Here is a 72,089-nt window from a genome sequence, read left to right as displayed (position 1 = left end):
AAATGCCACCCCACACCATTACTGACCCACTGCCAAACCGGTCATGCTGAAGGATGTTGCAGGCAGCAGATCGCTCTCCACGGCGTCTCCAGGCTCTGTCATGTCTGTCACATGTGCTCAGTATGAACCTGCTTTCAACTGTGAAGAGCACAGGGCCAATCCTGCCAATCCTGGTGTTCTGTGGCAAATGCCAAGCATCCTGCACGGTGTTGGGCTGTGAGTACAACACCCCATCCGTGGACGTCGGGCACTCAGACCATCCTCATGGAGTCAGTTTCTAACTGTTTGAGCAGCCACATGCACATTTGTTGCCTGCTGTAGGTCATTTTGCAGGGTTCCTCCTGTTCCTCCTTGCACAAAGGCTGACGTAGCGGTCCTGCTGCTGGTTTGTTGCCCTCCTACAGCCCCCTCCACATCTCCTGGTGTACTGGCCTGTCTCCTGGTAGCGCTTCCAGCCTCTGGACACTATGCTGACAGACACAGCAAACCTTCTTGCCACAGCTCACATTTATGTGCCATCCTGGATGAGCTGCACTACCTGAGTCACTTGTGTGAGTTGTAGAGTCCGTCTCATGCTACCACGAGTGTGAAAGCACAACCAATATTCAAAAGTGACCAAAACATCAGCATGAAAGCATTGGTACTGAGATGTGGTCTGTGGTCCCCACCTGCAGAACCACTCCTTTATTGAGTGTGTCTTGATAATTGCCAATAATTTCCATCTGTTATCTTTTCCATTTGCACAACAGCATGTGAAATTAATTGTCAAACAGTGTTGCTTCCTAAGTGGACAGTTTGATTTCACAGAAGTTTGATTTACTTGGAGTTATATTCTGTTGTTTAAGTGTTCCCTTTATTTTTTGAGCAGTGTATATATACAATTTGACATCCTAAATTATGTATAGGATGTGATAGATAGATAGATAGATAGATAGATAGATAGATAGATAGATAGATAGATAGAGTTGAAACCAGAAGTTTACATACACTGTATAAAAAAGACACATATACATGTTTTTCTCAATATCAATATTAGGTCAATTAGGATTACCATAAATATTAATATTTTCCAAATGACAAAATAATGAGAGAGAGAATGTTTTAAGGCATTTGTATTACATTCTTACTGGGTGTCTCTTACTTATGCCGACGTGGAGATGACTCTTGTGCCGACTGAGCTGGTATCCCCACAGGATTTGGTAAATCCTCACTGTCTCTGGGATTGGAGAAGACGAACTGGCGCTGCCCGTCGTCAAGGTGTATTTGGACTGGGACGCAGAGAAGTGCGGGAGGTGGGGGTAACCTTGAATATTCCCGTGAGTGTGTTGCTTGGAACAGACTTGGGATGGCTAGTGTCCAAGTATGAGGCCTCTGCACCTCCAAGTCCTGATCCTGCAGACAACAATGTAGTGTCCATCCCTGGCGATTTCGATGTGATTAACATGCCTACTGATGGAGATGTGGAGGGGAGTGAATTGGAATCAATCAAGCAAGTGGCCAGCCGGCATGCTGAAACCAGTTGTCCTTTGAGGTTGTCACAGAGGGGACAGACAGGGGGCAGACAGCTGCGGAGGGGGGACATGCAAATGAGGGCAGGGCTGTCCCAGGAGAGTTAGGGCTCCCAGTTAAAGCCTCATTGCAGGGCTCCTCCACAACCGGGATGTCAGAGGGTCAGGTTAGTAGATTAGGGAGACAAAAAGCGCATATAGGGTCTTATCCTCAGATTAAGTGCGTTTTTTTTAAACAGGGAGCTGCTCACCTGATGGTATAACGCAAAAGCAAAAGCGTATAGGCTGCTGCAGATCCACGGGCCGCCCACACGACCTTCTCAGAGACGTTGTACATGATAGTTTGTGGATTAAGTCCGCGCTGCCACAATAATACAGATTCGAATATAATGAAAAACTCTGGTGGTTTATTCAACACGTTTCAAGGTCTATCTGACCCCTTCATCAGGAAAATACCACAAAGACTTTCCGCGCAATGATGACCTGCTCGATCAGTTGGTCGGGGCCAAGTACTTGACCATCATGAATTTGAGCCGGGGATATTGGCAGATCCCCCTGACCCATGAGGCGCAGGAACGCTCTGCCTTTATTACCCCATTCGGACTGTACGAGACCACTCGGCATGAAGAATTCCCCTGCGACTTTTCAGCGGATGGTCAACATGCTGCTCAAGGGACTTGATGGGTACGTGGCTGCATACCTGGATGACATTGCCATCTTCAGTCCCACCTGGGAGGATCACTAAGAGGATATAGTTCAGGTGCTCGACAGGCAGTCTTTATCATTAAACTGGGTATGAGCACGGTCAACTACTTCAGACACCGGGTAGGCAGGGGTCTCTAAAGTCAGAGCTCGGGAAAGTGGATGCAATCGCATCCTGGCCCATCATCAGGACCAAGAAACAGGTGATGTCCTTCCAAGGCACTGCCTGGCAAAGCCCCCAACGGATCTCACCAAAAAGAAGCTGCCCTCGGCAGTCGATTGGACAAACAACTGTGAGACAGCCTTCCAGGCACTGAAGACTGCCCTTTCCAGCTTCACGGTACCTGAAGCATCTGCAGCCATACTTGTATGGACTCCAATTCAACCCCCTAAGCTGGTTACACACCGTACCGGAACAAATGGTATGTTGCTACACTGGAGACTTGCGCTCCAGCAGTACCACTTTGCCACATGTAGGTGTAATAGAGTGCAGGGTTGCGTATGTCACCACGGAACAGACAGACCAACTGTTGAGGGGAATTTATTAACAGGAACAGATTCTCCTCGCAGGGAGTAAACAGGGGGGTTAATAGAGGTAAATCAATAATAAACAGTTAAACGGAAACGAAAGGGTTAACGAGTGTTCTGGTAACTTATCAGTCCAGGGAGGTCCTGACTGAAGGGTCCTTATTCCAATGTGGGTTCAGTCACCAGCAGCACTTGAAAAGTCTGAAGTCTTTCCTGCCTTCTGAGAACTGGAGACTCCTGAAGACTCCGGGGTTAAACTTTTGCAGCCTGTTCTTCTCAAAGTGAAACTGGAACCAGGAAATAGCACAGTCTCCGTCGCTGCTGCAAGAGCCTCTGTGCACCAGGCTGACAGTCTCTCTGTAATAACGCTGTCACACACACACTGGGTAGTTCCTTATCACACTCAGGGATTCTTTGCTTGTCACTGCGGTCACAAGGGATTCTTTGCTTGTCACTGCGGTCACCAGGGCTGCACAGTCACTGTCTCTGATTCTGGAGGCTTCCAAATCTACACCCCCACATCCAGCCTTCACTCTAGTGGGTATCTTAGCCTCAGTGCCCTCACGGGGAGCACTACTTTTAGGGGAGCGCGGCGCTGCAGCCTGCCCTCTCTTTGGCGCGCTGCCTTCTCTCTGCTCTCCCGCTCTTTTCTGACCACACCTCTCTCTTCCCAGCAGTCCCCTCGTCCCCTCTGTCCAGGGCAGAAAGTCTTCCCCCCAACAACCCAGCTGTCTGACTATGTGGTTCCAGGCAAGGAGCAGGAAAAGCAACCTCCTTACATTCCCTCTCTCTTAAAGCTCGCCATTCCACAGGCGAGGACTCTTCGTGCTGCTCTTTGTTCTTTGGAGGGGAGTCAGATACCTGCGATTCTCGCATCTTCTTCTGCCTTTCTTCTTGTACATACTCCCAGACTAAATGGTTTAGGAGCTGCTTATCAGTCAGGTTGAGATATGCTTTCTCTGCTTCATCAACAACTGCTGTCTTCTTCTTTTTCTTCTTCTTAAGGTACCGTCACACTAGGCGATATCGCCAGCAATCCGTGACGTTGCAGCGACCTGGATGGCGATATCGCTGTATTTGACACGCAGCAGCGATCTGGATCCCGCTGTGAAATTGCTGGTCGCTGCTAGAAGGTCTGCACATTATTTGGTCGCTAGGTCGCCGTGTATCGCCGTGTTTGACAGCAAAAGCGACGATACCAGCGATATTTTACACTGGTAACCAGGGTAAACATCGGGTTACTAAGCGCAGGGCCGCGCTTAGTAACCCGATGTTTACCCTGGTTACCAGCGTAAAAGTTAAAAAAACAAACAGTACATGCTCACCTGCGCGTCCCCCAGCCTCTGCTTCCTGACACTAAAGCGCCGGCCCTAAACTGAAAGTGAAAGCAACAGCGGTGACGTCACCGCTCTGCTGTTAGGGCCGGAGCTCAGTCAGCGTCAGGATGCAGAGGCTGGGGGACGCGCAGGTGAGCATGTACTGTTTGTTTTTTTAACTTTTACGCTGGTAACCAGGGTAAACATCGGGTTACTAAGCGCGGCCCTGCGCTTAGCAACCCGATGTTTACCCTGGTTACCCGGGGATCTCGGCATCGCTGGTCGCTGGAGAGCGGTCTGTGTGACAGCTCTCCAGCGACCACACAGCGACGCTGCAGCGATCGGCATTGCTGTCGCTATCGCTGCAGCGTCGCTTAGTGTGACGGTACCCTTAGCTTTGCCGCTAGCAGATGTCTGCGTAGATGATTCTTCCTCCTCCTTGTCGTTATCGGAAACTTTAGGGACTTCTTGTTCGGGCTCCTCAGTTTGGGGGCTTAGTACAAGCAATTCTTCTCCATGGCTCCCCCTCTCTTTGACAGGAGCATTCTCGTCGAAGCTTGAGCCAGATGAATTAAGACCATGCAGGCCGGACTCTGCGGACATCACTTCCCAGGGCTTCTCAACCACACGCCCTGTCTCACACAGCTGTTCCATTTCCCCTGTCCGATCAGGAACTGGTGAGCTGACAGCCAGCACATTCTTCACCTCAGGGGACAACATCAGTGGTTCCTCCTTCTCATCGGCTCGGACCTTGAAAACGAGTGTCGCAGGAACACTTGGCACTTTCTCTCCTTCTTCAGGAACTCGTGCTGGACAGGGTAGTAAAGCACTTTGGTGGTCTTCTCGAGTGAACGTCACTTTCTTTCCTCCGGACTGAGTCTCACCAACAAAACCTTCAGATCCAGGCTGTAGATCCACCAGGTTCGCCTTTACACGTTGGGACAGCACAGTCATTTCACCAGAGATGCTTGACACCTTCTCCACCTCTCCTTGGCGTCCGACATTGTGGTACTGTCTTGCCCTAGGTGGAACTCTCCTCTTCCTGCCGTACCATTCCCTCCAGGGGTGACGTTCCCTCCAGTTAGCAGGATCCTAAGAGGGGTAAGCGGATCTCTGCCACCGCTCTTCTCGGGTAGGGCAATTTCTGGACATGTGTCCCACCTTTCTGCACGTCCAGCACTCACGTCTGCGTCTGTCTGGAGGGCGCTTCAGTCTGGATCGTTGACCTAGGCAGGGGACATCTTTCATCTGCGGTTGCTCTTCACCCCAGGATACGGAGTTACACTCTGGGGCCACCACCGAAGCCTTCTTCATGCTGCGCACCTCTCCTCTAACTCTTTCTGGCGGCTTCCACACGTTAACTCGGGGTATGCCGCTGGTCCCCAAAACGGCAGTAAGGGCTTTCCCCAGACTCTCAATCTCCTCCCAGATTCTTCTTATCTTCAGCTGGGAATCTAGGGTCCACATCGCCTCCTCTTCATTTTGACTGGGTGCTCCGCAGTTGTAGCATCTAGGCAGTCTTCTTCGCCGAGCAGCACTAGTCTCACTTTGGGGGCGGTCTCTCTTTCTCGCACCGGAGGGCTGTACTCTGCAGCAGGGATCTTCTTATATTCAGCCACCTCCTTCTTCAAGTCTTCTACCCATTGAGGGGCTGTTACCTCCCTGCTCCATACCTTTCCCACTGGCTCTACCACCCCTTGCTCTTGCTCGCGCGTGCGTGCCTCACTCCTGACCTCAGAGAAAGTCATATCTAGCTTTACGCGCATGCGCTCTCGCAGGGCCTGTTTCACTAACACATCTCGCAAGCCTGTCACCAGTTGGTCTCGCAGCACAACGTCAACTGACCCCACACCTACGCCGTCCTTCCGTATAATGGCAGTATGAAGCTCCTGCAGTGCGTTCATATATTGAGTCATGGTCTCCCCCTCTCTTTGTACCCGGCGGAACAGTCGCATGCGCAGCTCCCCTACGTCAGTGGGGTCCCCATGCGTCTCCTCAAGTATACGTAATACTTTGTCCAGGGTATCTCTCGCCTGGGGGGGTCTGAGCATAACAGAGTCCCGTGCATCCCCCTCTAGGGCCATCACAGCTATTTCCGCCTGCAGAGCCGGTGTCATAGGATGCATCCGCATCATCCCTTGGATGAGCTCCGTCCAACCCCACAACATGACATTACTCCCTGAAAATTTTGGCAGGTTAGCTAACATGGCTCCCAGGGAGATGCTAGACCTGGGGCCTCCCTCAACTGCTTGGTCTGCCCCTTCCGCGCTACCGTGTGACATCCTGCCGACTACGCCACGTGTAATAGAGTGCAGGGTTGCATATGTCACCACGGAACAGACAGACCAACTGTTGAGGGGAATTTCTTAACAGGAACAGATTCTCCTCGCAGGGAGTAAACAGGGGGGTTAATAGAGGTAAATCAATAATAAACAGTTAAACGGAAACAAAAGGGTTAACGAGTGTTCTGGTAACTTATCAGTCCAGGGAGGTCCTGACTGAAGGGTCCTTATTCCAATGTGGGTTCAGTCACCAGCAGCACTTGAAAAGTCTGAAGTCTTTCCTGCCTTCTGAGAACTGGAGACTCCTGAAGACTCCGGGGTTAAACTTTTGCAGCCTGTTCTTCTCAAAGTGAAACTGGAACCAGGAAATAGCACAGTCTCCCTCGCTGCTGCAAGAGCCTCTGTGCACCAGGCTGACAGTCTCTCTGTAATAACGCTGTCACACACACACTGGGTAGTTACTTATCACACTCAGGGATTCTTTGCTTGTCACTGCGGTCACAAGGGATTCTTTGCTTGTCACTGCGGTCACCAGGGCTGCACAGTCACTGTCTCTGATTCTGGAGGCTTCCAAATCTACACCCCCACATCCAGCCTTCACTCTGGTGGGTATCTTAGCCTCAGTGCCCTCACGGGGAGCACTACTTTTAGGGGAGCGCGGCGCTGCAGCCTGCCCTCTCTTTGGCGCGCTGCCTTCTCTCTGCTCTCCCGCTCTTTTCTGACCACACCTCTCTCTTCCCAGCAGTCCCCTCGTCCCCTCTGTCCAGGGCAGAAAGTCTTCCCCCCAACAACCCAGCTGTCTGACTATGTGGTTCCAGGCAAGGAGCAGGGAAAGCAACCTCCTTACATAGGTCCCTGACCATGTTAATGCAGATGGGTTATCCCAACGAGGGGAGGTTGCAGATGGGTGTGCAGGGGGAACATCGTAAAATGCTGCCCCCCTAGCATCCTCTAAAGGGGGAAGGTGTGAAGAATATTGGAGATATAATTTCATGTCACTCATTTGTATCCTATTTGATTCTATTTGGCATGAGATTATAAAACCCCCTTCCTTTGTGCAGCTGTAACAGGACACCTGTATCAGCAGAGGGCCCAGCCTTCTCAGCTTCAAAAAAGAAATTCACACACCCCACCAGCTAGCTAGCAACGAAACTGCTACAGGAAGACCTCCTGCCCTGCAGGATTTTAATCCATGAAGGTGTAGTGTGTTTCTTCCTTTTTCTAATAATTGTGGAGCGCCACCAAACGCAGGGCCACGGGGTACTCGGTACCGGGCCTCTCTGTCTCGGTCCTGGGGTTGTCACGGTGGCTAGACCCGGTCCGTGACCCTGCTAAGGGGCGTCCAATGAAAGGTGTGGTGATGGTGCGTGGTGCGAGGCGCGATGAATAACGAGGACACAGGGTTGCTGTCTCTTTACCTCTTTACTGAAGGCTTCGGGATCCGCAATCCAGAGCACTGCTAACCGGGCTGGCTGAGACCGGCCGGTCCGAAGGCACAGCCAGAGTTCCCTTTGCAGGTGGAAATCAGTGCCCACCCTCTAGCGCCTGGGTGTTGTAGTACTTCCCTGCTGAGCACCACGGGATAGTCCTCACAACTGTTGTATCTGTTTCTGATGTTCTTTCTCTCTCCGTCCCCCAGATGATTTGGCTAGGACGCACCCGTATGACGGGGTAGGCCTGGAGTTATTCTGGGACCATAGAGACGCCCCTCTCCCACAATTGCCTCCGTTGTCTGCTTAGGTGATTTAGGTGAGACAGCCAACCTAAAGTCAACTGCCTTGCCGCTGTTTGAAGTAATGCGTGGAGCCCAATACTTCCTCGGCGTTCCGGCCACCGGCTACGCGCCTCAGTAGGATGTTGCTGATCTCGGGGCACGCCTCCTACTGGTTCTTTCGCCTTTGTGCTGTGATCTCGTTTCTCACTTCTCCACAATAAACCTCGCTTCTTATCCTTTCTTAAGATACCGCCGCATTGAAGTGCAGGCGCGGCTCCGTAACCATCTGTCCTTTTCGCTAGGCCTCTGTCAGGATCCCACCCCTGACAGGGACCCCCCTGAATCTTCCCAAGCAATCCCTTCTCTCACTAGGTGTTGCCTGGGCAAAACCCAGTCAGCTTCTCTCTAACTTCCTATCCAGCCCCCAGTTTTACCAGGTTGTGAGGAGTGGCCTAATCATAGAACCCTTTGCTCCCCCTGGTGGCCAGAGTGTGAAGTGTAATGTGTGACTGTGATACCTGGTCAGGTGAGCTCCTTTAGTGCCATCAGACGTACCATCACTCCCCTTAGTGGCGGAGCGACAGTACTGCAACGACCAGGACTCTGGGGCGCTGCAATTGCGTCAGCAGTCGTTGTCTTCTCACCAAGCTGTTTGCCTATTGTTCTGTAGCCCATCCCAGCCTTGTGCAGATCTAGAATTTTGTCCCTGGTGTCCTTCGAAAGCTTGGTCTTTGCCACGGTGGAGAGGTTGGAGAGTGATGGATTGAGTGTGTGGACAGGTGTCTTTCATACAGGTAACAATTTCAAACAGGTGCAATTAATACAGGTAATGAGTGCATAGTAGGAGGGCTTCTTAAAGAAAAACTAACAAGTCTGTGACTGCCAGAATTCTTACTGGGTAGTAGGCAATCAAATACTCATTTCATGCAATAAAATGCAAATTAGTTCTGTAAAAATCATGCAATGTGATTTTCTGGATCGCGCTGCTCCGGTGACCTGGAAGGAGTCCCCAGATCCAAGATGGCCGCGGGACTCCTTCCGGGTCATGAAATGACCCTGCTTGCCGGCGTCTGCTGAGAATTCCTCATAGCAGGCGCCGGCAAGCCTCTGCAATGTGCCTGTCACATCGGTGATCTGACAGAGTGCTGTGCACACTGTCAGATCACCGATCTGTGATGTCCCCCCCTGGGACAAAGTAAAAAAGTTTAAAAAAAAAATTTTCCACATGTGTAAAAGAAAAAATAAAAAATAAAAAATAAATTCCTAAATAAAGAAAAAAATATATATATTCCCATAAATACATTTCTTTATCTAAATAAAAAAAAAACCACACAATAAAAGTACACATATTTAGTATCGCCGCGTCCGTAACGACCCCACCTATAAAACTATGTCACTAGTTAACCCCTTCAGTGAACACCGTAAAAAAAAAAAAAAAAAAAAAAACGAGGCAAAAAACAACGCTTTATTCTCATACCGCCAAACAAAAAGTGGAATAACACGCGATCAAAAAGACGGATATAAATAACCATGGTACCGCTGAAAACGTCATCTTGTCCCGCAAAAAAAAAGCCACCATACAGCATCATGAGCAGAAAAATAAAAAAGTTATAGCTCTCAGAATAAAGCGATGCGAAAACAATTATTTTTTATATAAAAGTTTTTATTGTGTAAAAGCGCCAAAACATAAAAAAATTACATAAATGAGGTATCGCTGTAATCGTACTGACCCGAAGAATAAAACTGCTTTATCCTTTTTACCAAACGCGGAACGGTATAAACGCCCCCCCTAAAAGAATTTCAGGAATTGCTGGTTTTTGTTCATTCCGCCTCCCAAAAATCGGAATAAAAAGCGATCAAAAAATGTCATGTACCCGAAAATGGTACCAATAAAAACGTCAACTCGTCCCGCAAAAAACAAGATCTCACATGACTCTGTGGACCAAAATATGGAAAAATTATAGCTCTCAAAATGTGGTGATGTAAAAACTATTTTTTGCAATAAAAAGCGTCTTTTAGTGTGTGATGGCTGCCAACCATAAAAATCCGCCCAAAAAACGCTATAAAAGTAAATCAAATCCCCCTTCATCACCCCCTTAGTTAGGGAAAAATAATAAAATGTAAAAAAATATATTTATTTCCATTTTCCCGTTAGGCTACTTTCACACTAGCGTCGGTACGGGGCCGTCGCGCTGCGTCGGCCCGACATACCGACGCATACTGTGCAAGCGCCGCACAACAGGGGCAGCGGATGCTGTTTTTCCACGCATCCGCTGCCCCATTGTGAGGTGCGGGGAGGTGGGGGCGGAGTTCCAGCCGCGCATGCGCGGTCGGAAATGGTGGACCGTCGGCACAAAAAAAGTTACATGTAACGTTTTTTGCTGCCGGCGGTCCGCCACAACACGACGCAACCGTCGCACGACGCTTGCGACGTGTGTAAATACGTCGCTAATGTTAGTCTATGGGGAAAAAACGCATCCTGCAGATGACTTTGCAGGATGCGTTTTTTTGCCAAAACGACGCATTGCGACGTATGCAAAAAAACGCTAGTGTGAAAGTAGCGCTAGGGTTAGGACTAGGGTTAGGGTTGGGGTTTCAGTTAGAATTGGGGAGTTTTCATTGTTTAGGCACATCAGGGGCTCTCCAAACGCGACATGGTGTCCGATCTCAACGCGTTTGTTTGCGTTAAAAACGCATGCGTTTTTATAGAAAAAAACCAGAACACACACTGAAAAGTCACCCACCACCATCAAGGTGATAAAGGGATCCAAACCCTAACCCTAACCCTACCCCTAAACTCATCCCTAACCGTTTAATGAACATTTTCTAACAGTCATAGTGCCACGTATTTCAGTGCCACGTATTTCAGTGCCACGTATTTCAGTGCCACGTATTTCAGTGCCACGTCTTTCAGTGCCACGATATTTCAGTGCCACGTATTTCAGTGCCACGTCTTTCAGTGCCACGTCTTTCAGTGCCACGAAATTTCAGTGCCACGATATTTCAGTGGCACGATATTTCAGTGCCACGTCTTTCAGTGCCACGATATTTCAGTGCCACGTATTTAAGTGCCACGATATTTCAGTGAAATATGTGGCACTGAAATATCATGGCATTTACGTGAAATACGTGGCACTTAAATACATGGCACTTAAATATGTGGCACTTAAATACGTGGCGCTTAAATACGTGGCGCTTAAATACGTGGCACTTAAATACGTGGCGCTTAAATACGTGGCACTTAAATACGTGGCACTTATATACGTGACACTTAAATACGTGGCCACTGAAATATCGTGGCATTTACATGAAATACGTGGCACTTATATACGTGGCACTTATATACGTGGCACTTATATACGTGGCACTTATATATGTGGCACTTATATACGTGGCACTTATATACGTATATACGTATATAAACGTATTTCAGTGCCACGTATTTCAGTGCCACGTATTTCAGGTTAGGGTTAGGGGTAGGGGTAGGGTTAGGGGTAGGGTTAGGGTTTTTTGGTTTTTTCTTGTTTTCTTGTGTTTTTCTATAAAAACGCATGCGTCTAAAAAACGCATGCGTTTTTACATGCGTTTTTTTCACACATGCTTTTTTTTTAAAAACGCATGCAGATAAAAACGCAAGTGTGAAACCAGCCTTACCCTTGGGAAAATAAAAACATGGGGGCTAAAATATAATTTTCGTGGAAAAAAAAATATTTTTTTTTTTCGTGGCTCTGCGTTATAAACTGTAGTGAAGCACTTGGGGGTTCAAAGTTCTCACAACACATCTAGATAAGTTCCGTGGGGGGTCTAGTTTCCAATATGGGGTCACTTGTGGGGGGTTTATACTGTTTAGGTACATCAGGGGCTCTGCAAATATAACATGACACCTGCAGACCAATCCATCTAAGTCTGCATTTCAAACGGCGCTCCTTCCCTTCCGAGCTCTGCCGTGCGCCCAAACAGTGGTTCCCCCCAGTGTATGGGGTATCAGCGTACTCAGGACAAATTGGACAATAACTTTTGTGGTCCAATTTCTCCTGTTACCCTTGGGGGAAAAAAAATTGCGGGCTAAAACATCATTTTGTGGAAAGAAAAAATTATTTTTTAATTTTCACAGCGCTACATTCTAAACTTTAGTGAAACAACTGGGGGTTAAAAGTGCTCACCACACATCTAAATAAGTTCCTTAGGGGGTCTTCTTTCCAAAATGGTGTCACTTGTGGGGGTTTCCACTGTTTAGGCACGTCAGGGGCTCTCCAAACACGACATGGGTTCCGATCTCAATTCCAGCCAATTTTGCATTGAAAAGTCAAATGGCGCTCCTTCCCTTCCGAGCTCTGCCATGCACCCAAACAGTGGTTTATCCCCATATATGAAGTATCAGCGTACTCAGGACAAATTGCACAACAACTTTTGGGGTCCAATTTATCCTGATACCCTTGGGAAAATAATAAATTTGGGGCAAAAAGATCATTTTTTGTGAAAATTAATATTAATTTTTTTTTACGGCTCTACATTATAAACTTCTGTGAAGCACTTGGAGGTTCAAAGTGCTCACCACACATCTAGATTAGTTCCTTAGAGGGTCTACTTTCCAAAATGGTGTCACTTGTGGGGGTTTCCACTGTTTAGGCACGTCAGGGGCTCTCCAAACACGACATGGGTTCCGATCTCAATTCCAGCCAATTTTGCATTGAAAAGTCAAATGGCGCTCCTTCCCTTCCGAGCTCTGCCATGCGCCCAAACAGTGGTTTATCCCCATATGTGAAGTATCAGCGTACTCAGGACAAATTGCACAACAACTTTTGGGGTCCAATTTATCCTGCTACCCTTGGGAAAATAAAAAATTTGGGGCAAAAAGATCATTTTTTGTGAAAATTAATATTAATTTTTTTTACGGCTCTACATTATAATCTTCTGTGAAGCACTTGGAGGTTCAAAGTGCTCACCACACATCTAGATTAGTTCCTTAGAGGGTCTACTTTCCAAAATGGTATCACTTGTGGGGGTTTCCACTGTTTAGGCACGTCAGGGGCTCTTCAAACACGACATGGGTTCCGATCTCAATTCCAGACAATTTTGCATTGAAAAGTCAAATGGCGCTCCTTCCCTTCCGAGCTCTGCCATGTGCCCAATCAATGGTTTACCCCAACATGTAGGGTATCGGCGTACTCAGGACAAATTGTACAACAACTTTTTTGGTCCAATTTCTCCTGTTACCCTTGGTAAAATAAAACAAATTGGATCTGAAGTAAAAATTTTCTGAAAAAAAAGTTAAATGTTCAATTTTTTTTAAACATTCCAAAAATTCCTGTGAAGCACCTGAAGGGTTAATAAACTTTTTGAATGTGGTTTTGAGTACCTTGAGGGGTGCAGTTTTTAGAATGGTGTCACTTTTGGGCATTTTCTGTCATATAGACCCCTCAAAGTCACTTCAAGTGTGAGGTGGTCCGTAAAAAAAATGGTTTTGCAAATTTTGTTGCAAAAATGAGAAATCGCTGGTCAACTTTTAACCCTTATAACTCCCTAACAAAAAAAATTATGTTTCCAAAATTGTGCTGATGTAAAGCAGACATGTGGGAAATGTTGTTTATTAACTATATTATGTGATATAACTCTCTAATTTAAGGGCATAAAACCGAAAAATTTGAAAATTGCTAACTTTTCATAATTTTCGACAAATTTCTGTTTTTTTTCACAAATAAATGCAAGTCATATTGAAGAAGTTTTACCACTATCATAAAGTACAATATGTCACGAGAAAACAATCTCAGAATCACCAGGATCCGTTGAAGAGTTTCAGAGTTATGACCTCATAAAGTGACAGTGGTCAGAATTGTAAAAATTGGCCGTGTCACTTAGGTGAAAACAGGCTTTGGGGTGAAGGGGTTAAGCCAAATTTCTGGCAAAATTTCTGCTAAACCCTGCCTTTGTTTTAATTAATATGTTGACAGAAGTAAATTTTCTAAAATTATTCGAAAAATGTGCTGTGCACAGTAATTTACTTTTTTATGGCAGAAGACTGGTGTAAGGGAATTGATCAATTCCCTCCATAGCATATTAGAAAATTGCACAACTTTTCATTACACAGTTATTAAGATTTATATACATGAAACTGGAAAACAATATAATCTTTGCAAAATTAACACTATCTAAAGCTTTCTGAAATATTCCAAAACCTGAGAAGAAGCCACAGCAAGTGATATACCACAGCAATCCCCGGCAGCTCCATCATGAGCTATTTCCAGCAGATCTAGATGTTTACACCTGACTGTAATCTCAAGGTCAGGCGGCGGTAGCAATCTCCGCGCACAAGTACCGGGAACAAGATGCTGATAGGACGTGAGGGACAAAGCTGCAATCAGACCTGACCAGAGTGCAAAGAATATTACAAGTCTGGAGTAGGGACTCTCCATCAGTACAACATCTGTTCCGCAGAGCCCAACGCGCAGTTCCACAACGTTTAGACCTTACACACTCTCGTTTGCAAATATACAATGTGTATTCACAGCAATGGCATTGTCCCCCTCCTGCTCACAAGCTGCCCGGGCATCACGCTGGGCAGGTCAGAGCAGTATATATATCACAGGAGATGACCGTTCACTCTGTCAGTGTCCACATAGCAGGACGGAGTTGTGCGAGTGAATGGCCTTGCACCATCTGTCCACTTGGCACTGAGCAGAGGCCTCTGGGATAGAGCCATTGGCTTACATTAGCTCATCCACAGTGCCACTAACACTTCCATAAGGCAGACAGGAGCATGGCCATATGGACTCAGCTCTTAGTGGGAACCGAGGGGAAAATCATGCAGGTCTATCAATAATGTCCAATCACCGGGGCATAAAGCAGTGCAAGGCTTATGTCTATAACAACATGCAGCCCCCGCTCTTTACCGCCGCAGGAGCGAACAAGGGCTCATTACCTCAGTCCAGTGACTCCACATTACACCCAGAAATGGCTGCTGTCTGTATCAGACAATAGTGTTACTGACGCAGGGGCCTATCTGGTTGTACACAGCAGGAACAGTAACCTAGACTGTAGCGTTGTACAGATATACAGAATAAATTCACTGTGCATGTCTGTACGTGGAGAAGAGACCCTTGCGGTGTATATATATATGGAGAAGAGACTCGTGAGGTGTGTGTATATAACTGCATATGGAGGAATGATGATATGAGGTGTTTATATCTCTGCAAATGGAGGAGAAGAGACATGAGGTGTGTATATCTCTGTATATAGAGAAGAGACATCAGATGTGTATATAACTGTACATGGAGAAGAGACATGAGGTGTGTATGTAACTGTACATGGAGGAGAGGATACCCGTGCGGAGTATATATAACTGTACATGGAGGTGAAGTGATATGTGAGTTGTGTAAATCTCTGTATACAGTGGGTACGGATAGTATTCGGACCTCTTTAAATTTTTCACTCTTTTTTTCATTGCAGCCATTTGGTAAATTCAGAAAAGTTATACATTTTTTCACAATAATGTACACTCTGCACACCTTGAATGAAAAAAAAACAGAAATGTTGAAATTTTTGCAAATTTAACAAAAAAGACAAACTGAAATATCACATGGTCATAAGTATTCAGACCCTTTGCTCAACACTCATATTTAAGTCACATGCTGTCCATTTCCTTGTGATCCTCCTTGAGATGGTTCTACTCCTTCATTTGAGTCCATCTATGTTTAATGAAACGGATAGGACTTGATTTGGAAAGGCATACACCTGTCTATATAAGACCTCACAGCTCACAGTGCATGTCAGACCAAATGAGAATCATGAGGTCAAAGGAACTGGCCAAGGAGCTCAGAGACAGAATTGTGGCAAGGCACAGATCTGGCCAAGGTTACATTACAACAGAATTTCTGCAGTACTCAAGGTTCCTAAGAGCACAGTGGTTTCCATAATCCTTAAATGGAAGAAGTTTGGGACCACTAGAAGTCTTCCTAGACTTGGCCGTCCAGCCAAACTGAGCAATCGTGGGATAAGAGCCTTGGTGAAAGAGGAAAAGAAGAACACCAAGATCACTGTGGCTGAACTCCAGAGATGCAGTAGGGAGATGGGAGAAAGTTCCACAAAGTCAACTATCACTGCAGCCCTCCACCAGTCAGACCTTTACGGCAGAGTGGCCCGACAAGAGCCTCTCCTCAGTGCAAGACATATGAAAGCTTGCATAGAGTTTGCTAAAAAACACACGAAAGACTCCCAGTCTATGAGAAATAAGATTCTCTGGCCTGATGAGATGAAGACAGACCTTTTTGGTGATAATTCTAAGCGGTATGTGCGGAGAAAACAAGGCACTGCTCATCACCTGCCCAATACAATCCCAACAGTGAAAAATGGTGGTGGCAGTATCATACTATTAGGGCTTGTTTCCACTTGCGAGAAACACGTCCGTGTCTCGCATGTAGAAACCAAGCTCTGGCACCGGCACTTTGGAGTGGAGCGTGCAGCTCCATGTGTTCCTATGTGGCCGCACGCTCCGCTCTGGAGTGCCGGCGCCAGAGCTTGGTTTCTACAAGCGAGACACGGACGTGTTTCTCGCAAATGGAAGCAAGTCCTTAGGGTGTTTTTCAGCTGCAGGGAAAGGATGACTGGTTGTCATTGAAGGAAACATGAATGTGACCAAGTACAGAGATATCCTGGATGAAAACCTCCTCCAGAGTGCTCTGGACCTCAGACTTAGCCGAAGGTTCACCTTCCAACAAGACAATGACCCTAAGGACACAGCTAAAATAACAAAGGAGTGGCTTCAGAACAACTCTGTGACCAATCTTGACTGGCCCAGCCAAAGTTCTGACCTAAACCCAATTGAGCATCTCTGGAGAGACCTGAAAATGGCTATCCACCAATGTTCACCATCCAACCTGGAGGAACTGGAGAGGATCTGCAAGGAAGAATGGCAGAGGATCCCCAAATCCAGGTGTGAAAAACTTGTTGCATCATTCCCAAGAAGACTTATGGCTGTACTAGCTCAAAAGGGTGCTTCTACTCAATACTGAGCAAAGGGTCTGAATACTTATGACCATGTGATATTCCAGTTTTTCTTTTTTTTAATAAATTTGCAAAAATGTCTACATTTCTGTTTTTTTTCAGTCAAGATGGGGTGCAGAGTGTACATTAATGAGAAAAAATGAACTTTTTTGAACTTACCAAATGGCTGCAATGAAGTAAAGTGTGGAAAAATGTAACGGGGTCTGAATACTTTCTGTACCCACTGTATGGAGGAGATACGTGTGAGTGTGTGTGAGTGTATATAGCTCTGTAAATGGAGAAGAGACACGTGAGGTGTGTATATATACCTGTACATGGAGGAGAAAAGACATGGTCTTTATATGTCTGTACATGAAGGAGAGGAGAGGAGACACATGAGTGTGTGTAGATGTCTATGCATTAACCGCTTAATGACCGGAGCTTTTTTCGGTTTTGTGTTTTCGTTTTTCGCTCCCCTTCTTCCCAGAGCCATAACTTTTTTATTTTTCCATCAATATGGCCATGTGAGGGCTTATTTTTTGCGTGCGAGTTGTACTTTTGAACACCACCATTGGTTTTACCATGTCGTGTTCTAGAAAACTAGAAAAAAAAAATCCAAACTTTGCTGAAAAAAAGGGCAATTTTCCAATAACCATAGCGTCTCCATTTTTCGTGATCTGGGGACAGGTGAGAGCTTATTTTTATGTGCCGAGCTGGCGTTTTTAATGATACCATTTCAGTGCAGATACGTTCTTTTGATCGCCCGTTATTGCATTTGAATGCAAATTCGCGGTGACCAAAAAAACGTAATTCTGGCGTTTTTAATTTTTTTCTCGCTACGCCATTTAGCGATCAGGTTAGTCCTTTTTTTATTGATAGATTGGGCGATTCTGAACACATCGATACCAAATATGTGTATGTTTGATTTTTTCATTGTTTTATTTTGAATGTGGCGAAAGGGGGGTGATTTGAACTTTTAATTTTTTTTCATATTTAATTTTTTTTTTTTTTTTTACTTTTGCCATGCTTCAATAGCCTCCATGGGAGGCTAGAAGCTGGCATAGCCTGATCGACTCTGCTACATAGGGGCAATTCTCAGATCGCTGCTATGCAGCAAAATTACTGCATTACTATGAGCGCCGACCACTGCGTGATGCAGGTGCGGGCGGATCGAGATTCTGCCCTCACCTATTGCGGGCACATGTCAGCTGTTCAAAACAGCTGACATGTCCCGGCTCTGATGCGGGCTCACCGCCGGAGCCCACATCAAAGTGGCGGTTAAAGAAAGGGGTTAAAGAGAAGAGACACGTGAGGTGTGTATATATATGTAGTGTACATGGAGGAGAAAAGACAATCGGTGTGTATGTCTGTACATGGAGGAGAGAAGATATGCAAGGTGTATATATGGCTGTACATGGAGGAGAGGAGTCAAGTGAGAATCATTGCATATGTAGCGCCCCCACTGCCGCAGGGCCGAGGGGTACCCGGTACCGGGCCTCTGAGTCTCTGTTTTGGGGTTGTCACGGTGGCTAGACCCGGTCCGTGACCCTGCTGAGGGGCGTACAATGAAGGTGGAGGTATGGTGATGATGTTATGATGTGGTGCAGGTCGCAGTAAATAACGAGGACACCAGGTTGCAGTCTCTTTACCTCTTTACTGAAGGCTTCAGGATCCTCAGTCCGGAATACGGTTAACCAGGCTGCGCAAGTCCGGCCGGTCCGATGGCACCTCCAGAGTTCCCTTTGCAGGTGGAAATCTGTGCCTACCTTCTAGCGCTTGTGTGTTGTGGTCCTCCCCTGCTGTGCTTACGGGATAGTCCCCACAACTGTTGTGTCTGTTTCTGAAGTTCCCTCACAACTCGATTATGATGTTCTGCTTCGTCCCCCAGATGATATGGCTAGGACGCACCCGTATGACTGGTAGGCTCGGAGGTCTTCCGGGACCCTAGAGTCGCCCCTCTCCAAATGTTGCCCCCTATGTCTTCTTAGGTGATTTGAGTGAAACAGCCCACCTATAACTGACTGTCCTGCCATAGGTTTGAAGTAAGGCCTGGAGCTCAATACTTCCTCGGCGTTCCGGCCACCGGCTACGCACCTCAGTAGGATGTTGCCTCGTCTTACAGCATGACTCCTACTGGTGTTTCTCCTTGTTGCATTGATCTCGTTTCTCACTCAGCACAATAAACCTCGCTTCTTGTCCTTTCTTGGGGTACCGCCGCGATGAAGTGCAGGCGCGGTCCTGTAACGTTCTCTCTGTTCGCTAGGCCTCTGTCAGGATCCCACCCCTGACAGGGACCCCCCTGAATCTTCCCCTGCAACACCCTCTGCCACAGGATGTTGCCTGGTTCCAACCCAGTCAGCTTCTGACTAACTTCCTATCCAACCCCCAGTTTTACCAGATTGTGAGGAGTGGCCTAATACATAGCACCCTTAGCTCCCCCTGGAGGCCAGACTGTGAAGTGTATTGGTGTCTGTGATACCTGGTCAGGTGAACTCCTTCAGTGCCATCGGACATACCATAGCCCCCCTTAGCGGCGGAGCATCAGTACTGCAACGACCAGGACTCTGGGGCGCTGCAGTCCCCCCCGGTTAAATCCAGTACTCCTGGACTGGGAAGAAAACAACAATACATGTCAGCAAAAAGGCATACAATTTTTGAAATGCAATAACAATAAGCAAATTTGAACAGAGCTTCCCTTTATGGGAGGTGAGGACACTTGAACGTTACAAACATGGTTAAATACTTTAAATAACATACTATAAATATCTTTTCTTACCCAACCGGGTATTCTACTAAGTGCAAATTTTTGAACAATAATTTAACGTTGCCTTTAAGGACGTACACGCTGAATCCACTAAAGACCTTCTTATAAAACACTATAAGGCTAATCAACTTTTTCTTCACTTTCCATCCTTACATCTGCAGGACGGCCTGTCTATCTGCCCCAGGCCTACTGCCTCTCGCTCTGTTGCAGGACCGCCCCTTTCCGCCCGGGCCTACTGCCTTTCTGCTACTATACACAGTATAGAACTTATCAACCTTCTCTCAGTTCAGGATCACTGAGCCATCTCGGTATGGCTCCTAGGAGGACTCACCGACTAACCCCATACGGGTTCACTTCCTGTCCTCATTCTTCTAGCAACATCATTAAACATTTCTCACAATTAACTAGCTCACTACATTTAACTTTTATATGAAAGCATTATTAGTACTTCCTTTTAAAGCATCATCATTCTTTAAGTGCTATTGATGAACGTTCCCTTTAAGAGGGGACCAAGTCTCTATGAGGTAGTGCAACTTCTCAAGCTGCAAGTCCGTATGCAGCAAGGACTCCGATACTGCTTCCAGGAACAGTTTCTTCACAAAGAGTCCTTATCTTTGTAAAACCAGTAGAGGGCACCTTTAAGAAGGTGCAAACTATTTACAATAAGTTTGTAATCATGCAGTGTTCATGATTCGGCAGTCTTTATAACATGGGGGAACAAGGAGCAAAAAGGAAAATAAAAGCAAAAATAAACAGCAATAGGGATCCCGGGTAAACAAAGGGATCCCTTTAAGAATAACCCTAGTCGGGTTTAAAGCAGCAAAAAGCAGGGAAACAAACAGTTAACTATTTACATGCTCAGGTTTCCGAGGTTTAGTTGGACGGCTTCCAGGGCTGCACCTGGCACTTAACCCTTCTTGGCCTGGGAAAAGTAAGGTCCAGGGTTACACCCAGTGCTGGACAAACGCCGTTAATCCGTCTTTCATGTACGGTTAAATCATGCGCAGCGATGGAAGTCTGCGCAGCTTGAGTATGGGCATTTGCTGCAGCTGAGGTAGCGGCTGCTGCAAGATCAGTCACTGGAATGGAGTCAGCAGTTGTGGCACTAGCAGTCACTTGAGTGGTGTCGGTCGTCAGAGCAGGGTCGTCCTTCATACCTGCTTCAGATGCGGTCCCTCCGGTGCCGGTCTGCTCTGCCTCCGCTGGGGTCTGGAATGCTGGCTGCAGGGCCTCGTGCTGCGACGTTGTCATCTCTGCTTGCAGCATCTCGCTTTCCGGCAGGGCCTTGCTTTCTGGCTTCGGAGCGCTGGAACTTCTCTCTTGCTCCGGACCAGACGAGGCTCCCGACAGGCGTCTGGTGAGGCTCCCGATGAAGGTCTTCTTCCACCCGGCCTCAGTGCTCAGCTGCGTCCGCAGGAGTTGGTCGCTGAGCTCGTCCACTCCGGCCTGCAGGAAGTCAGAGCCAACAGGTGATGCCTGGCCGCGGTATCTCTCTGGGTAGTTGGGGGAGTCCTCTGCTCCGACCCCACGCTCCGGGCGGCTGGCCATGGCGTCTCCCACGCGGCTCACTTCTTCTTCCTCGTCCTTTTCCCGCTCTCTCCTTCGTGGGCGGTTTCGCTTTCTTTGTCTCTGCCCACCATTGAGGATCAGGAGGCGGATCTCGGCTGCTGACGGACACATCCTCAAGGGGCCGAAATATTTAGACTGGGCGGCCATTGTCTTTCGCACTCTTCAGCTTGTCTACGCCCACTCCACGCCCCTCTTTTTCTCCTGCGCTCTCCTCAGCGCTGTAATGGCGGCGGTTTTGGCGGGAACATTTGGCTGCAAATGACAATGCACAGTCTTTGCAATAAGTCACAGTCCAAGCACAATAAATCACAGTTCCAAGGCACACATGACCTGATTTTTCAGGCTTAAGTAGATCCTGTTCGTGACGCCAAACTGTAGCGCCCCCACTGCCGCAGGGCCGAGGGGTACCCGGTACCGGGCCTCTGAGTCTCTGTTCTGTGGTTGTCACGGTGGCTAGACCCGGTCCGTGACCCTGCTGAGGGGCGTACAATGAAGGTGGAGGTATGGTGATGATGTTATGATGTGGTGCAGGTCGCAGTAAATAACGAGGACACCAGGTTGCAGTCTCTTTACCTCTTTACTGAAGGCTTCAGGATCCTCAGTCCGGAATACGGTTAACCAGGCTGCGCAAGTCCAGCCGGTCCGATGGCACCTCCAGAGTTCCCTTTGCAGGTGGAAATCTGTGCCTACCTTCTAGCGCTTGTGTGTTGTGGTCCTCCCCTGCTGTGCTTACGGGATAGTCCCCACAACTGTTGTGTCTGTTTCTGTTCCCTCACAACTCGATTATGATGTTCTGCTTCGTCCCCCAGATGATATGGCTAGGACGCACCCGTATGACGGGTAGGCTCGGAGGTCTTCCGGGACCCTAGAGTCACCCCTCTCCAAATGTTGCCCCCTATGTCTTCTTAGGTAATTTGAGTGAGACAGCCCTCCTATAACTGACTGTCCTGCCGTAGGTTTGAAGTAAGGCCTGGAGCTCAATACTTCCTCGGCGTTCCGGCCACCGGCTACGCGCCTCAGTAGGATGTTGCCTCGTCTTACAGCACGACTCCTACTGGTGTTTCTCCTTGTTGCGTTGATCTCGTTTCACACTCAGCACAATAAACCTCGCTTCTTGTCCTTTCTTGGGGTACCGCCGCGATGAAGTGCAGGCGCGGTCCCGTAACGTTCTCTCTGTTCGCTAGGCCTCTGTCAGGATCCCACCCCTGACAGGGACCCCCCTGAATCTTCCCCTGCAACACCCTCTGCCACAGGATGTTGCCTGGTTCCAACCCAGTCAGCTTCTGACTAACTTCCTATCCAACCCCCAGTTTTACCAGATTGTGAGGAGTGGCCTAATACATAGCACCCTTAGCTCCCCCTGAAGGCCAGACTGTGAAGTGTATTGGTGTCTGTGATACCTGGTCAGGTGAACTCCTTCAGTGCCATCGGACGTACCATAGCCCCCCTTAGCGGCGGAGCATCAGTACTGCAACGACCAGGACTCTGGGGCGCTGCACATACTTTATTCAGGGCTATAAAACTACGCCTTTCGTGGACGACCTGTCCACTTCCTCAGGTACATAGCCAATACCTTTAAAAAAAAAAATGGCATCGATGGACTTTGAATTATCAAAAAAAATGTCTCTTTATCATTGAGAATATTTTCTATGAAACCTTGTGTAATGAGTTTTTTTTATAAGTGGGTAATATTAATGATAGAGGATGTTGAAAAATCTCCTTATAATACTTAACATCATTTAATATTCCCTGGGCTTCCTCAATATAGTCACAATAATTTTGGATAACACCCCCCCCCCCCCTTTGTCCACTGCTCTGATGACAATATTTTTATTTTCCTTCAGATTACTTGGTACAGAGCTTTCCCTTTTTGTAAGGTTTTTGTCTTTTTTGTAGTATGGGAGTCTCAATTACTTTCTTTAAGTCCTGTAGTGTAATTTCATAGAAATTTTCGATCTGATGGCTTCTGCTTTCGACTGGATAAAATTTTGACTTATTCTTTAAATAAACATGCATTGTAGAATTAAGTGAACAGATATCCATATCATTACTGTAACATTTAGCAGTGTTTTCTGGTTTTAATAGAAAATGTCTCTTTAAAATCATTTTTCTCATGAAGCACCGAAGGTCCAGAAAAATATCAAGATCCTTAACTTTAAATGTTGGGAAAAAAGATTACCCTTTAGATAAAAGTGAAATGTCATCATTGCCTGATTTTGGAGGAGCGCGAAATTGTCGGCATCTTGAATATCCTATACAGAATTTCTTGAAGATCCTTTGCGGGTCCAGTGCCATCTGGAGCCCTCCTATCATACTTACTATATGTGTGAGAAAGGTGAGAATTTTATCTTACAGTAAACTAATTGGCTTTTATCCTAAGTCATATTGCACGACTCGTTAAAGGGTTGATTGTGACTTGTAGGATCGCTACTTCCAATAGGTGGCGCTGTAGAGTTTAAGTCCTCTTTTTCTCAGAAGAGGCAATTTGCATAGTAAACTAATTGTTATTTTGGTAACTGCGCTATTGTGCCCCTCTCTTTACCGTTTCAAGTGAGAATAATAGAATATTAGAGTTGGAAAGGACCTCCAGTGTCATCGTGTCCAACCCTTGCTCAATGCAGGATTCACTAAACCATCTCAGACAGATGTCTGTCCAGCCTCTGTTTGAAGACTTCAATTGAAGGAGAACTCACCACCTCTCGTGGCAGCCTGTTCCACCCATTGATCACCCTCACTGTCAAAAAGTTTTTTCTAGTAACTAATCTGTATCTTCTCCCTTTCAGTTTTATTCCATTGCTTCTTGTGTTTCCATATGCAAATGAGAATAAGGATGATCCCTCTACACTGTAACATCCCTTCAGATATTTGTGGACAGCTATTAAGTCTTCTATTAGCATTCTTTTTTTGCAAGCTAAACATTCCCAGATCCTTTAACCATTCCTCGTAGGACATACTTTGCAGTCTGCTCACTATCCTGGTAGCTCTTCTCTTGCTCCAGTTTTAAAATGTTGTGCCCAGACACAGTATTCCAGATGAGGCCTGACCAAAGAGGAGTTGAGGGGGATAATTAATTCACGTGATCTAGACTCTATGCTTCTCTCAATGAAGCTTAGAACTGTGTTTGCCTTTTTTGCTGCTGCATCACACGGTTGACTCATGTGCAGTCTGTGATCTATTAGTATACCCAAGTCTTTTTCACATGTGTTCTTGCTTAGTTCCATCACTCCCATTCTATAGATGTAATTTTCATTTTTCTTGCCCAGATGTAGAATCTTGCATTTCTTAGGGTATGTGCACATGTTGCGGATTTCTTGCAGAAATTTCCTGAAGAAAACCAGAAATTTTCTGCAAGAAATCCGCATTTTTTTTTTTGCGTTTTTTTTCCGTTTTTTTTTCGCGTTTTTTTAGCATTCTGCAAGCGTAATTAGCTTGCAGAATGCTAAAGTTTTCCAAGCGATTTGTAGCATCGCTTGGAAAACTGACTGACAGGTTGGTCACACTTGTCAAACATAGCGTTTGACAAGTGTGACCAACTTTTTACTATAGATGCAGCTTATGCAGCATCTATAGTAAAAGATAGAATGTTTAAAAATAATAACAAAAATAAAAAAATGCTTATACTCACCCAGACATCTCCTCACCGGCGTCCGTTCCTCTTCCTATAGCTGGTCTGTGCGCACAGGACCTTCCGTGACGTCACGGTCACGTGAGCGGTCACATGACCGCTCACGACCAATCACAGGACAGTGACGTCATCGGCAGGTCTTTCACCGCACACCAGCTACAGGAACCGAAGCGACAGCGTGCAGTGGAGGCGGGAAGACATCGAGGGTGAGTATAGGACTATTTTTTATTTTAATTCTTATTTTTTGACCACTTATATGGTGCCCAGTCCGTGGAGGAGAGTCTCCTCTCCTCCACCCTGGGTACCAACCGCACATAATCTGCTTACTTCCCGCATCGTGGGCACAGCCCCGTGCGGGAAGTAAGCAGATCAATGGACCCCTAGGTGTGCGGAATCCCCGCAATTCCGCATTTTAATGAACATGTTGCTTTTTTTTCCGCGATGCGATTTTTTCGCGGAAAAAAAGGCTACATTTGCACAAAAAATGCGGAATACACTTAAAATAATAGGAGGCATATGTAAGCGTTTTTTTCGCGTTTTTATCACGTTTTTATAGCGAAAAAACGCGAAAAAAACGCGAAAAATACTTAACGTGTGCACATGGCCTTACTGTTAAATACCATTCTATTAATTGGTTCCCATTGTTCAAGCTTATCTAGAACCTTCTAAATCCTTTATCTGTCTTGATCTTATCTGTAGTGTTAGGGTATGTGCACACGTCCGGATTTCTTGCAGAAATTTCCTGAAGAAAAGCGGAAATTTTCTGCAAGAAATCCGCATTTTTTTTTTGCGTTTTTTTTCCGTTTTTTTCGCGTTTTTTTAGCATTCTGCAAGCGTAATTAGCTTGCAGAATGCTAAAGTTTTCCAAGCGATCTGTAGCATCGCTTGGAAAACTGACTGACAGGTTGGTCACACTTGTCAAACATAGCGTTTGACAAGTGTGACCAACTTTTTACTATAGATGCTGCTTTTGCAGCATCTATAGTAAAAGATAGAATGTTTAAAAATAATTAAAAAAAATAAAAAAAATGCTTATACTCACCCGCAGACAGCTGATCTCCTCACCGGCGTCCGTTCCGTATAGATGGTGTGTGCGCGCAGGACCTTCCATGACGTCGCGGTCACGTGAGCGGTCACATGACCGCTCACGACCAATCACAAGACAGTGACGTCATCACAGGTCCTTCACCGCACACCAGCTACAGGAACCGAAGCGGCAGCATGCAGCTGAGAGGCGGGAAGACATCGAAGGTGAGTATAGGACTATTTTTTATTTTAATTCTTATTTTTTGACCACTTATATGGTGCCCAGTCCGTGGAGGAGAGTCTCCTCTCCTCCACCCTGGGTACCAACCGCACATAATCTGCTTACTTCCCGCATGGTGGGCACAGCCCCGTGCGGGAAGTAAGCAGATCAATGGACTCCTAGGTGTGCGGAATCCCCTGCAATTCCGCATTTTAATGAACATGTTGCTTTTTTTTCCGCGATGCGATTTTTTCGCGGAAAAAAAGGCTACATTTGCACAAAAAATGCAGAATACACTGAAAATAATGGGAGGCATATGTTAGCGTTTTTTTCGCGTTTTTATCACGTTTTTATAGCGAAAAAACGCGAAAAAAACGCGAAAAATACTGAACAAGTGCACATGGCCTTAGCTATCCCTCCTAGCTTTGCATCACCTGCAAATTTGATCAGTTTATCTTCAGTTCCCTTATCTAGAAATATTGAACAACACTGGGGCCAGGACAGTGCCTTGTGGTACCCCACTTGAAACACTCTTGCAATTAGATGTGCAGCCATTTATTACCAATCTTTGAGTACAATCACTGAGCCAGTTATGAATCCACTTAACTGTAGCCTTGTCAATCCCATACTTGCTAATTTTTTCAATAAGGGTAGTATGAGATACTTTATCAAATGCTTTGCTGAAGTCGAGATATAGTATATCTACCGCATTTCATTGATTCACTGATTCACCCAGTCAATTCCATCATAGAAGGGAATTAGAATAGTCTAGCATGGCTTGATTGCTACAAACCCATGCCAGCACTGGTTAATTACTGTATTCTTATCCAAGAACTCACATGCATGCTGTTTACTAATTTGTTCAAAGATCTTTCATGGCATAGAAGTAAGGCTAACTGGCCTGTAATTTCCTGGCTTCATCTTCTTTCCTTTTTTGAAGACAGGGACATTTGCCCTTCTCCAATCTTCTGGGACTTCTCCCGTTCTCCAGAATTTTATAAAGATTCTGACTAGTGGTTCTGAAATTTCCTCTGCTAACTCTTTCAGTACCCTAGGATGTAATTCATCTGGACCAGGAGATTTAAATTCATTAATGTTAGTAAAGTGTTCCTTAACTTAGTATATGGATAGTGTGGATTCTTTTATTCCTCCGATGACACTGTGAAGATCAGTTGATGTTACAATTTAGTTTATATAACTGTACCTGGAGGAGAGGAGAAATGTGAGTGTGCATATGTTTGTACATGGAAGAGACGATACACGTGAGGTGTGTATATAAGTGTATATGGAGGAGAGGAGACATGTGAGTGCATATGTCTGTACATGGAGGAGATGATACATGCGAGATGTATATAATTGTACATGGAGGAAAGGAGACATGCTAGTGTGTATATGTCTGTATATGGAGGAGAAGAGACATGAGATGTGCATATCTAACACCCCCAGGTAACCGGTTGTCACAGTGTTATTGCCTTCCCTTCGGGGAGGGTGATATCATACTTGGAGGCAAGGAAGATTCTCTTTACCAGGTAAGCATCTACATTCAACACATTCTGAATCCAGGCCAGAAGGGGGAGCTCTGAACCCGGATTCAGGGGATCTTCCCCAACTTTATGTATTCTGGCCCGGAGGAGGAGCTAGTCAGTTTGTTGGAGGGAGAAATAGGAGAATGACGTCTGCAACAGACAGTGGGGCCGAGCAGCCACATGGGAGCTGCATCCCCTGGAAAAGGAAGAGATAACCAGAAGGGTTGTATTGTAGTGGAGCTTGAGAGGAAAGGAGCACAGTGGAAGAGGAAAGGGCTCAGAGGGGAACGGCGACCGGACACCCTCAGAGCCAGAGCGCAGAAACCGGACACCGGAAGCCCGGGGTCGTGTTGTTCTCCAGGACATGCGACAGAACCGGAGGCCATAGGACTGTACATTAATTGCCCACACCAAGTCTGAGGTGAAGCAATAACCTGAGAGCCCGGGTTGTGATAGAGGCCCTATAAAACGGCTCACACTGCCCACCTTGCAGACATCTGTCTCAGGACAGGAGAGGGGGGACTCTGCCAGCAAGCTACAAGCAGCAGGGACCTCGCCATCTAGCGCAAGTAGGAAAGGCTTATGGACCTCACCTGGGAGAGGGACCCTCTATTGCCTCTAAGCTGGCCAGACCGCAGCTATCCCTGCACTTGGTACCCTGGACTGAGGCTGGCTGGTACTTCAGTAAACCAGGTGAAGACTGCAAACCTGTATCCTGGTTCTTTACTATACCATCCACCACACCATCTGTGCCATACACTTTGGGAGCCCTGGGGACCCGGCTTCACCTGTGGGAAGCATCACCATCTTGCTGCATAACATCGCCCCAGAGGACCCCTTTAACCCCTCTCTGACCTTAGACGTACTATCCCGTCGAGGTGACCTGGGCCTATCTGACCCTCGACGGGATAGTACGTCATAGAGATCGGCCGCGCTCACGGGGGGAGCGCAGCCGATCGCGGCCGGGTGTCAGCTGACTATCGCAGCTGACATCCGGCACTATGTGCCAGGAACGGTAACGGACCGCCCCCGGCACATTAACCCCCGACACACTCTGATCAAACATGATCGCAGTGTTCCGGCGGTATAGGGAAGCATTGCGCAGGGAGGGGGCTCCCTGCGTGCTTCCCTGAGACCCCCGGAGCAACGCGATGTGATCGCGTTGCTCCGAGGGTCTCTTACCTCCTCCTCCCTGCAGCAGGCCCGGATCCAAAATGGCCACGGCATCCGGGTCCTGCAGGGAGGTGGCTTCACAGCGCCTGCTCAGAGCAGGCGCCGGGAAGCCTGGAGCTGTGCATGTCAGATCGCCGATCTGACACAGTGCACAGCAAAGTGTCAGATCAGCGATCTTACACTATAACATGATGATCAAATGTGTAAAAAAAATTCCCTCCCAAAAAAAATGCAAAAAAAAATTATTGTATATTGATCCTATAAATACATTTCTTTATCTAAATAAAAACAAAACAATAAAAGTACACATTTAGTATTGCCGCGTCCGTAGCGACCCGCCCTATAAAACTGTCCCACTAGTTAACCCCTTCAATGAACACCGTAAAAAAAAAAAACACAAGGCAAAAAACAACGCTTTATTATCATACCGCCAAACAAAAAGTGGAATAACACGCGATCAAAAAGACGGATATAAATAACCATGGTACCGCTGAAAACGTCATCTTGTCCCGCAAAAAACGAGCCTCCATACAGAGTCATCAAAGAAAAAATAAAAAGTTATAGTCCTCAGAATAAAGCGATGCAAAAATAATAATTTTTTCTATAAAATAGTTTTTATCGTTTAAAAGCGCCAAAACATAAAAAAATGATATAAATGAGGTATCGCTGTAATCGTACTGACCCGAAGAATAAAACTGCTTTATCCATTTTACCACACGCGGAACGGTATAAATGCCTCCCCCAAAAGAAATTCATGAATAGCTGGTTCTTGGTCATTCTGCCTCCCAAAAATCGGAATAAAAAGCTATCAAAAAATGTCACGTGCCCGATAATGTTACAAATAAAAATGTCAACTCGTCCCGCAAAAAACAAGACCTCACATGACTCTGTGGACCAAAATATGGAAAAATTATAGCTCTCAAAATGTGGTAACGCAAAAAATATTTTTTGCAATAAAAAGCGTCTTTCAGTGTGTGACGGCTGCCAATCATAAAAATCCGCTAAAAAACCCGCTATAAAAGTAAATCAAACCCCCCTTCATCACCCCCTTAGTTATCGAAAAATTAATAAAATGTATTTATTTCCATTTTCCCATTAGGGTTAGGGCTAGGGTTAGGGTTAGGGTTGGGGCTAAAGTTAGGGTTTGGATTACATTTACGGTTGGGAATAGGGTTGGGATTAGGGTTAGGGGTGTGTCAGGGTTAGGGTTACTGTTGGGATTAGGGTTACTGTTGGGATTAGGGTTAGGGATGTGTTTGGATTAGGGTTTCAGTTATAATTGGGGGGTTTCCACTGTTTAGGCACATCAGGAGCTCTCCAAACGCGACATGGCGTCTGATCTCAATTCCAGCCAATTCTACGTTGAAAAAGTAAAACAGTGCTCCTTCCCTTCCGAGCTCTCCCGTGCGCCCAAACAGGGGTTTACCCCAACATATAGGGTATCAGCGTACTCAGGACACATTGGACAACAACTTTTGGGGTCCAATTTCTCCTGTTACTCTTGGGAAAATACAAAACCGGGGGCTAAAAAATTATTTTTGTGGAAAAAAAAGGATTTTTTATTTTCACGGCTCTGCGTTATAAACTGTGGTAAAACACTTGGGGGTTCAAAGTTCTCACAACACATCTAGATAAGTTCCTTGGGGGGGTCTAGTTTCCAATATGGGGTCACTTGTGGGGGGTTTCTACTGTTTAGGTACATTAGGGGCTCTGCAAATGCAATGTGACGCCTGCAGACCAATCCATCTAAGTCTGCATTCCAAATGACGCTCCTTCACTTCCGAGCTCTGGCATGCGCTCAAACGGTGGTTCCCCCCCACATATGGGATATCAGCGTACTCAGGACAAATTGGACAACAACTTTCGGGGTCCAATTTCTCCTGTACCCTTCGGAAAATACAAAACTAGGGGCTAAAAAATAAATTTTTGTGGAAAAAAAAAAGGATTTTTTATTTTCACGGCTCTGCGTTATAAACTGTAGTGAAACACTTGGGGGTTCAAAGTTCTCACAACACATCTAGATAAGTTCCTTGGGGGGTCTAGTTTCCAATATGGGGTCACTTGTGGGGGGTTTCCATGTTTAGGCACATCAGGGGCTCTCCAAAAGCAACATGGCGTCCCATCTCAATTCCAGTCAATTTTGCATTGAAAAGTCAAATGGCGCTCCTTCGCTTCCGAGCTCCGCTATGCGCCCAGTGGTTTACCCCCACATATGGGGTATCGGCGTACTCATGACAAATTGTACAAAAACTTTTGGGGTCCATTTTCTCCTGTTACCCTTGGTAAAATAAAACAAATTGGAGCTGAAGTAAATTTTTTGTGAAAAAAAGTTAAATGTTCATTTTTATGTAAACATTCCAAAAATTCCTGTGAAACACCTGAAGGGTTAATAAACTTCTTGAATGTGGTTTTGAGCACCTTGAGGGGTGCAGTTTTTAGAATGGTGTCACACTTGGGTATTTTCCATCATATAGACCCCTCAAAATGACTTCAAATGAGATGTGGTCCCTAAAAAAAATGGTGTAAAAATGAGAAATTGCTGGTCAACTTTTAACCCTTATAACTCCCTAACAAAAAAAAGTTTTGGTTCCAAAATTGTGCTGATGTAAAGTAGACATGTGGGAAATGTTACTTATTAAGTATTTTGTGTGATATATCTCTGTGATTTAATTGCATAAAAATTCAAAGTTGGAAAATTGCGAAATTTTTTCAAAATTTTCATCAAATTTCCATTTTTTTCACAAATAAACGCAGGTAATATCAAAGAAATTTTACCACCATCATGAAGTACAATATGTCACGAGAAAAGAATGTCAGAATCACCGGGATCCGTTGAAGCGTTCCAGAGTTATAACCTCATAAAAGGACAGTGGTCAGAATTGTAAAAATTGGCCCGGTCATTAACGTGCAAACCACCCTTGGGGGTAAAGGGGTTAAGCATCGTCGGTCTATACTGACTGAAAACCACAGGTGGCGTAATGAACATAGACTTTACAAATCCCCTTAAAGACCTTTCCCTTTAATTGGGCGCCCAGGGGCACGGACTGGGTCGCAGCTACCGTGACACCCCTTTAAGTACCGGACCCGGTACAGAGTACCCCACGGCCCTGGCGGGCGACTCACATATAACTGTTCATGGAGAAGAGACATGAGATGTGTATATCTCTGTACATGGAGGACAAGAGACCTGTGAGGCATGTATATCTCCATCTGTAGCTATACGTCTTCCTCACTGTACACATATAAAGCAGGACAAACCTTAAAAATGCAATATTTTATTAGCAGACATTCATTTTCCTGCATATTCACCTGTGGAAAAGCAGTGTGTGGGACTTCCAGTTGTTTGGAAGTCATGGTGTGATGTGTGTGGTGTATTCAGTGTCAGCTTCCATCGGGTGTGTGACTTGACATGGCGTCCATGCGGATATGAATGTTTACTGCCATCAGTTTTGATATCGAGTCCTTTCTGCTAAAGAATAAATTAAATACATCTTTAAAACAATATGTACTCTTTCCTGGATCCTCTCCTTCATATCTTCCATGAATCCATTGTGGTTGATGATTTCAATTTTTGTCTTCATGTTCTCTTGGCCACTAGGGGCGCTATAAACCAAGTTATTTGGTTAAGTCCGTTGACATGATTGTCCTGGATTCCTCAACAGACTGGCAGATACCAAGAGGTCAACCTTGGTGCCACAAATGTTCTGAAGATCCACCTTGACTATGTTGTCCTATTAGATGTGGATTATCTCTACATCCATTCTCTCAGACTTGGCAAACTCCAAAAAGACGAATAAACCCAACACATTAACAACAACCACCAGGTGAAACATGGGACTCCAGGAGCCGGTGGTTTCAATGAGGTAACCGGAGAGATAGACCCAGACGACACCTAGGGTCAGAAAAAAACATACCATATCAGAACTTGTAAGGTTCAGTCTGGGGCTACACCGCAACTTTGGTAACGGAGCGGGGAGAGTGACCAACGATCACTTTGTGTCGCTACTACAATGCAACGTAACGCAGGTAAGTGCGGTCAGACTGTGATACCTAGGGTACAGCGATCGTAAGAAATCACAAAAAATAAAACTGGGACTGACTTTTGTGACTTGCCTGTCCACTAAGGGTCCGCTGAAGTGGACAGTAGTATCATCACATAGCGATCTATCACCCAAGACCTTTGTCGCTGCCAAAGTCGCCATGTAACCCACAGCGCTGTCCTGATCTGCAGGCATGTGACCATCAAAAGTCGTAAAAATTGTATGGCAGTATTATTTAGAAATGCTATTGCACTGTTATTACAGTTGTGTGAGAAAGTGTTTGCCCCACTTAAATGTTTCAGATCACCAAACAAATTTAATTATTAGACAAAGATAACACTAGTAAACACAAAATGCAATTTTTTTTAAGTGAAGGTCTTTATTATTAAGGGAAGAAGAAATTCAAACCTACAGGGCCCTGTGTGAGAAAGGGATTGCCCATCCCCCCTTAAAACATAAATTAACTATGGTTTATCACATCTTTGGGAAGCAGAGTTAAAAATTCCCTAGCCACACACAGGCCTGATTACTGCCATACCTTTTCTCAATAAAGAAATCATTTAAATAGGACCTGCCTGACAAAGTGAAGTAGACCAATATATCCTCAAAATCTAATCATCAAGCTGTAATCCAAAGAAATTCTGCAACAAATTACAAACAAAGTAGTCTATCGGTCTGGAAAAGGTTATAAAGCAATTTCTCAAGCATTGGGACTCCAGCGAACCACAGTGAGAGCCATTATCCACAAATGGCAAAAACATGGAACAGTGGAGAACCTTCCAAGGAGTGGCCAACCAAAATTACCCATAGAGTGCAGCGACAACTAATCCAAGAGATCACAAAAGAACTCACAACAACATCCAAAGAACTGCAGGCCTCTCTTGCCTCAGTTAAGGTGCCGTGTTCATGACTCTACCATAAGAAAGAGACTGGGCAAAAATGGCCTGCATGATAGAGTTTCAAGATGAAAACCACTGCTGAGCAATAAGAACATAAAGGCTTGTTTCTCTTTTGCCAGAAAACATCTTGATGATTCCCAAGACTTTTGGGAGAATACTCTGTGGACTGAGGAGATAAAAGTTGAACTTTTTGGAAGGTGTATGTCCCATTACATCTGGCATAGAAGTAACACAGCATTTCAGAAAAGGAACATCATACCAACAGTAAAATATAGTGGTGGTAGTGTGATGGGTTGGAGCTGTTTTGCTGCTTCAGGACCCAGGAGACTTGGTGTCGTAAACGGAACCATGAATTCTGCTGTCTGCCAAAAAAATCCTGAAAGAGAATGACTGGCCATCTGTTCATGACTTCAAGCTGAAGCGCATTTGGGTAATGCAGCAGGAGAATGATCCAATAGAAACCAGCAAGTCCACCTCTGAATGGCTTAAGAAAAACAAAATTAAGACTTTGCAGTTGCCTAGTCAAAGTCCTGAGTAGTGATGAGCAAGTGTACACGGGTTTTCCGAGCATGCTTGGATGGTCTCCGAGTATTTTGGGCATGCTGAGAGAGTATGTTTGAGTTGCCGCAGCTGCATGATTTGCAGCTGCTAGATTGCCTGAATACATGTGGGGATTCCCTAACAAGCAGGCAACCCCCACATGTATTCAGGCTGTCTAGTAGCTGCAAATCATGCAGCTGCGGCGACTCAAACAATAATCTCCGAGCATGCCCAACATACTCGGAGACCACCCGAGCATGCTCTGAAAATCTGAGTAAAGAGCACACTCGCTCATCACTATTCCTCACTTTAATCCTAATAAAATGCCGTGGTATGACCTTAAAAAGGCGGTCCATGCTCAGAAACCCTCCAATGTAGCTAAATTACAACAATTCTGCAGAGATAAGTGAGCTAAAATTCCTCCAGAGCATTGGAAAAGCCTAATTGCCATTTGTCACAAATGCTTGATTGCAGCTGTTGCTGCTAATCGTGGCCCAACCAGTTATTAGGTTTAGGGGCAATCACTTTCTCACACAGGGACCTGTAGGTTTGGATTTCTTTTTCCCTTAATAATAAAGACATTAAATTTATAAACTGCATTTTGTGTTTACTTGTGTTATCTTTGTCTAATATTTACATTTGTTTGGTGATCTGAAGCATTTAAGTGTGACAAACATGCAAAAGATTTAGAAATCAGGAAGGGGGCAAACACTTTTTCACACAACTGTATATGTCTTTGAGTATGGAGATGTTTGGCCACTCATGGCGGTGTAACTTGCGCACTGTATAGAAGTAGCACTTCTAGACAATACAAACTACGGTGTGGGATTTTTTCCATATTGTATGATAGGGGATGGCACTATAGAGCACTGCCAGTTTGGCAGCACAAAGGTAATTGTCCAAGATATGGCAATGATTTTTAGGGCACCACATTACATGATGCCAAAATATTGGCAGTACATAGTGCAGGTAGAGGTAAACCACTTTGCGAACACATTAAAGAGAAGTCTCTCAGCATCGCCTACTTGTTCAGTATCTGCACAGAGCCTGGAGTTGTGTCCAAGCAGCACTGAGCTCTTATCCTACATTTTTTTTCAGACGCTGAAAGCCACACACAGCAGAAAACATGTAATGATTGTCAATGTGGCCCCGTTGTGACATGCGGCATAGTGAGGCCACACCTGCTAGATTTTTGGTTACAGGTTGCGCACAACTTTGCCAATATATGCCGCAATTTAAAAAGTAACCGTCACTTTAATTCTTCTTTAATAAATTAACAGTACACATATAAATAAGAAATTTTGCAATACGTTTTGTCAGAGAAATTTGCATATTTCACCTCTTTGTTCTCAAAATTTACAATTCAATTGTAAAATCAGAATACAGATTTTCCCATTATGGAGATATGAGATGACAGTTGGTGCTTATAAAGTTCTATGGAGAATTGTGACTGTTTCAGGAGAATGTGTGTGTCTGCTTCTCCCTCTGCATAGAATGTTATAGGCACCAACTAACATTTTCTGTCTCTTTAGTGTGAATATCCATCTTCACTACAGGAATCGAGTGAATGATCAGTCCAGGAGAAAGAAGGTGATTTCTCAGATAATATATCTTACAAAGCTGCTTATTTTCAAGTGTCCTATTGATTTATTAAGTAAAATGTTAAAACAGCTGTAAAAAATGTCAGTAATTGTAAAAATTAGTTGTTTACATGGACTGACCGGCGGCACTGGACAACTGCAGATTGGTAATAATGTGCCGCTTGGCGGTCATTAGCCTATGTTCTGTTATAGATCGCTCAGTGCACACAGGCATTCTCTGTCCTCGGTCCTATTTACAGAGGACGATGTACCGCCAAGAAAGATGAACTTTTGCGCAGCACAGAAGATCATTCCATCTGATGAACGAGAGTTTTGCAGCCTGTTTACACTGAAAGATCATTGTGAATGAGCGTTAGTAAGACCTCTAGTGCAAAATAATTATCAGTATAAATGACCCCTAAATTGAAAAGACATAAAATTTAACAAATTGTTAATTTTCCAACAGGTCTTAGACTTGACATTAAATGACCAAAGGCGCAGTGTAGTCCTAACCTAAATCAGATACCAAGACACTGTGCCAACCACAACAAGAATAAGGAGCAACACATTGTGCGCGGCTCTATACTGTGTGCGGAGACAGCGTGCCATGATATGGAGACATCTTGTGGCCAAACAGGGTATGAATCCTGGAAATTAAAGGGAACCTGTCACCTGAATTTGGCGGGACCTTTTTTCGGTCCGATGGGCGGTGTTTTCGGGTGTTTGATTCACCCCTTCCTTTCCTGCTGGCTACACGCTGGCCGCAATACTGGCTTGAAGTTGATTCGCTTTCCTCCGTAGAACAAAGCCGAAAAGCATTAATGCGCATGCGCCGGCGCACTATGTCCCGGAAGTATTTCGCTGTGTTCCGGGACATAGTGCGCCGGCGCATGAGCACTAATGCTTTTCGGCTGTGCCCGCAGTTGGGCAAAGCATACTGCGCGTGCACAAGGCAAGATTGCCTCGCGCAGGCGTGTTCTACGGAGGAAAGCGAATCAACTTCAAGCCAGTATTGCGGCCAGCGTGCAGCAAGCAGGAAAGGAAGGGGTGAATAAAACACCTGAAAACACCGCCCATCGGACTGAAAAAAGGTCCCGCCAAATTCAGGTGACAGGTTCCCTTTAAAGAAGCGCTCGCATCAAAAATGAATCCTCTTAATAAATAGCACCATGTACATACAATTGCTCATTTTCCCTTGTCCCCAGCTAACTCTTCTGTTTCCCATTAGGTCTATGACATCATGTGATTAATAACTGACTAGCTGAATCCTTCTAAGCTCTATGTAGAAATAGGAGGTCTCCATTTCCCTGCATGAGTCATCATTAGAACTACAATTCTACATCACTGCCAAGTCCCTGGCAGTAGGGAGGAGCAGGGAAGCTGGGTCAGGAGTTCAAGAGGAGGATGACTCATGCAGGGACAAGAGACCTCCTGTTTCTACAAAGAGCAGAGAAAAGAGAATAATTAGATGGGTAGAAAGGCAAAATGAGCAATTGTAAGAACACAGTACTATATAATATGATGACTGTAATATATTAAAACTATGATGGACGTGCTTCATTTAGGCCCCTTTTACACATCAGTTTTTTGCCGTCAGTCACAATCCATTGCCTCGACGGATCCGTCGCAGATTGTGAAAAACCGATGCGACGGATCTGTTTTTTTCATGGATCCGACTAGCAGATCTGGCTACTTGGATCCTAAAAAAAAAAAAATCGGAGCATGCTCAGTTAAAAAAAACGGAATCCGTAGCTGGATTCCGTCATTTGACGGATCTGGCGCCATAGGCTTCCATTCGAACAAACGACGGACGGCAACGGATCTGTCGCTGTCCATTTTTTCAACGGACACAAAAAACGTTACTATGTCCGTTGTCTCCGGACGCCGAACAAACAGTTTTAGATGGATCCGGCGAATGACGGATGAAACATGAGGCCATCCGTCCCAATCTGTTGCTAATACAAGTCTAAGAGAAAAAAACGGCATCAGTCGCCAGATCCGTTTTTTTCAAAATTCGACAGATGGCAAAAAACTGATGTGTGAAAGGGGCCTAAGCTGTCTGTAGAGAGATTCATTGGCCAAGTGGACAAATTTCTTTTTAACTATTTTATGAGTATGGAGGTCTCCTGACTCTCACCCACCAACAGATAGATGGCAGTGATAAGGATCAGGCACTGGGATTTCAACTGCCTCATTTTTTTGTTCTTGCCCCTGCCAGAGATGCCTGGCAGAGGCTTTATGCCCTCTTGCTACTGAGAACACATGTATACCCCACTGAGGTAAGTGTCCGTATGTATGGAGAAAGAGTGAAAGCTGTCGACCTAACCAGTGTTTGGTGGGCAGCCAACTAGTGTGTGTGGTCGACCTGACACCAGAACGTCCAAGATCACACAAGTTTAGAAACCTCATACAGAAGCTGAAGGTTTGCTACACTACAATTGTATCCAATTTTGACAAATTTTTGAGAGCTAATCAGTCTAGGCACCAAGCTGGACACAACTGTAACAAACCCTCAGCTGTGAGAAGCGTTAGGCTTCTAATTCCTGTTTATTTACAGCAAGCAGAGATAAAAATAATAATAATAATCTTTATTTTTATATAGGGCTAACATATTCTGCAGCGCTTTACAGTTTGCACACAGAGATCTTAATAATGTAAAAAAAAATGTAAAGATAATATATAAAAAAATTGCAGATAAATTTAACATGAATAGATTGCTGGGGACTGATCTAGGACTTACCAAGTAAGGCTCCACCTGTGTTGGCCACACCTAAAACGGAAGAGAAAAAGAGTGAGACATAATACAGAGATCATCCTCCATAGAATCTACTATATAATTGTCTAAGGGTCACTTCCGTCTGTACTTCTGTCTGTCTGTCCCGGATATTCATTGGTCGCAGCCTCTGTCTGTCATGGAATCCAAGTCGCTGATTGGTCTCGCCAGCTGCCTGTCATGGCTGCCGCGACCAATCAGAGACGGCCACAGTCCGATTAGTCCCTCCCTACTCCCCTGCAGTCAGTGCCCGGCGCCCGCTCCATACTCCCCGCAGTCACCGCTCACACAGGGTTAATGCCAGCGGTAACGGACCGCGTTATGCCGCGGGTAACTCACTCCGTTACCGCCGCTATTAACCCTGTGTGACCAAGTTTTTACTATTGACTATTGATGCTGCCTATGCAGTGTCAATAGTAAAAAGATCTAATGTTAAAAATAATAAAAAAAATAAAAAATCATTATATACTCACCTTCCGCCGCCTTTCCCACTTCTCGCGATGCTCCGGTGACCGCTCCATGCAAGCGGCAGGTTCCGGTGCTAAGGATGCTATGCGAGAAGGACCTGCCATGACGTCATGGTCATGTGACCGCGACGTCATCACAGGTCCTGCGCTCATACCAACCCTGGGACCGGAAGCTGCCGCGTGCACCGCACACAGGGCCAGGACTTCAAAGGGCCTTCGGAAGGTGAGTATATGTTTATTTTTTATTTTAAGTCTGTATACTATGTGGCTCTGTGCTGTATACTCCGTCGCTGTGCAATATACTACGTGGCTGGGCAATATACTACGTGGACATGCATATTCTAGAATACCTGATGCATTAGAATCGGGCCACCATCTAGTTTAATATAAAAGAGGAAGACATCACTTACCAATTGTCTGTGGTTATATAAAAGGCAAATATCTTTCTTTCTGCATCATGAAATGCAGTGACTGGCTAAAATACCGGATAGCTCTTTGAACAAACTATAGCTAAGAGCCAAAGTTACATCCTGTATTATAATTCAGAGCTGCACTCACTATTCTGCTGGTGGAGTCACTGTGTACATACATTACATAACTTATCCTGTACTGATCCTGAGTGACATCCTGTAGTATACCCCAGAGCTGCACTCACTATTCTGCTGGTGCAGTCACTGTGTACATACATTACATAACTTATCCTGTACTGATCCTGAGTTACATCCTGTATTATATTCCAGAGCTGCACTCACTATTCACACTATCCATGTCCATGGACCCGTAGAAGCGTCTTTGACGCGAAACGGCTGTTGTCCTTCCCTGCACTCCTCCTGCACCTGCCTGTCCCATGAACTTTGTCCACAGATCCACAATGGTTTAATAAAGGACTTCGTTGAAACAGCTCATGGGTGAGTGCTGCATCTTTTTTGCTGTTGCACATTTTTATAAGTAATGTAATGTATGCACACAGTGACTCCACCAGCAGAATAGTGAGTGCAGCTCTGGAGTATAATACAGGAGGTAACTCAGGATCAGTACAGGATAAGTAATGTAATGTGTCTGTACAGTGATTCCACCAGCAGAATAGGGAGTGCAGCTCTGGAGTATAATACAGGATGTAACTCAGGATCAGTACAGGATAAGTAATGTAATGTATGTACAGAGTGACTCCACCAGCAGAATAGTGAGTGCAGCTCTGGGGTATAATACAGGATGAAACTCAGGATCAGTACAGGATAAGTAATGTAATGTATGTACACAGTGACTCCACCAGCAGAATAGTGAGTGCAGCTCTGGAGTATAATACAGGATGTAACTCAGGATCAGTACAGGATAAGTAATGTAATGTATGTACACAGTGACTGCACCAGCAGAATAGTGAGTGCAGCTCTGGAGTATAATACAGGATGTAACTCAGGATCAGTACAGGATAAGTAATGTAATGTATGTACACAGTGACTCCACCAGCAGAATAGTGAGTGCAGCTCTGGAGTATAATACAGGATGTAACTCAGGATCAGTACAGGATAAGTAATGTAATGTATGTACACAGTGACTCCACCAGCAGAATAGTGAGTGCAGCTCTGGAATATAATACAGGATGTAACTCGGGATCAGTACAGGATAAGTAATGTAATGTATGTACACACTGACTCCACCAGCAGAATAGTGAGTGCAGCTCTGCAGTACAATACAGGGTGTAACTCAGGATTATTGCAGTAATATAATAGAATGCAGCTATGCCTATTAGACACGTTCAGGTTTTCAGAATTACATATATATACGCACCAAAAAGGAAGCCGGCACAGGAGGGGGCGAGGTCCTGAACATTGACCGTTATACCACTGTAAGAGAATAATGTGATATTACCCAGTGTCTGATATAACGGAGCAGTAATGACAGGAGCCAGAACCTGTCACTATAGTCCTCCGAGCCCCTACCTGTGGTTGAAGGTCTGCAGTCCCACTGACACAGATGCAAAGACAATTGCCTGAGCATAACTGTTTGTATGAGCCAAGCAGAGGACGAAGAGGCTGGAGACGCCCATTCCCATAACCTGTAGACATAGAACAAGAGTTTTTACAATATGAGGACATAGCGACACTAGATGAGGGCTCAGTGATGTAGCAGAGCTCAATAATTCATGTCTACATATTGCGAGATCAGCTCTGCTGCATCTGACACATCCAGCTTAGCCGCACGTCTGCACCCAACACGGCGAGAGGCAAGAGAAGAAAAATGACAGAGCCGCAGTTACCTGCATGAGCTTCCGGACCCAGATAGTTTTATAACCTGAAAAGAGAAGAATATTTAACTATTAAAGGAAAACCAGCAGAAAAACTCACCGCTGAGCAGGCAGCAAAGTGTCAGGAAGACCATCATAAATTGCGATTATGCCACCTAGTGGCCATGAAAAGCCTCCAGGAGTCTATTTTTGCACAAGTTATGTGATTATACAGTTATATTGCAAATGCTGCACTTAAATAAAATGAATAAAAAAAAGAAATATTTAGGGAATTCTTTGGTGCGATTCCCAAGCATAAATTCTGGCAAACTTTTTTTGCTACTTTTTTCTCTTTTTTTTTTAATCAATTTTTGATAGCTTTTTGCAGTAGAAGCAAGACAAAAAGCCCACTCCAATTCATACACCCCTAATATAATTGACAGAACATCAAAAAACTTGCTGAAAAATAGAACGTGCCAAAGATCTTATCAAAAAAGTGTAAAATAAAAATAAAAATTCAGACACAGAAATTCACATAAAAAAACCTCTGTGTGAACATTCCCTTAATATACTTTTTTTGTAAATTTTTCAGTAGATCATTTTCTGACTGATTGGTTTAATTATAAAACATTATTTCCATATGTTAAATGTTCATTGAAGGGCTTTGTATTATTCAGGTGATCCAAAAATGATTTCATGTTCAGGAGGAAACAGTCAGCAGGCAGGAAGAACGGGAGACTTCCACGGGATGCCGCTGTGTGTAGTAATAGATTAAGTAGTATAGTCATGGATTATTTCGTTTAAAGTGACAGTAACACTTACCAGGTACAAACTGATCTAAAAAAAACCCTGTATTTTTAAGAATGTATAAAGGGGTAATATTACGCTGGGATTACGGGATTTTCCACATCGGAGGACTTATTGATGGCTGTATTGATTTGGCAGTATTCTTTGGCTGAAATCATGCATTGCGGACTCTGTGCACGCTCCATACTTGCCCTTCTGTAGGCAATAACTTTGTTGATTTATTACACCTCAGCGAGTTACCGGAGGAGGGAGAGTATGGCGCATGCACCAGGTTGGGGGTCCACGGAGCAAGCGCAGAAAGATGTCACATACTGATATCTTATGGAAACTTTAAGAGGGGCTGCACCTTACCTTGTGTGATGAGGTAGTCGGACAGGAGCCCACTGAACACAGCAGATGGGATGGCGACAAGCCAGGGTACAACATTAAATACCCAACCCTGGAAGGCAAGAAACTGGTCAGAAAGATGATCCAGGTACACAATGTAGGAGAATAAGGCCTTAGTAGATGATACCTGGCATTATGTCACATTTTCAGCTCCACTCACTTCTATTGGAATGTGATTTGCACTTTGTAATTCCATATTTTTACCAATAGGTGGCAGCAGACAATCGCACAAATACAATCCCGGCCAGACAAAACGCCATTAGGTCACATGACTTACCTTGGCGTCTGGGAAACGCTCCTTAAAAAATGTTGGAACCCAGGAAAACAGGGTGAACGCAGTACTGGCCACGCTGAGCTGGGCGATAATCACTGCCCTGAAATTACACAGAAAGACAAAACAGAAAAAGAGTCTCACTTTGGGCTCTGCGCCAAATGATAACAGGAATGTGCAGCTGGTGGGGTCGCCCTTAATGCCCACTGATGGGGTAATACTACATATCTAATAAAGGGTTAAAAAGACACTACTGTACATACCACACAGGCGCCTTCCTAAATAAGCGTCTCCAGGGCACGCTGGTCTGGGAGGACAATGAGAAACCTTTCCCCAGATCTTCAAAAGTGAGAATCTTCTCTGGGAAAACACAAGGAGTATTAGAATGAGACCCTCGTCATGTCTTAGTAATCCCCTATCCATAGAATAAGAAATAGCTGATCACTGGGGGTCCGACCGCTGCTACCCACAGCAATCCCGAGACCAGGACTCTGCCTCCTCTATGGGACTGACCACCTGAGCGCTGCACTTGGCATTCCCTTTAATACGTGGGCTTGGATATTGGGTGGTGAAGGATCGTCATAAAATTGGGTGGGTTCTGGAACGTATTTGCAGTCACCGTAGGCATGATAGCACCATTGCAGTTCCAGGTCTACAGTGAGAGCCACTCCAGAAGTAATTTCGGGGGCGCTAAAGGATGGAGTTCTTTAAAGGGGTTGTCCATGGCTAGAACAATATGGCAGTTTTATGGGGGGGTTTCTACAGAAACATCACTCTTAATTATGGGTTGTGGGTGATATTGTAGCTCAGCTCCATTCATTTCAATGGGTCTCTGTTGTAATACCAGTTACAACCTATGCTCAGGGGTGGCGCTATTATTATATATTATGTCACCTCTTAACTAAGAGCTGTGAAACGACACCTCCATCCCGGAAACTCAAATAGTTGACAGAGGGTGGTAAAAAGAACACTAAAAACTGAATACTTTTTTTTATTATTTCTGTGGAGTCCCCCTTTAAATTGTGTCAGCTTACCACTTTTCTTGAGTACGTAGGTGCTCAGACCATACCCCCAGCTTAAAGTGAGAAACCCAGCAAAATAGAAGACGGACTCCCAGCCGTACCACTCCAGCAACACCGACCCGACTCCACCAATCAGCAGTGTCCTGGAACAGAAAGACTATGAGCGGGGGCTAGCGGACCGCCAGCAGCTCCACATCGGGGGAAGTAACCAGATAATTCTTCACAACCCAATTATATTGTGATACACCCCCCTTGCCATATCCTTGATAACATAGACAGACCTCAGGAAAGCTGGATGATACATACCCAAGCTGGGATCCGCAGCCCACAACACTGCAGGTGAACGCTCGCTCATTTTCCCGAACCCGCTGAGAGAACAGACTTGCCTGAGCCGGAAAGTGAACGCCTGATGTAGAAAAGGGTTAAAAGAATAATTAAAAAAAACAATATAAATATGTCAGAAATGCCTATGTCACTTAGTGTGCTACAGGGGTTGTGGACTAAAAGACATAATTGCTCTCACTTGTACCCTCCATTCAATCAACTGGGTGAAAAATTAACTTTTTACACTAGCCCCTCCCCTGAGAATCCGCTCACCTAATAGGTACAAGCAAGAGGACACTTCCCTTGCGGGCCAGCTTTGTTTCTAACAGGTCAGTGATGCCCAAATTTCTTCTGACCTCCATCTTTGTACAAGGGATTGATGCCCAACACTATCCTGCTGATAGGAGACCTTTGATAAGTAACCACCCTGTACACCTGACCTAATAGGAGGTTAAAATTAATCTGAATCTACATTATAGGACCCGCCCCCGAGGATTACCTTGCAATAGTCCCATGAGGAATCGCAGAAGACTGACCAATAGAAGAGGGTCTCTGGTTACATGAGCAGCCAGGGGGGTCACTGCCGTGATGAAGCCCCAGGACAGAGCTGATAAGAGAATAACTTTCTCACCACCTACCCTAAAATATATATAAAAAAAATCACATCAGATACCACAGGTCAGAAACCTGTTAAAGGGGCAGGTGCTCTCTTAAGAGTTGCTTCAGTCCCGGAGCTCAATTGATAGCAGCTATTAGGACCCTGTCAAGAGCCGTGAGAAAGCTAAAAGTGGAGGCTCACTTTATGAACTAAAAGTAAGGTAGTCAATGGGATGCCCCGTGTACTCACTTGTCACTCAAATGCCCCCCGGCCACTTGAGTTACGCAGTACCCCCAAAAGAAGCTGCCCAGAGCAAGTCCAGACTGCCGCTTGTCCCAGCCGAAGAAGCCACTCATTGACACTGCGCAGATTGGCATGCTGGCACGGGCGCAGTAAAGGAGACATGTTCCCATCAGAAGAGCTGCAGTCCAGACCCGGGTCTCCAGCCTGTAACAAGAAATTGAAAATAAGGGGATGAGATGTGTCCTGAGAGCTAGTGGATTGTGACATCTTCAAGGGAGTCTGCCACCAAGTTTTTGTTTTCCCATTTCAGAGCAGTATGATATAGGTGTAAAGGCCCTGATTCCGGTGATTTGTCACTTACTGGGCTGCTTGCTGCAGTTTTGTTAAAAATTACTGTTTTATCTGCTGCAGATCTACCAGTTCTCTGAATGTTGAGCTCTGTATAGCCCCTCCCACATCTCCAATTGGCAGTATTCTGCCTATGCGCAGTGCACATATAAAGCTGCCAATCAGTGGGGGGGTGGGGTTATACAGAGCTAATGATTATGGAGGACTACATGGAAGCAGGTTTACTACTCCTCTAGCGATAATCTGCTGATAAAACAGTGATTTTAACAAAATCACAGCAAGCGGCACAGTAAGTTATACATCACTGGAATCAAGGTATCTGTCTCTACATTATGCTTCTCTCAGATTAGGTGGCAAAAATCTGATGACAGTTTCCCTTGCTTTTAGGTATACCACTGGTCCTATCAGTTAAGTGTTTGGACAGGGTCATACTTGCAGGACATCCTAATATGTATGAATGTACCAAGTTCTCTTCGGCCACTACATAGCTACTTGGCAGGACAGCCATATGCCAGCTCCTACAGAGCCAGTAACAGCAGCCATACTGGCGGTTTCCAGTATGACGCTACAGTGACACAACCCTGCAGATCCTGTCTCTGCGCTGTAGGCGATTACTATATTGGGAACTGTCCTGCTGGTTTCACCCAGAATCCTTTGCACCCCCTTCCTACTAATCCAACAATGAGGAAGCAGTACCTAATATTTAACCACATATAGTCTGGACGGCATCCAGATTACACAGCTACTAGTGTCAACAATGTAACAGCAAGAGTGAGAAAATACCGTATGTAATACAACGTGCAGGCAAGAGACAAACCGTCCAAGCTGCAGTCACAACTCTGCTGGAAACAGTCAGCAAGCTTATGACTAGCAGCACTGGGTTATTCCCACTTTCATAGAATTTACTGTCTAAGTCTTCAGTTTTTCTTGATTACCGTTTTTATTTTATTTACAGCTTGTTGCTTAGGAGACCGACCAAAATTCCTATCTAGCAGAGGTGACCGAACATGTAGAGTTCTTACAAGTTCTTTTCTAATGGGCTTGTAAGCACTGCTTTGAATCTGGCCTTCTGCTGTTAGTTCCTGATATCTGCTGGCTTCAGTGCAATACTTACAAACTAGACAGCGGCGGTGGTCGGTTTCCTAGGCAACAAGCTGTTAACAAAAGAAGAATTAATATCTCGAGAACAGCTGCAAATTTTAACAAAGAGAAAATTGCAAAAGTCACTATCCAAAAATACACATCTATGAAGATGGGAATATTCCCTTAAACTGGTCATACACATAAGACAGAGGTCTGCAAGACCCCCATTCCGCAGTCAGTTATTTCTCCTGACCCCCTCAGACACATAAGCTTTAATCCAATGTGAATGGGGGCCTTTATCATGTAGAGGGGCAGTTAGTTTTTCCAACATCCCGGCAATATGAAGTACTGGAACATGTCCCGTACAGACAATGAACAAGCAGGGAATGCTGGGAGAGTTCTGCTCTGAAGAATACAGAAAAAAAAAACAGTTGTCATATGGAAGATCAGAATTCTCACCTGTCACCTTAAAGGAATGCACAGGTGGTTCTAAACAACCAAAATGAGAATGAAAGGTATGGATAGAGACAATGATGTCCCGTGCCACCATGTTGTAGAGTGAAACTATCAGGAGGAGAGAACGGGCACCAATAATGAGTCCGTGTACATCACTCCTCTTAGGCCCCTGTATACAGCCCCATCCTGCAATTCATCACTCCTCTTAGGTCCCTGTATACAGCACCATCCTGCAATACATCACTCCTCTTAGGCCCCTGTATACAGCCCCATCCTGCAGTACATCACTCCTCTTAGGCCCCTGTATACAGCCCCATCCTGCAGTACATCATTCCTCTTAGGTCCCTGTATACAGCCCCATCCTGCAGTTAGTACATCACTCCTAGAGCCGCGCTTAGTAACCCGATGTTTACCCTGGTTACCAGTGTAAAATGTAAAATAACAAACAGTACATACTCACCTTCACGTCCCCCGGCGTCCGCTTCTCTGCACTGACTGAGCGCCGGCCCTAACAGCAGAGCGGTGATGTCACCGCTGTGCTGTACTTTCACTTACGGCCGGCGCTCAGTCAGTGCAGGAAGCGGACAGCGAGGGACGTGTGACAGACATCAGAGGGTGAGTATGCAGTGTTTGTTTTTTTACTTTTACGATGGTAACCAGAGTAAACATCGGGTTACTAAGCGCGGCCCTGCGCTTAGTAACCCGATATTTACCCTGGTTACCATTGTAAAACATCGCTGGTATCGTTGCTTTTGCTGTCAAACACAACGATACACGGCGATCTGACGACCAAATAAAGTTCTGAACTTTAACCAACAACCAGCGATATCACAGCAGGATCCTGATCGCTGCTGCGTGTCAAACACAACGATATCGCTAGCCAGGACGCTGCAACGTCACGGATTGCTAGCGATATCGTTTAGTGTGACGGTACCTTTTGTCTCACTTACATCTGTATCCTGATGATTAAAGGCCCCGTCTCACATTGCGAGATCGCTGCTGAGTCACAAGTTTTGTGACGCAACAGCGACCTCAGTAGCGATCTCGCTATGTGTGACACGTACCAGCGACCAGGCCCCTGCTGTGAGATCGCTGGTCGTGTCGGAATGGCCTGGACCTTTTTTTGGTCGTTGAGGTCCCGCTGACATCGCTGAATCGGTGTGTGTGACACCGATCCAGCGATGTCTTCACTGGTAACCAGGGTAAACATCGGGTTACTAAGCGCAGGGCCGCGCTTAGTAACCCGATGTTTACCCTGGTTACCATCGTAAATGTAAAAAAACCCAAACAGTACATACTCACATTCCGGTGTCCGTCAGGTCCCTTGCCGTCTGCTTCCCGCACTGACTGACTGCCGGCCGTAAAGTGAAAGCAGATCACAGCGGTGACGTCACCGCTCTGCTGTTAGGGCCTGCGCTCAGTCTGTGCAGGGAAGCGGACGCCGGGGGACGCGAAGGTGAGTATGTACTGTTTGTTTTTTCACATTTACACTGGTAACCAGGGTAAACATCGGGTTACTAAGCGCGGCCCTGCGCTTAGTAACCCGATGTTTACCCTGGTTACCCGGGGACCTCGGCATCGTTGGTCGCTGGGGAGCGGTCTGTGTGACAGCTCTCCAGCGACCACACAGCGACTAAACAGCGACGCTGCAGCGATCGGCATCGTTGTCTGTATCGCTGCAGCGTCGCTATGTGTGACGGGGCCCTAACACTTCTGAAGGCTACTGACATCAACAAAAAAACAAAAAAGACAAAAACTGACGGAAGCAAAGTCACAAGTATTCACAATCTAACAAATTTTATTCAATATTGATAGAAACAGTAGCTAAACATATATATATAAAAACAATTGTCTAGTGCTGTCCTCTGGGGAATACACATACATCTGAAACTGCAAGTGAGTGAGCCTATTAGTGTTTCTGCCAAAAAAGAACAATTTAAACCATAACCATGCTGTGCACCAGGGGCACATAGCACTTTACCTTATGTTCATATATACCCTCTCTGGCACTGATCCAGGCATAGTGTGGTAAGGGGTGATACCCCTACTAATAAGTGACATACAGTAAATAACCTGGGTCTAATTCTAACAGTAACAATACCTGCCTATAAATTGATTATTTATTTTTGTGCATTTTGGATGTGGTTGCTGCATGTAGCCCTGCACTTGCAGTTTCAGATGTATGTGTATTCCCCAGAGGACAGCACTAGACAATTGTTTTTATATATATGTTTAGCTACTGTTTCTATCAATATTGAATAAAATTTGTTAGATTGTGAATTCTTGTGACTTTGCTTCCGTCAGTTTTTGTCTTTTTTGGTATTTTCAAGATTTTTGGGAAGTGTCACCTTAAGAGGCCTGATTTAATTGGTTGGATACTGACATCAACAATTGACCCTCAACATAGTGATATGAGAAGTTGTATTCAGACCTTTTCGAAGAAACCTACAATTGTATGCAAATATTTCATATCTATATATATAATTGTCTAAGGGTTTTTCCGTCTGTCTGTCTGTCTTTCTGTCTGTCTGTCCTAGAAATCCCGCGTCTCTGATTGGTCGAGGCCGCCAGGCCTCGACCAATCAGCGACGGGCACAGCATGGCGACGATGATGTCATAAAGGTTGCCTCGACCAATCAGCGACGGGCACAGTCTGCCGCAAATTCGCCTCGACCAATCAGCGACGGGCACAGTATCGACGTAGATGTCATAATAGTTGCCATGGCGACGATGTCAAAGGTTGCGTCGACCAATCAGCGACGGGCACAGTCTGCCGCGAATTCTGGAATCATCATTGTCCATATACTACGGGGACATGCATATTCTAGAATACCCGATGCGTTAGAATCGGGCCACAATCTAGTATTTTATATCTGTGTATCTTACACTTTAGACATCCAAAGAGACTGTGATGGTGGAACGGATGCTGAAGCAGATCGTCCATTGTGTAGGTTAAGATGTGTTACGCGGAGCTGTAGGAGATGTGGAGAGGTCCACCTAGCATGCTTGGGCAGGTCACTAGAGAGACGTTGTCTGGCAGCAAGGCCATGGCTACCAGGAGAGAAGACAGCAAGCCAACAGTTAACACTGGGAGGGTCTGGGCATGGAAGCGGGTGCCCTGACATGCTGTGTGCAATTTGCCACCTAAATTTTCTGTGTTGGTTTAGCTATGAGGGAGGGTCTGGGTTAAGGATGCAGGAGTGAGAAGAGCTGTGGCCATACCAAGGGAGATAGCACTTGTCAGGTAAGTGGGGAAAAGTTAGCCAAGAAAAAAGCGATCTTCGGCACCGGCAACACACCTTTTTATAGTTATTAAATAATTTGCATCCGCATTTTAAAAACGAGGAATACGGTGGTGCTTAGCAAATAAGTAATATGCAATTCAAGCAAGAAGAAGAAAAGCGGCACTCACCGTTTCCTAAAATCAGTCCTTTATTGCAATGTTTCGGGGCAAACAGGCGGCATGGAGGAGTTGTGGGGAGAATCAGAAGAGGTCTAAAAGATGTGGGTCACTACTTTAGGACCCCTCGCCTATTTTCACAACAGGAATCTGGGCTGTTTTTGAGACTCTCAGAGAAGTAAATAGGGATAGTCACCTCTACTTTCACAGTGGTGGCAGCATCAGAAAAAAACAGGGGTCAGAGACCCCAGTTCTGGAGAAGGGTACGGGTCCCACAGGTGGCACCTCCTGGTACCAGACATTTATGGCATATGTTGTGCATAAATGATTAGGATAGGAACACCCCATAGATTTCTAGAAGGACTTCCAACAAAGGCTCTGGTAACGCCACATTGTGGTCCTGGTCCTACAGTCCACGCAGAAGAATAAGCACAGGCCAGACTTTCCAGCTGCTCAATTAAAGCATTTTGTGGTTAATAAAACAAGATAGTAAAACATCAGGGTGTCTTTTCTCCTATAATCCGCTCAGTTTTATGTAGCACTGCTATACTACTGCAGAGCTGAATTTGTCATTTAACTCCTTGAGGCTTCAGCACTATTGAGATAAACTCATCAGCATCATCTTTATGCCTCGTTCAGACATACGAGTGCTAGCCTTTGGTTTTCATGGATGGCACTCGTATAGTGACATTTAAACGTTTGGCAACCCCTGGTCAAAATGACTTATTGAGAGCAGTTAAGCAAGATGAAGATGAAATGATTTCTAAAAGGCCTAAAGATGACACATTTCCTTTATATTTTAGACAAAAATCTTTTACATTTTAAAAATTACATTTACAATTACATTTAAAATTACAAAAAAAGAAAAAGAGCCGATGCAAAAGTTTGGGCACCTTGTATGGTTAGTACCTAGTAGCACAACCTTTTAAAAATGTATCACGGCTTGTAAACACTTTTTGCAGCCAGACAAGAGTATTTCAATTCTTGTTTGAGGAATATTCATCCATTCTTCCTTGGAAAATTCTTATAGTTCTGTGAGATTCCTGGGTCTTTTTGCATGCATTGCTATTTTGAGGTTTAGCCACAGATTGTCAATGATGTTCAGATCAGGGGACTGTGAGGGCCATTGTAAAACCTTCAGCTCGCGCCTTTTGAGGTCTATTGTGGATTTTGATGTGTATTTAGGATCATTATCCATCTTTTCACTTTCAACTTTTTTACAGATAGTGTCATGTTTGCATCAAGAAATGTTCCCCGTGTCATTGGCTGCAGCACAACCCCAAAGCATGATTTCTCCACCCCCATGCCTAATGGTTGGCGAGGTGTTTTTTTCCTAAAATTCTGTGCCTTTTTCCACACATACCTACAATTATTGTGACCAAAGAATTCTATTTTAAGTCAGGAGTTTAAGAGGGGGATGATAAAAGCAGGGACAAGAGACTTCCAGTGTCTACATAAAGCAAAGTAAAGAGAAGAATTAGTTGGGTAGAAAGGCAAAATGAGCAATTGTAAGTACATAGTGCGATATAATATGATGATGGTAATATATTAAGAGAATAAAACCTGTCCACACTGCCAAAAGTACCAATACCTGGTTTAATAACAACAGTATCACTGTGCTTGATTGGCCAGCAAACTCGCCTGACCTTAACCCCATAGAGAATCTATGAGGTATTGTCAAGAGGAAGATGAGAGACACCAGACCCAACAATGCAGACGAGCTGAAGGCTGCTATCAAAGCAACCTGGGCTTCCATAACACCTCAGCTCTGCCACAGGCTGATCGCCTCCATGCCACACCGCATTGATGCAAAAGGAGCCCCGGGCAAGTATTGAGTGCATTTACTGAACATACATCTCAGTAGGACAACATTTCAGATTTTAAAATCATTTTTCAAGCCGGTGTTATAAAGTATCCTAATTTACTGAGGTAATGACTTTTGGGCTTTCATTGGCTGCAAGCCATAATCATCAACATTAACAGAAATAAACACTTGAAATAGATCACTCTGTATGTAATGACTCTATAAAATATATGAGTTTCACTTTTTGTGTTGAAGAACTGAAATAAATTATGGTAACTTTTTCATGATATTAATAATAATAATAATAATAAAAATAATAATAATCTTTATTTTTATATAGCGCTAACATATTCCGCCGCGCTTTACAGTTTTGATATCCTCACATGGTGAGAAGCACCTGTAGATGCCATCCGTGCACTGTTCACGATTTTTACGGACCCTTAGACTTGTAAAAAAAAACCACGGATAGATCGCGTTCGTGCAACACTGATGGTCTGAATGAGGGAGGCCTTAGCCGTCTTTTACTGAGCTCCTTGCAGCTGATGTATGACCACAGCCCACATTCAGGGGAGGTCCACACGACAGTATAACATTTTTTTTCCAGAGTTTCATCCAGAGAAGTGAAACTATTTTTTTGACTTGTCATCGGTGTACAATCCGTTTTTTACTCAGCGGCTATTAACCATTTACAGTTTCCTATGTTACAGAAATGCAATGTAGCCATAAAACCCGGAGGCTATACTGCGGCATCCGTTTTTTTCTTGAAGGGAAACTAGTGCAGGCTGCAATTATTTTTTGGCACGCAGATTTGGTCAGTGAAAAGAGTGTGGTCCTTTTTTTCTTATGGATAGCGCTCGTACCGAAAATAAGGTAGTGTGAACAAGCCCTTAAAGGAGATAAATCAGCCGAGAGGGGCTCAGTAAAAGGTGGAAATAAAGGCTACAACTCTGTCAGAACAAGTTACCTCATGGATTGTCAGATATTTCATTCAGCAAAATGATGAATGTTTAATGAAGCCTGCGGGCAAAAACACATGGATGTAAGTAAAGAAATTGACTCCCAATTTGGATTTTTTATCCAAAAATCGCAGCTCCAAAATAGTGGGTGCACAAATATTTTTGGTTGCGCAACTTGTCAGAGAATTGCTGTGTAGCCCCAGCCGTAAGAAGCTCGAACACTCGTGTGTTATATCGGCCAGCGGCTTATGTGATCGACATCTCTCCAGATCATCACTTGGCCGACACCCCCATACCCATTAGTCCACAAAACCCAATGTGTATGGGAGCCAAAGGCCCTCAGATGAGTACGGGAGCCAATGGCCCTCAGATGAGTACGGGAGCCAATGGCCCTCAGATGAGTGTGGGAGCCAATGGCCCTCAGATGAGTGTGGGAGCCAATGGCCTCAGATGAGTACGGGAGCCAATGGCCCTCAGATGAGTACGGGAGCCAATGGCCCTCAGATGAGTACGGGAGCCAATGGCCCTCAGATGAGTACGGGAGCCAATGGCTCTCAGATGAGTACGGGAGCCAATGGCCCTCAGATGAGTGTGGGAGCCAATGGCTCTCAGATGAGTACGGGAGCCAATGGCCCTCAGATGAGTACGGGAGCCAATGGCCCTCAGATGAGTACGGGAGCCAATGGCCCTCAGATGAGTGTGGGAGCCAATGGCCCTCAGATGAGTGTGGGAGCCAATGGCCCTCAGATGAGTGTGGGAGCCAATGGCCCTCAGATGAGTGTGGGAGCCAATGGCCCTCAGATGAGTGTGGGAGCCAATGGCCCTCAGATGAGTGTGGGAGCCAATGGCCCTCAGATGAGTGTGGGAGCCAATGGCCCTCAGATGAGTGTGGGAGCCAATGGCCCTCAGATGAGTGTGGGAGCCAATGGCCCTCAGATGAGTGTGGGAGCCAATGGCCCTCAGATGAGTGTGGGAGCCAATGGCCCTCAGATGAGTGTGGGAGCCAATGGCCCTCAGATGAGTGTGGGAGCCAATGGCCCTCAGATGAGTGTGGGAGCCAATGGCCCTCAGATGAGTGTGGGAGCCAATGGCCCTCAGATGAGTGTGGGAGCCAATGGCCCTCAGATGAGTGTGGGAGCCTTCCAAATCCTAACCAAAATAGAACGTCCGAGAAGATAGCTACCAGACACTGGGAACTTAAACCGCTCAATTCTTTTGTTCTCAGGGTAGATAAACAGGTGCCAGGGCTGTCTGATACCAGCTTTCTCTACTCTCTCCATTGAAAATAAACGAATAGGGGGAGTCAAGACAGATCGCTATCGGCAGGACATTAGCTCCTATGGAAGCGTACATATATTAATCTTTTTATGCACCCGTTTAAGAAAAAAAAAGCACTTTCTCCAGAAAGCCTATTATTTGTACGCAAAATATTTTCACCCGTTTTCCTCTCACCTCGCTTTAAACAGCTGATGTAGATTTCAAAACTCCAAATTATTTAAAAGCCCCGACCACTTAATACGTTTTCTTTACTTTACTCACTTATATAGCGCCATTAGTTTCCACCGCTCCTGAGAGACATCACTGTCCCCATCGGGGCTCACAATCTAAATCCCCTAGTAGTAAGTCTTTGCACATTTGGCAGAAATCACTTTATCCTTTGTTTGAGTGTTTTGACGTTTTGATATACATTTGCTAATATTATCTCTGAGCAAACATAAAGCGAGCTGTTAACGTCGGAAAGACATGTTTATACACAACAATTGGATGTTTAAATGAGTAGAAGAACTACAACGCTCAGCCATCACTACACAGAGGACGCTTATATACCAGACACTATACAATGGAAAATAAATGGCGCAAAAAGCGAAAAACAATATATTTTACAGGATGGCTTTATGGCACTATTTCTTACATGGGGGGTGATGTTGCTTAGGAATCACAACATTGCCACATATGTATCTACTTACTAGACGGCAGACTCTGCGCCCAATTTACGTGGCATAAAGCAGGAGCAGTCGCTTATTAGAGTGCTAGCTCTGGGGGCTCAGTGCCGCAGTCTGTTCACTGACCTGGACCAGTAGGGGTCTCCGCTGTTCCTCTTCATCCTGTCCACATGAAGAGGGTTCTTAGGTGGGGGCTGTGGCAGATCATCTGGTAGCAATCGTATCAGGTCGCTCCGGTGGGCATGTTTGCCCCCAATTGATGCCATTCAAAAAAACAGGGGGAAGTTTAACCCAGACTGGCACCTAGTAGCATGGCACACTGACTCCCTAAAGCTTTATGCATTGGATCTAAGAACCTTCTAAATCTCTGCACCTCTGACCCTTTAAATTGACTCTCTAAAGTTCTAAGCATTGACTCCCTGCAGTGAGATGTGTGCACTCCCTGAAATCCACAGTACTGAGTGACTCCTGTTGTGTTTGGAGCTGAAAGTTTTTCTAGTGGGAGGGACTTTTTTTTTTTTTTTTTGCATTACAGAGTAACTTTTCTCCACGTTGTCAGTGCTGGTTTCCTGTTCCTGGTGCTGCTTTCTCTATACACACAGGCAGGAAGCCAGGCACTGACATCAGGCACATTCCGGGTGCTGGCGTCAGTCACACATACCTATTGGGGTGCACCCACACCCCGAGGCCGACAGCATCACCTGGGGTCATTGCCGGATTACGTCATTTCATCATTCTGTTCTAAAAACAAAGAAATATGCAGAGGACATAATGGACTCAAACATCACCAAAAGGACCCCCAAGACTATAGGGCTACGCACAAGTAATGTTTTCTTCAGGCTGATCCACTGCGAAACTTGCCTGGGAAAAATGCTAACTAAAAGCTCACAAGAATGAACATACATTTAAAAACAACTTTCTGGGCATATGTTTAGTGTTTCATTTGCAGCATTTGCTGCTCTGACGACGATCCAGATGGCGCCTGGTGTTTTTTTTTTAGCATTTTGCAAGTGTTTTTACTTGAAAAACTGCCACGGATTCTTTGTTGTTTCATGGAGTTAAAAAACATCCGGAGAATATCAGAAAAAGTAAAAAAACCACAATGGACAAAACACTTAATAAAACCACTGGTGGACAAAAACACTGAAAAAGTGCTTAGAAAACGACCAAAAAAAGTGTAAAAAAAAAACAGTTCAGGGAAAAAAAACTATAATTTCCCGAAGAGTCTTTGTCTTGAGAAAATCATCGAGATCGTCGCCTGGAAAAGATGTTGTGTACGCATACACTAATGAGGTCTGTAGGGTTATGGAGTCCATCATTTGCAGTGCTAGAATGTCTTTATAAGGCGGTGTTCACACCTTCATCCAGAACGTAAGTTTAACTGCTCCAGAATTGATGTCCAAAGCAGGTCAGTTACTCAACTGATGCAGACAAAATAAGGAGGTCCCCAAAATCTCCCCTGAAGAATGGAGGCCGGCATAATTCCTCAATGGAATAGGATTATAATGGTCGGGGTTCACATACTTTTATTTACATGTTCAATATTTAATGTCTCCTAAAGTGAAACAATACTTAAGCCCAATTGTTCAGGTTTAACAGTGTTTACTCTCAGCCGGTAGTCAATATGTGATCTCTATGGTCAATATTTGCCCAAGATGTAGTAGAGGTTAGTTAGGTCACAGAGTAGAATTACGGTAAGGAGTCCGTCCTCCTGCCGCAGCTTATGATGACGTCAGTATGCCCACTTTCCAGGATCAGAAAATGGCAATAAACGCCCACATACTGCAATGTGTATAGACCTAATAGGCGAGTACCTCACCTTGGCCCTTGGGTCACTAGGACTCCCACATCCATCACAGCTCTATTCCTTCATACATGTGTACATTATTTATAGCATATCCTAGCTCTGGGACCCGCATCACTCCTGCACCAAGTTGGAAAAGAAAAGCTCAACTGTTCCCTATTCACAGATGTTAATACTGAGGGCTATGCACACGTGCTGTCCTACTGGTGGCCAAGAGTTGGCACAATGTGGACCTTTCATGGTTCTATGGTGCTTTAAGTCTAATAAATAACCCAGGATGATTCATGTATTGCAGAAATTGAAGCCCTCCTTTAAGAAGATATCAAGGTACAGCCCTGCCAGGACCTTCTTCCACTAAAGACCCACACTTTCCTCATTCCTTGGTGGGGGCATTTATGCAATGTGGCCTCTTCTTGTCTCTTTACGTGTATAGAGTCAGGTGATGGGCAGAAGAAAAAAAAATGGAACACATATATAGATTTTGGGATGGGAAGTGTAGAGAACCTTTTGATCAAGGGCTGGAGATCATTAGATTAATGGTATTGCACAGGGACAACCATCCAACGCCCGTCCGGTATTCCTATTAATTAGAATGCAGAAATGAGAGGAGCTGCTCAACCAGTTTACATATATTCTTTCCTTCACCCACATTCATAACAAAATACGGTAATCATGCTAATACAATTCTCCAGCTCGGGTTTACCCGGGCACGCTGCCCAAATATTCAGGTTACTAACAATCACTGGTGAATCTGGAACAATTGTCATTTTATTAATAAACTGTTATTGCCGAGGATCATATCTGGAATACTGATGATTGTGGTGATGCTCATCGTGTTTCTAGGGTGAGCTCAAACTCAAATAGGCTTTATTGGCAAGACTAAAATACATTTAGTGTTGCCAAAGCAAGGAAAATAAATGTGACAGGGGAGGGGATTGTGGATTATGGGAATGGGGTGTTGGGGGCTCAATTTGGGAAACAGTAGTCCATTTGGGGTTTTAAGCTCCTCTCAGCTTATGACATATGGTGATGACGTATTGGGCTGCCATCTCCACTGTCGATTCCTCTTCCCCCAGTAGGATGCAGAGTTTCCTCTCCTTGTCCATGAATGGGAAGTCCGGATTGTGAATGGAAAGTCTCTGGAAGTGGGAGGCCCTCACTGCTGAGTATTTGTTGCAGTGAAGCAGGAAGTGCGCCTCGTCCTCCAGAGACACCTGCTGGCACAGTCTGTTCTCCCGTGGCTTGTATGTCTGTCGGTGCCGCCCTGTTTCCACCTCTAGACTCTGGGCACTCAGTTTGTATAGACTCAGGATCTGCCTGTCTTTGGGATGATGTAACCTCTCCAGATATGGGGCCAGAGTGTAGTTCCTCCGCGGTGACCGGTAGATAGCGAGTTTCTGGGAGTTCTCTAATTCACTCTGCCAACCCTCTTTATATTGCATCTTGCAGCTGTTTGAGATTTTCTTTATTTCGGCTTTTGTCAGGTTGTGTTGCTGACTTTGGCGGGACTGGCTGTCAGGGTTTGTGGCTTGCTCTGGGCTTTGGCTCAGTAGGGCTTTGTGATGGCAGGAGCTGGGGTTGCTGCTATGTATGTGCGCCTGGTGTGATAGCGCCATCTTGTTTATAGTTAGCCATAAGGGGAATCAGCCCAACAGGCTATATTTGAGGTGCTGCGATGTACTTGGAGGAGATATTTGCAGGACTCCAGGTGGAAGACTTCAGTTGGGCTGGAATCCCACTTTGTGTGATCTGGGTAAGTCGCTGGGCCCCAAACCTTACTTCCATACAGCAGTATAGGCATGATGACACTATCGAATATCTTAAGCCAAACTCTCACCGGTGGTTTGAGGTGATACAGTTGTCTTCTGATGGCATTGAAGGTTCTGCATGCTTTTCCTTTCAGGGCCTCTGCTGCTTGCCTGAGGCTCCCATTTTGGCTTAGCTCTAGACCAAGGTAGGTATAGCTGTTGGTATTCTCCAGTGTGGAACCATTTAATGTGAGGGAGTGAGTGGGGGTTTTATTCTGGTTCCTCTGAAACACCATGACTTTGGTCTTCTTTTGGTTGATAGGCAGTGCCCAGGTGGTGCTGTTTCCAGCACTGCCAGGCTATCTTGGAGGCCTCTGTCAGTTGGGGAGAGTAGCAGGAGGTCATCTGCATACAGCAGGAACTTCACCTTTTGGTCATGCAGACTAAGGCCTGGGGTGGAGGAGGATTCCAGGGCTGCTGCCAGTCCATTTATGTAGATGTTGAATAGAGTTGGGCCCAGGCTGCAGCCCTGTCTGACCGCACGGTCCTGCTGGAAGGAGGTTGTCCTTTTCCCGTTCACCTTCATCTTCACGCTGCAACGGTTCTCAGTGTATGATCTCTTGATGATGTCGTAGGTTCTGCCACCTATTGCGCATTCCAGGAGTTTCAGAAACAGGCCAGGATGCAACACTGAGTCGAAGGCCTTCTTGAAGACCACGAAGCATGCAAATATTTTCCCATCTTTTTTTTACTGTGGATGTGCGTCTTGAAGAGGCTGTGCACGGTGTAGATGTGATCGGTAGTGCAGTGGTTTGGCATGAACCCAGCTTGGCTTCTGCTGAGGATGTCACGCTGGCTGAGGAAGGTGATGATCCTTCTATTTATGATGCTGTTAAACAGTTTAACCAGAATGCTGTTGACACAGATCCCTCTGTAGTTTGCTGGATTGTATTGGCCTTCATTCTTGTAGATGGGTGTAATAAGACCTTGATTCCAGCATTGCGGGAAGTAGCCAGTGCTTAGGATGTGGGTGAAAAGTTTTACCAGTGCTGCATGTATGTCTGGGGAACTCTATTTGATCATCTCTGGCAGGATGCCGTCACGTCCCGCTTAGGTCCATGTTGTTGGGGTCTCTGTGTTTTTGGTTTGAGGCCATCCTTAGGGAGTTGCATAGTGCCTTACATTCTTTGTCAAACCATTTTTGGCATTATTTGTAGGTCTCTTGGGGTTGGTTTTTCTGAGGCCTCCTAGTTCTTCTATGGTAAATAGGATCTTATTAAAATCATTCACGGCCAGGTTGGCCCCTTGCTGGTTTAATGTGTAGATACTTGTGTTAAAATGTACAAGTAGCTCTTGGATCTCGGTTCTGTTGCTCATTTTGATGTACTCAGTGCCTAACTGTTTAGGCCACTTGAGGGATGGTGGTAGGTTGTTGAGAACGGTCAGATGGGGCTTTTCTGTGGGTGGATCCTCCGTGGATCTCATATACAGCAGTATCTGGTTGTGGTCTGACAAGTGGGTTTCATGGGTGATTATGAAGGCATTTATGTTTGCTGGGTCCCTGCATGTTATAGCATATCCACCACACTACTGTCCACATGTGACTTTAGTGTAAATCTCCCTAATGAGTCCCCCCTGATGCGCCCATTCAGTATATACAGCCCCAGGCTCCAGCACAGATTCAGCAGTGTTCTGCTGCTTTTGTTCACCACTCTGTCATAGCTGTTTCTTGGTGTCTGTACTGAGTCGCTGTAGGACTAATTTCCCAGCACTTATGTGTTTCCGTCTGGTGACAGTCCGTTTCTGTACCCGTCCTGATATTGATGTCTCCACAGAGGAGAACCTTACCCTTGGACTGGAATTGGGCCGCCTCCCTCTGTAGGACTTCGTATCTATCTGGCTTCTGAGCTGCTAAGCATGAAAGGGCCTAAGCACGGGAGGGCCTAAGCATGGGCGGGCCTACAAGTCTCCTAATGCCTCAGTCCTCAGCTAGGGGATCAATACACTCCAAACTATCAAGAGCAGGGCTGTGGAGTTGGTAAGCCAAACCTCTGACTCCTCAATTTCCATGACGCTGACTCCACCAAAATGGGCTCTGACTCAAGACTCCACAGCCCAGATCAAGAGACCTACTGTATAGGACAAAACTCTTCTCCCGAAGACCAAATGATCGCTAACGGTTTCACACTTTTGAAACCTCTAGCGTGAAAATTAAGTCATAGCTTTTGTCCCCATTACGGAACATATGGAAACAGATTTGTCCTTCACAGGACATGCAATAAATTCAAAGATAGGTGCAGATCTTAGACCTTCATCTTTTGGGAGGAAAGGATCTGGTGCTGTTGCCGTTTCCCATCACTCCCATAGATATAAATGGAGACGCTGCAGTGAGACTATAGCCATTCATCCTATTCATGTAGATAACAGCAGGACCCATGAAACCTTGGAAGTTGGTAAAATAAAGAGTCAGCAGGACAAGTTTCCGGTCTCAGGTATTTTAATTGTAAAACAGACTAACCTCTTTTGGGTTGGATGCACATCTTATACAGCGCACACACGCACACGTCAATCAATCAATGGATACAACCTGCAAAAATGTAAAACTATATACAAAGGCAGACTGCTATATACAATGTAATGCACCCCCACCCCCTCCCTGACGCAGCGGAGTGCCACCCCTGCATTCTCCCGCAGACCTATACAGCATGACCTGTCTGAGAAGAAAAGGAAAGGAGGTGATTGGTGTTAATTGGAACCAGTTTCCATGCATGTCCCCTACATAGATGATGTATGAGCTGTATCCCTCACCCCAAAACATATCGGGAATGATATTAGGCCGGGATCACACATACGCGAGATACGGCCGAGTCTCACAGGTGAAAACCCAGCTCTGGCGCAGGCACTCCGGAGCGGAGCATGCAGCCGCACAACAATACATGGAGCTGCACGCTCCGCTCCGGAGTGCCGGCGCCAGAGGAGGGATTTCACCTCCGAGACTCGGCCGTATCTCACGTATGTGTGATCCTGGCCTTACAATGACAAATAAATGCCCTTTGGTAGAAGCCGTAGCATGCTAGTGGGTGTGAAACTACAATGCTGGGAGTTGTAGTTTCACACCCTCTGGGATACCAATGCTTTATAGTATATAGTATCTGCAGTTCACAGTAGAAGCAATACAATGCCAGTATTAGAAAAATGGCGCCACACCAAAGCACAGGATTGTCTGCTATTAAAGCTCAGCTCCAATAGAGCTGTGCGGAAATACCAAAAAATAACCTGAGGACAGATGTGGCGCTGTTTTAGGAAGATGAATGCCAGGTGACCATACCAGCTGCCTAGCTTTCCCAGTACCATATACAGCTAAGTTATGGGCTGGCATGTAACGCCTTGCACAACATGGCTGCTTCCGCTATGTGCAGAGCTATACATTTATCACTGACGGGACTTGAAATTGTCAGCTATATACCCGTCTCCAGGCCAATAAGTTGTTCGTATCTAGCTACACATATCTGCTAAGCAATAAGGCTGCCACTACAGCGACAATGGAATGGTCATCCAGCTTTCCAATAATCCTGTCTGGCACCCAGCCTAGCAAAGCATTCATATGGCACCGGCTATTATACTCTGATTGTTAAAATGTCAGTGTCACCTTTGTTGCCTTCAAGTGATAGAGAGGATAATAAATGATGGGAACCGGCCATTTCCCTGCTGGGTACACAGCCCATGTCATACACAATGGGACAATGGCGTTGGAGGGAGTGACAATCTGATGCAACACTCACCAAGCTTAGGGCACGGGAAAAGCATTATGTGCAGAGTGTAGCAGGAAATCGCTTACATAGCAATTACTCACTATAAGAGAATGATCCTCGTTACTTGTAGGAATAATATGGCTGGCATGCATCGCTGCGGGATGGAAGAAGAAGGGAATGGTTTATCACCCACAGTCTCCCCGACACCTGAGTTCTTGCAAACCAGAATTTAAGAAAAGACCATGCCCCTTTATCCTTCCTGCCTACACGCAAAATTGTAGCCCAAGGCTGGCCATACACAATAGGTGGCGGCTTATCTACAGGAGAACAATGTGATCGGCGGTCCGAAATCAGACATGAGCAATCGATGGTCTCCAGACCATCGGTCGGCCATCGCTCCCATACACATTAGTCCGTTGGCCGAACCAGTTATCAGCCGACAGTCCAATGTGTACCTTAAGGCTACTCATGCAGGTAATCTTTGCAGGAAAACCAACACAGAACAGCAGCTCCATTGTGTCAGTAAGGCTGTACACTGTTATGGAAGGACTGCCACAACTATACCAGTACCTGTTATGTCTGAGAGAAGACTGTAATTAATATACTAGGCGTCAGCCATATCAGAGGACAATACAGAAGCCGCAATCATTTAGTGACCAGAAATCCCTCACATGCAGATCACCATCTTACTCTGCTAACATCTGCTCGCAATTTGAAGTAACCCCTTCCCCCTCGATTTATTTATCCTGCTCGATTCTTGCACGTTACCCATATTTTCCAGGCGTATACTATGTTTGTGTGTTAAGGAGAAGAGATCCCTTCTCCTATAACTTCAGTGTTTATACTGTATGACGCTAACTGCTGCAATCTACATAATTGTAATTAGCCACAGTGTGATCTATGCATGGATCAGACCCCCAGAGGTAGAGAAGGGCCACCAGGACTATAACAAGTGTACGATCGCTGCTCAGTACTAACCGGATGGAGATAGAGAGTTATGCATCACTTATTGCCTTCAATTATTAATAGTAAACACAGGTCTGTGTAAGAACGTACCCCGGCCTCTAATCATCACTTCACAGCTTAGAGCTAGGTAAAATACGCACAAAAGATGCCCCTTCTGTATTACATCCTGTATTATACTCCAGAGCTGCACTCACTATTCTGCTGGTGGAATCTCTGTGTACAAAAATTACATTACTTATCCTGTACTGATCCTGAGTTACAGCCTGTATTATACTCCAGAGCTGCACTCACCATTCTGCTGGTGGAGTCACTGTGTACATACATTGCATTACTTATCCTGTACTGTTCCTGAGTTACATCCTGTATTATACTCCAGAGCTGCACTCACTATTCTGCTGGTGGAGTCACTGTGTACATACATTACTTATCCTGTACTGATCCTCCAGAGCTGCACTCACTATTCTGCTGGTGGAGTCACTGTGTACATGCATTACTTATCCTGTACTGATCCTGAGTTACATCCTGTATTACACTGCAGAGCTAAGGAGTCAAAATTTCTATAACAGCTAGCTCATTGTCTGCACTGAGCTTCATTACTTTTGTCTTTACACAAGTTACTATACAGTAATTTGGTTGGTGAGCACAGCGCTTCTATAAAAATTAAGTTGCAACTCGGGATCAGTATGGGATAAGTAATGTAATGTATGTACACAGTGACTGCACCAGCAGAATAGTGAGTGCAGCTCTGGAGTATAATACAGGATGTAACTCAGGATCAGTACAGGGTAAGTAATGTAATGTATGTACACAGTGACCGCACCAGCAGAATAGTGAGTGCAGCTCTGGAGTATAATACCGGATGTAACTCAGGATCAGTACAGGATAAGTAATGTAGTAATGTAATGTATGTACACAGTGACTGCACCAGCAGAATAGTGAGTGCAGCTCTGGAGTATAATACAGGATGTAACTACGAATTTTTTTGGGATCAGACTGATGCATACATGCACACACGAGCTACCCCAAATAGTCATGTCATACAGAAAATAATATTGGAGAAGAACTAGGCCACAGCAAATATATATATGCAATACAATGCAACTATAATTATCACAATATAAAAAAATAATGATAATATTACAGGGGCCGGATTGATTATAAAGGTTATAAATTAAATTTTATGAGACAGTTCATAGAAGGCTATGGTAAAAATGAGCTTCATAAATATATAGGTCACAGATCATTGTACTGTGGCTTAAATAACTCTGTAATCCTGTGGTAAAATGCATAGACTACTACTCCTTCCATAAATTTCCTCTCGAGATCAGTGGGACAATAACTGTAATCATATGCAGGACTGCCAAGGGACCATAGGAAGAAAAAAAAAAAACACCTTTTTTTTTTTTTTTTAACCTCGCAGGCGTTTGGTTGGCTAGGTTGAACCCTTGCCCCTTGTAAATCTGTGCCCCATGAGGAACTGGTTCGGTGAAGAAGTGTCCAGGTTTAGTGCTGGTAAGGAAAAAACAGAAAACAACGCTGCAGTCACAGACTGGTAATGCAGGAGGTTGCACACGTTCTGGGTATCCCCCATTGGTGGGGGTGTTACTTGGGGTCCTCCACTGTGCCTTTACTGAGGTCAGCCATCTTGGGGTATTTCACTTTCTTCTGGTCAAGCTCGTTCTGAGCCCAAAGGAGCAGTTTAAGGAGTTTTGCCAGTTTGGGTGTGGACTCGCGGTTCTCGTAGTCTAAGACGGCCTGGTTGACTTCACTCCAAACCTGTAAGTACATAATACATCTGAGTTACGGAGGATATATATGGATTTTGGGGAGAATGTGTGTTGTGCCAATTGACTAATGAAATTAATGCAAAACTGAAGACTTTTAGGGGGATTTTGATTGTCTTAAGAAGCACAACACCTAGGCAATGAAAAGGACAGGATACTTCACTGCCACTGGTGTCAGCTTACCAGGGAGTTAGACCCCCATCATCCTTGGGGAAATAATCTTTAACGGCCAGGTGTGATAAGATGCCAATAAAAGGTCAATTACAGTGGGCACAATGATCACCTTAAAGTGGTTGTCCAGTCTTTCACTTAAAGTCTGCAGTCTCTCAGTATCCTCACAGCATGAACATCAAACGCTATCAGGATTCTCCGCTGTCAACGGTGAATGTGAGAGGTCATGTGACCGCAGGTGTGTGATATGTACACGTCCGGCAACATTCTGATTAGATGTGCACGGCCTTGTAGTCACGTAATTGCCCAATCTCTCTGCCAACCCTGGAGAATCCTATGGTGCACACACTGTGAGGGTTTAGAAGTCTGCAGTCACACAGTTATGAACATAAGGATGAATGACCTCGGGGAGATCAAAACATCCAACACCGCGGAGACACCATCACGTGTTTCTCAACGCAGTGATCCAGAACACTGCCCCCATCCCTTATGGGAAATATGCAAATGCATGTAGAAAAGCCGCGGAGACACCATCACGTGTTTCTCAACGCAAGCAATGAATAGCCAGGTCTTTCACCGAGAAGGAACAACAACAGGAAGGGCAGCATCCAATAAAGGATCTGTCTGGGGATGGATACCATGTTTTGGCATAGGTGGTTTTCCTTTATTGGATGCTGCCCTTCCCGTGGTTGTTCCTTCCCGGTGAAAGACCTGGCTATTCATTGCTTGCGTTGAGAAACACGTGATGGTGTCTCCGCGGCTTTTCTACATGCAGTCACACAGTGACTGCAGACTTTTAGCAAAAGACTGACAACCCATTTAAAGGGAACTTGTCACCAGGTTTGGCCGATATGAGATGCTGCCACCAACTTTCAGGGTTGTTATATAACATTCTATAATGCTGTACATTAGCCCCCAACCTGACCTGTAAGAGAAGAAAAATACCTTTTATTATACTCATGTACGGGGCATCAATGTTCTTGGTCCGACACATCCCTACTTCTTATGGTCGCCGTCCTCCTTCTTGCTTCGTGTGGATGACGCGTCCCTACATCGTCCACACAGGCTCCTCGGCACAGCGTTCCTGCTCAGGCGTACTCCTATGCCCTGTTGAGGGCAGAGCAAAGTACTGCAGTGCGCAGGTGCCGGGGCTCTTGAACATTTCTCGGCACCTGCGCACTGCAGTACTTTGCTTCGCCCACAACAGGGCAGATAAGTATGCCTGCGCAGGAGCGCGATGCCGAGGAGCCTGTGTGGATGATGTAGGGACATGTCATCCACACGAAGCAAGGAGGAGGACAGCAATGCAAGAAAGGAGGTGCTGGACCAAGACCAGCGACACCCATCGGATCGGACCACCCCGCAGATGAGTATAAAAAAAGCTCTTTTTCTTCTCTTACAGGTTGCGTTGGGGGCAGATATACAGCATTATAAAATGTTATATATCAGCCCTGAAAGGTGATGGGCACATCTCATATAGGCCAAACCTGGTGACAGGTTCCCTTTAACTATAATTACACTTACCGCATTTTAGCGGCTATGCTCCTGTGATTAAAGGCAATATTGGTCTTTTAGGCTGGACAGACTAACCCCAGATAAGGAAAGTGAGGATTTTGCATCTGACACATTTTTGCTGGCCCCTGCTGGCTAAGAATAAGAAGGGTGTTTCTGACAATTAAGTGAACTGAATTACCCAACACACAGGTTCTCTTTAGAGTTATAAAGGCCACCTATCACATGTGCCTTCCCAACAATTGACTAAAAGGTATTGTACATATTAAGAAAAACATGGCTGCTTTCTTCAGAAACAGCGCCATCCTTGTAAATCGGTTCAGTGTGGTATTGCAGCTTACTTTCACTGATGTTAATGAAGAAGCAATACCACATAAAACCAGTGGACATAGCTGCCGCTGTTTCTTATAAACATGGCCACTTTCTTACTACCTACATACAGCCCCCTCTACCTACAGGTCAATATGCTGCTACACTTTATGATTTAACCATTCATGAAAAGGCCTAAATCCTGTCCGATTTGTGGCCTGTAAAGAATACCTTCTGTCGCTGCATCATGTTCAGCAAATCACCGAATGGAGATTCCTCCGGGTTGTCGAAGGCTAATAGCGCTAGCGTCCGCTCCATCTCAGTCAGGCACTCTCTGCTCTCCTCTCCCTGCTCGGCCAACTGTGTCTGGGCAAACTCTAGGGCGGCTTCTGTCTCCCGCTGCCTGATCAGCTCTATCAGATGTTGTTGCTGAAGAATCAAAAGAAGACTTCTGCTCTAAACTACTTTATCAATATTCATCCCTTCCATGTCAAGAAGAAAAGATAAGGGGAGCGGTTTGTTAGGATCCTAAGTCCCCATACACATTAGATAGAAGTCAGCCAAATCCACCAATTTTGTTGGGACCCTGACTAGCTGATGTGCATGGGCCGCCTGACTTTCCCACAACAGATGATGCTGGGGAAGAGAAGCCAGAGTCTGGAAGGGTCTTTCTCCCCACTACCCACTGAGAACTCAAACACTCAGCTGCAGTGGTCACTGGATGTGAAAGGAGCACTTTTATAACCTGAGATATATATTTGTAAAAAAAAAAAAGGAGCATCTCCTTAGGGACAAAAAAAAAGTTAAACCTGGATTTACCATTATCCTTCAAAAACTGTGGTCAGAGATAGAAAATCTAAAAACCCAACATTGGTTGTATTTGCTAAAATTATTATTATTATTATCATTATTAAACCTACTACATATTGGGATAGGATCTTGGCGATTGGAATACCCCTTTAAATTTTCCCAATCCTACCAAACAGCTCCCCAAACCTCAGCTGTCCTGTGAGTTTTGTATGAAGCGATACTCTAACCCTGTGCCGTCCCTGGTCTGACCTGCAGGTGGAAATACAGGTAACGGTGTGTGTCCAATAACTCAGGATGAAGGGAGTTGATCAGGGCGATGGCTTCCTGTATCTGTCCTTTAAGAATCATCTCCCGAATCTTAATCCTTTCATCCAGGCTCTCCAGGTCTACACTAGGCTCAATACCAGACTCCATCCGGAATTTCTCTGCTGCCTCCTTGAAACCCTCTGCGGAAAAAAAAGAAAGAGGGAACAACAATAAGATAACAGGATTTACGCAACTTACATTCATCTTAATAATAAACCTTCCGTATATTCTGTGAGCTCCACGTAGTGGTGACTGTTGCAGAAAAAATGTTATGATTAAAGGGTGATGTCTCATCATCACATTGCCTTTTACAGAAGCAAGACGGTTTGGTGGCCGATACGTAATGCTGCTAGCCAAACAATTCCCCTGCAGTGGTCACTACTGGAGAAACTCAGAATTACACAATAATGGTTCAAAGGCACAGGATAATATGGAATTCTTTACTGTGCCCAGTGATCCAGAGAGTCACCTGGAGAAGCAGAACTTTGACATTTAGAAAGATAGATTACCGACCTCCAGGCCCAGCCACTGCCTTTATTGACCAATTCTCCACCAGGCTTCTTCACTTTCTCTCTGACATTTTCACCATCATCATGGGTGACTTCAACATCCCCACTAATACCCCTCAGTCAAGAGCCTCCAAACTTCTGTCCCTTACTTCATCCTTTGGACTTACTCAGTGGTCTTCCGCAGCCACCCACACAGACGGACATACCATAGACCTGGTCTTCACCCGTCTCTGCTGTCTATCTAACTTCACCACCTCCCCTCTATCCGACCACCATCTGCTCACTTTCTCATCCCTGTCGTCCTCACCGGTCACCCATGTCCAGCAACATGCGCACCCCCACAGAAACCTTGCACACCTAGACTCCCACATGCTCTCTGACTCTATCCTACCACTAGCATCCATATCCTCACTCCACGAGACACCTAGACAGTGCCGCTGCTTTCTACAATGCTACTCTCGCATCAGCTATTGACACAGTCGCCCCTCTCGTTCATGGCAGAGTGAGACGTATCAATAGGCAACCCTGGCACACTAACACCACGAAAAAGCTACTGCAACTGTCCAGGGTTGCAGAGCGGCATTGGAAGAAAACACATTCGCAAGACGACTTCACTGCATTCAAACAGGCAACACTCGCTTTTAAATCTGCTCTCACCTCTGCTAAACAAGCCTACTTCACAACCCTCGTAACCTCCCTATCCTACAACCCCCAAACAGTTATTCAAAACCTTTAATTCCCTCCTCCACCCCCCCACTGCCCCCTCCAACCTCCCTCATCTCTGCTGAGGACTTTGCTACACACTTTAAAAATAAGATCGACCAAACAAGATAAGTCTTCATTGTTCAACGACCACAATCCCTTTGTATACCGGACCAATGCCCAAACCCCATAACCTCCCTCTCCAAGATCACTGAAGGGGGGCTTAATTGTCTCCGCTCCAAATCGCACCTCACCACCTGTGTGCTTGACCCCATCCCATCCCACCTCCTCCCCAACTTCAACACCACACTTATCCCATCCCTAACCCACCTCTTCAACCTATTACTGGCACCTTCCCTTCTGCTTTCAAACATGCCACAATAACGCCTATCCTTAAAAAGCCAACCCTCGACCCAACAGCTATGTCCAGCTATCGCCCAACATCACTGCTCCCATTCGCTTCCAAACTCCTGGAGCAGCACGTCCACGCTGAACTTTCCTCCCACCTCTCATCTAACTTGCTTTGACAATCTACAATCTGGTTTCCGCCCCCACAACTCAACTGAGACAGCCCTGACCAAAATCACTAATGACCTACTTACAGCCAAAGCTAACGGACAATACTCTGTACTCCTCCTTCTAGACCTGTCCTCTGCTTTCGCCACAGTTGACCACTGCCTCCTACTACAGATCCTCTCCTCCTTTGGCATCAAAGACCTCGCCCTATCCTGGATCTCCTCATACCTTTCCAACCGCACATTCAGCATCTCCCACTCTACCTCCTCCTTCCCACCCTCTCTCTGTTGGAGTCCCCCATGGCTCTGTTCTAGGATCCCTTCTCTTCTCAGTCTACACACTTGGCCTGGGACAACTCATAACGTCCCATCTTTATGCTGATAACACTCAGATCTACCTTTCTGGCCAAGACATCACCTCTCTGCTGTCCAGAATCCCAGAGTGTCTATCAGCCATATCCTCCTTCTTTCCTCCTGCTTCCTCAAACTCAATGTGGACAAATCTGAACTCATCATATTTCCTCCATCCCATAGATCTTCCATACCTGACCTATCTATCGCAATTAACGACATCACACTTTCCCCCGTACCGGAAGTCCGCTGCCTCGGAGTAACCCTTGACTCTGCCCTGTCCTTCAAACCGCACATCCAAGCTCTTTTCACCTCCTGTCACCTCCAGCTCAAAAATATCTCCAGAATCCGTCCTTTCCTCAACCATCAATCTACTAAAATGCTTGTGCATGCCCTCATCATCTCCCGCCTTGACTACTGCAACATCCATTTTTGCGGCCTCCCTGCTAACACCCTTGCACCCCTCCAGTCCATCCTTAACTTTGCTGCCCGACTAATTCATCTCTCTCCTCGCTACTCCTCCGCTTCCCCGCTCTGCAAATCTTCACTGGCTCCCATTCCCTCAGCGTATCCAGTTCAAATTACTAATACTGACCTACAAAGCCATCTATAACCTGTCTCCTCCATATATCTCTGAACTAATCTCCCGATATCTTCCCTCACGTAATCTCCGGTCCTCCCAAGACCTCCCTCTCTCCTCCATACTTATCCGCTCCTCACCCAACCGCCTCCAAGACTTCTCCAGAATATCCCCCATCCTCTGGAATTCTTTGCCCCAACACACCCGACTATCAACCACATTCGGATCCTTCAGACGGAACCTGAAAACCCACCTCTTCAGGAAAGCCTACAGCCTGCGCTGACCCCGCTGCCTCCTCACCACTACTGAAGCTACCGCCTCACCAACACCGGAGCTCCTACAACCTTCAACCTATTGTCTCTATCCCCACCATCCTGTAGAATGTAAGCCTGCAAGGGCAGGGTCCTCGCCCCTCTGTATCAGTCTGTAATTGTTAGTTTGCTTACTGTAAGTGATATCTGTAATTTGTATGTTACCCCTTCTCATGTACAGCACCATGAAATCAATGGTGCTATATAAATAAATAATAATCTTAATAGATTACAGAATTTCTGGTGAAAATATTTATCATATACATACATACATACATACATACATACATATATATACTTTATAGATACAATATGTTAAGTATCTTTGAGAATCATTAATAAAAATTGATTAAGAAAATAGTAATTAACATGTGTAGTAATAATCGTAAATTATATATTAAATTATATATGCAGTAAAGGTTTTTGGTTGTTACAGATATCTAGCAGTATATGGCCCTTTAACGAGTAGCATCCACATAAAAGACAGAAACACCAGTCAAATCAGGGCCACAGTAACCTGTATGTCTGGCTTTAGTCACTATTAATCCAGCGGAACAGGAAAGTTTGCTAATCTGGCATCAAAGACAGTTCTGGATCATCTGAAAATTACTTCCTGGTCCATGATGTGACCGGTTATATCATGTAAAGAATCTGATAATCCAGCATCCCTGTGCTTTACTGTCTATGTGATGACCGATATTGGTCTCAAATATATTATCTTATGGGATGTTAAATAATACAAAAGACAATAAGGGCAGAAGGTTTCTCCTACTTTAACCCCTTCACCCCCGGAGCTTTTTCCGTTTTTGTTTTTCGCTCCCCTCCTTCCCAGAACCATAACTGTTTTATTTTTCCGTCAATA

At 45.3% G+C, this 72,089-nt stretch overlaps 2 protein-coding genes across 4 annotated transcripts in view; both read right to left on the bottom strand.

Annotated features, from left to right (window-relative positions):
* Positions 1-32,191: 32,191 nt before the first annotated feature.
* SLC17A9 (solute carrier family 17 member 9) lies at positions 32,192-55,697 on the bottom strand. Its single transcript, XM_077252908.1, has 13 exons — positions 55,224-55,697; positions 45,114-45,311; positions 44,766-44,905; positions 44,249-44,348; positions 43,955-44,085; positions 43,184-43,280; positions 42,927-43,023; positions 42,614-42,701; positions 41,489-41,523; positions 41,172-41,287; positions 41,020-41,075; positions 38,732-38,761; positions 32,192-32,824 (listed from the first exon to the last, which is right to left on the bottom strand). The coding sequence occupies exons 1-13, from the start codon at positions 55,361-55,363 to the stop codon at positions 32,667-32,669; spliced, it is 1,386 nt and encodes a 461-aa protein (XP_077109023.1). The 5' UTR covers positions 55,364-55,697; the 3' UTR covers positions 32,192-32,666.
* An 8,760-nt stretch (positions 55,698-64,457) lies between these two features.
* The window catches only part of GID8 (GID complex subunit 8 homolog), an 18,167-nt gene continuing 10,535 nt past the window's right edge, over positions 64,458-72,089 (bottom strand). For all 3 annotated transcript variants that reach the window (XM_077252903.1, XM_077252902.1, XM_077252904.1), the window contains exons 3-5: positions 68,203-68,399; positions 67,375-67,572; positions 64,458-65,143 (exon numbers count right to left, since the gene is read on the bottom strand). In XM_077252903.1, the coding sequence (XP_077109018.1) occupies positions 64,970-65,143; positions 67,375-67,572; positions 68,203-68,399 (569 nt within the window). In that variant the 3' untranslated portion in view covers positions 64,458-64,969. The remainder of the gene's footprint in view (positions 65,144-67,374; positions 67,573-68,202; positions 68,400-72,089) is intronic.

Source organism: Ranitomeya variabilis, chromosome 4 (genome assembly GCF_051348905.1).
Source record: "Ranitomeya variabilis isolate aRanVar5 chromosome 4, aRanVar5.hap1, whole genome shotgun sequence".
Taxonomy (NCBI): domain Eukaryota; kingdom Metazoa; phylum Chordata; class Amphibia; order Anura; family Dendrobatidae; genus Ranitomeya; species Ranitomeya variabilis.
Note: the sequence above shows the minus strand (reverse complement) of the source record. Positions and strands in the feature narration are given on the sequence as shown.

What these genes read in the sequence shown, in the direction of transcription:
- SLC17A9 (XM_077252908.1), bottom strand. Translation starts at nt 55,363, where the DNA reads ATGGCATCAATTGGGGGCAAACATGCCCACCGGAGCGACCTGATACGA. An exon ending in CTGCAGACCTTCAACCACAG is followed by an intron (nt 41,076 to 41,171) that starts GTAGGGGCTCGG and finishes ATTCTCTTACAG; the next exon opens with TGGTATAACGGTCAATGTTC. An exon ending in CTGTGCCGGCTTCCTTTTTG is followed by an intron (nt 38,762 to 41,019) that starts GTGCGTATATAT and finishes CTTCCGTTTTAG; the next exon opens with GTGTGGCCAACACAGGTGGA.